At 37.8% G+C, this 72,089-nt stretch overlaps 2 long non-coding RNA genes across 2 annotated transcripts; one reads left to right on the top strand and one right to left on the bottom strand.

Annotated features, from left to right (window-relative positions):
• Positions 1-26,955: 26,955 nt before the first annotated feature.
• Positions 26,956-70,647, bottom strand: LOC119470259. Its single transcript, XR_005199146.1, has 3 exons — positions 70,385-70,647; positions 40,485-40,584; positions 26,956-27,452 (listed from the first exon to the last, which is right to left on the bottom strand). It is a non-coding gene; the product is annotated as an uncharacterized LOC119470259 (long non-coding RNA).
• LOC108300162 lies at positions 30,192-60,492 on the top strand. The gene is made up of 3 exons (XR_001823279.1): positions 30,192-30,328; positions 59,111-59,166; positions 60,240-60,492. It is a non-coding gene; the product is annotated as an uncharacterized LOC108300162 (long non-coding RNA).
• Positions 70,648-72,089: the final 1,442 nt, after the last annotated feature.

Genomic DNA, 72,089 nt, shown 5'->3' with positions numbered 1-72,089 from the left:
TGAATATTAAATTGCTTGTATATGTATTATAACTGTAACCAGTGACTATAATTTTAAAACCAAAAGCAGGGCACATAGTTTGCCAAACAGTCTTATCCAATCATTAATTTTGAATGCATTGCTTGAATGTCTGCTGTGTCTCAGATCCTGTATTAGTTTCTGAGCATAGAACAATGAACTAGAGTCACACACAGTGATCATAGAGCAGAATATTTCTAATTGAACTGTCTCAGAAAATCTAGGTTGACTGATTGCTATAGTTATAAATCATGCCTAGTTGCATATTACTACATCTTTTGATCAAATTTAATGAGTAATTTCTTTCATGTGACAAAATGTCACCATTTGTACATAAATTTCCACACAAGTATAAAATAGGGTACATATACTGTGGTTTATGGGCTTTTGTTAATGTGAAGTCCCCGAAGCCTGCAATTTAGAAGTGGTTTACATTCCAGAAGTTTGTTTATAAGTCACTTGTTCAATAGTTGGTTTCCAAAGCTGATCAGCAAAAAAACCTATTTAACCTATAAAGCAGCTGAAACCAAGCACTTGTCTTTTAATTAAAACTAACCACTAGATTTAGCAATGTGTCTAAGGTTGAGGACATTCAAAGTTCAATTCCAGGTTCTATCCATGAGCACATTTTTCCTGGAAACAGTATGGAAATGCGAGTGGGAACATTTCACAAATTCCAAGATAATCAAGGGAGCTACCGCCTAAGCAGGGGTGGGTCCAGGCTTTGTGGTGGCCTGAAGATTAGACCTCTTGGGGGGCTCTCTTTAAGAAGAATAATTCACAATCATGAATACAAAATTAGATATGGAACCTTGGAGAGGGCTGGTGCAAGCTAGGACAACTGAAGTTTAAGCTTCATTGGTAACCTTGGTAAATCTGCCTCTACAGCTATGGCAGGGTCACGCCAGGGGTAACAATGGTTGAATGGGTGGGAGATTTCTCAGAGGAAGTTGAAGTTCTGTGGGGAGCAGTTAAAGGACTGAGAGAGATAGACTCAAGGGCCCTAACATAGCCAATGTAGGGGGATGGGACATTCAACAGCTATGATTGTTTCCATGACAGAGGTGGTGTTACTCTGGCCTTTAACAGTCAGAGTTAAGGACAGGTTGTTGGAGGGACAGGACTTCTGGGGTGTCAGGATGGGGCCAAAGGAGGGATATTAACAGGATCAGTGAAAGGGTGGGTAAGACTGGCCCAAAAGCCAAAAGTGGAGGGATTAGGAGCGGACAGATTTGATAGATGAGTTGGGATGGGGCACAGGGTTTAGGTTAGCTCCACATTGCTGCGATTAGTGGGTAGAAGGATCAGGTCAGCATTAGGAAAGGGGATTGTGAGGGAAGAGGGGAGGTGCATTCCACCTGCAGCAGGTGGAGGAAAGAGGCCACAGATGCAGGAGTGGTAAAAAAGGGTGGAGTCCCCTTGAGTTCAGAAAGGCATGATGTAATGGGCCATGCATAAGTCAGAAGCCATAAGTGAGGCACAGCCTATAATTATGAAGGATAACACTCACCAGGCCAGAGCATGATTTGGATGCATATGAATTGAGAAAACTCAATCATTTCAGATGAATTAGAACAATGTGTGAGCAAACCCCACATGAACCTATAATCTGCAGTAGTTAGGCTTAGGCTAAACTCTGGTGAGCACTCTGTGGTGTCAAGAGATGAGTCCATGACCTTTAAATAAAGGCCACTGGTTTGGTTGAGAATAATTGTCTTTCCTGAGGAACAAGTGAAATGAGATTTTTGAATTTTTAGACCAGAACAGCTTGAAATAAAGCCAGTGGAGAAATGTAGAGTCTGTACATGAGCACCACACAGTCATTTCCCCCTGAAACCTCTGCCCGAGAGAGACTCTAGCTCAGCTTGGGCGACTCCTATGGCCCTAGGAGTTTGATCAGGGAGATTTCCACAATTAATGCTCTAAGTGTTCTGGTTTTGAAAAGAATGCAGAGGCCATTATGCCTATGCATGTATCTACAAATAGTGTCCTTTTAAAAGGCATCTATAGTATTAAGCAAAGATAAAGAATGGTGCCTATGAAATATAGGGGCGGAGTGCAAGAACTAACCTAAAGCTAGTATGTTAGGAGTTCTGCAATGTGAATGTAAGATGAGATGTCATATGGAAGAGTACTGAGCTGTTTTTCTTTCTCATGGAGAAGGTGTTTCAAAGCAAGAAACAGAAAATATGAAGTATATCAGTCAGGCCCTCTGGCCAGAAAAACAAGCCATTTCAGGTTTTTCTGACAGAGGAAATTTGACATAAAGAATTGATTACCTACGAAATAGAAGAGCAGAGAAGCAAAACATTAAATGCAGAGAGAATTCCAGAGTTTAGCAACCTTCTCTCACTTTTTTTTCTTTTTTTTTTTTGAGATGGAGTCTTACTCTGTCACCGGGCTAGAGTGCAGTGGCACGACCTCGGCTCACTGCAACCTCCACCTCCTGGGTTCAAGCAATTTTCCTGCCTCAGCCTCCCAAGTAGTTGGGACTACAGGTGTGTGCCACCATGCCCAGCTAATTTTTGTATTTTTAGTAGAGACGGGGTTTCACCATGTTGGCCAGGATGGTCTCCATCTCTTGACCTTGTGATCCACTGGCCCCAGCCTCTTAAAGTGCTGGGATTACAGGTGAGAGCCACCCCATCTGTCACACCTTCTCTCAGTTTAAGACTGGAAGAACAATAGCAGGAAATGGCATTATCATAGCCCAGGGCCATTCAGTCGGGACTAGAACCATAGTAGAGTCTTCTTAGTTGGAGGTGAGACCACTGAGACAACATTACTGGTGCTTGAAATACCACAGGGAACACAGAGAGAAACACACTCTAGCTTCTTTCTTCCTTTTACCCCCTCCTTCTAGTGCTCATGACTTCCATTGGCTGTAGCTAGCTGAACCAGAGGTCCAAGCAGTCTGGGAGATGTAGTTTCTTTCAGCTGAAGCAGAGTACTGGTTTCCCATGACAACAAACTACAGGTGGACTGCATAGCACAACAAATTTAAGTTTTGTTGCCAAACTGCCTTGGAATTATTAGCCCCTTATGTGATCAACCTTGTAATAATGTCATAAGGTGACTAGAAAATATTACTGTATTATTAGTGAAATTCTTGAACTTGACCTTCATTATTTTTGATAAAAAAATTTTAATGAATAGGTAATACAGGCACATAAGACAAAATTCAAAACTATGAAAGTGTAATGCCTCCAGCTTTGCAATTTTTTTTTTTTTTTGCTTTTGTTTTTGCTTAGGATTGCTTTGGCTATTTGGGCTCTTTTTCAGTTCTTCATGAATTTTAGAATACTTTTTTCTAATTCTGTGAAGAATGATATTAGTAGTTTGATAGGGATAGCATTGAATCTGTAAATTGCTTTGGACAGTATGGCCATTTTTACAATATTGATTCTTCTATGAGTATGGAATGTTTTTCCATTTATTTGTGTGATCTCTGATTTCTTTCAGCAGTGTGCTGTAGCTCTCCTTGTAGATATTTTTCACTTCCTTGGTTAGCTGTATTCCTAGGTATTTTATTTTCTTTGTAGCTATTGTGAGTTGGATTGTGTTCTTGATTTCACTCTCAGCCTGGATGTTGTTGATGTATAGAAATTCTACTGATATTTGTACATTGATTTTGTATCCTGGAACTTTACTAAAGTCATTCATCAATTCTACAAGCCTTTCGTGGAGTCTTAGGATTTTCTAGGAACAGGATCCTAACGTCAGTGAAGAGAGGTAGTTTGACTTCTTCCTGTTCTATCTGGATGCTTTTTATTTCTTTCTCTTGCCTGACTTCTCTGTCTAAGAATTCCGGTACTATGTTGAATAGGACTGGTAAGAATGGGCATCCTTGTCTTGCTCCAATTCTCAAAGGGAATGGTTCCAGCTTTTGCCCATTCAGTATAATGATGGCTGTGAGTTTTTCATAGATGGCTCTTATAAAGCCACAGTAACCAAACAGCTTGGTACTGGTACAAAAACAGACACATAGGCCAATTGAACAGAATAGAAAACTCAAAAATAAAGCCATACACCTACAACCATCTGATCTTCAACAAGGCTGACAAAAACAAGCAATGGGGAAAGGACTCCCTATTCAATAATTGGTGCTGGGATAACTGGCTAGCTATATGCAGAAGATTGAGCCTGGACCCCAACTTTTCACCATATCCAAGTATAACTCAAAATGGATTAACGGTTTAAATGTAAGGCCTCAAACTATAAAAAGCCTGGAAAACAACCCGGGAGATACCCTTCTCAATATCAGCCTTGGCAAGGAATTTTTGGCTAAGTTTCCAAAAGTACTTTCAACAAAAACAAAAATAGAAAAGTGGGACCTAATTAAACCAAAGAGCTTCTGCTTAGCAAAAGAAACTATCAATAAAGCAAACAGACAACTTATATACAAAAGATATTTGCAAAGTATACATCTGACAAATACCTAACTTCCAGAATCTATGGGGAACTTAAACCAACAGACAATAAACAAATAATTTCATCAAAAAATGGGCAAAGGACCTGAACAGACACTTCTCAAAAGAAGGCATACACATCACTAACAAACGTAAAAAAATGCTCAGCATCACTAATCATCAGAGAAAGACCAATCAAAACCACAGTGAAATACCATCTCAATCAAAATGGCTGTTGTTAAAAAGTCAAAAAACAAGAGATGCGGGAGAGGTTGTGGAGAAAAGGGAAAGCTTATACACTGCTGGTGGGAATATAAATTAGTCCCTGTGAAAAGCAGTCTGGAGATTTCTCAAAGATCTTAAAACAGAGCTACCTTTAAACCCAGCAGTCCTGTTACTGGGTATATACTCAAAAGAAAGTAAATCATTCTGCCAAAAATACGCACGCACTCATATGTTCATTGTTATGCTGTTCACAACAGCAAAGACATGGAATCAACCCAGGGGCCGATCAATTGTAGATTAGATAAAGAAAATGTGGTACATATATACCATGGAGTACTATGCAGCCATAAGAAAGAATAAAGTCATGTCCTTTGCAGTAACACAGGTGGAGCTGGAGGCTATAATTGCAAACAAATAAATGCAAGAACAGAAAACTAAATACTGTATGCTCTCACTTATAAGTTAGAGACTGTAGACTAGTAGAGGGGCATGGTGAGGTTAAAAAACTACCTATCAGGTACTATGCTCACTACCAGGGTGACAGGATTTGTACTCCAAACCTCAGCATCATGTAATATTCCCATGTAACAAATCTGCATATATATCCCCATATCTGAAATAAAAGTTGAAATTAAAAATTAAATTTTTAAAAGTTATGAAAGGATAATGAAAAGTGTCAGTCAGTCCTCACCCTCCTCTATAGCTATATCATATCTACATGTCCGTATCTTAATCTATATCTATCCCTTTTTCTGTATACAGAAGACATACATTTTCTCTTCCACAAGTAATAGCATATCACATGTGCTGCTCTATTGATTAATTTGGGACCTACCAATTTAACTCCAAAGATATTTCTTCTCTGTAGAAATACAATGGGTGTGCCCATTGGGTCAGACATGTGCCTGTCTATAAATCATAAGACTTGCAGTCATCCAGTATTCAACCAGCCAGGCAAAGAATTCTCCAAGGCAGTAATTCAACAGAAGCTTTCTGGATTTGTCAGAATGATTCGAGGATTTGGAATGACTCACTGGGGCTTGGGTTAAGTAATCTTGGCTTAATCATATCACTTGGAGCAAAGGTAAGTTGAAGATTTAAATCCTGGTGGCTCAGTATCTCGTCTGAACACTGGTAGAGTAATTCTCAGCCCAGCAACAGTGTCAGGGTCAGAAAAGCAGCCCCAAATGCCTTGTATTATTGTACAGCAAGACAATGTCTTCATGGGTTAGAAAGAGTATGTATATATGTGTTTATGTGTATATATGCACACATACAAATACACATATTCAATACATATATTTGTACATACTACACATGTATGTACACATGGGAAGAAAACAGATTGGAAAATTTCTTATGTCTCTGGAGTGGAGAGAGGCACCTTTATAAGCTTAGAAATGATAACAATAATTACAAAAATAAGAAAAAGCTGAGTTGATTATAAGAACATTAATGTGTTCTGCATATAAAAACACAAAAACAATAAAAATACAAAACACTGGGAAAATCCTTTTGATAAGTATGACAGAAAGAGATGACATCTTAATTATTTAATACATTCATATATGGCTGTACACTGAAGTACTGTATACTGAGGTGACAGTAAGAGTTTCAGCTTTGATGGTAGACGTCCTATGATATGAACTTATCTGGGTCCCAGTTTCTCCATCTGTAAATGGTTATAATAGCAATACTTTTTGGAGTTTTGTGAGGTTTGAATGTGATATATATGTAGAATACTTAGGTCAGTGCCTGGCACATGATACGCACTCACTAGGAGTTACCTATTATTGTTATTAGTAAAAGCAAAATTATTAAACAAATAAAAATGATCTAACAGTCAACTGCAGTTAATAAATCGTGATACAAGGAAAATGTTCAAATTTATAATTTATTCAGGAAATATTTTGTTCTATTTTGGCCAGAGTAGTTAGAAAATGAATACCCAATGCTAGTGAAGATGAAGTAAAGCTAATATACTTTCTGTGGCAATAAGGTTAGAACTCTACTTTTGAAAAGAAAATTGGCAATGTATATTAAGTGTCATGCAATGTTTAAATTCTTGTTTAATTTGATAATTTGCTACTTATAATTTTCCTTAAAGATATAATCCAAAGAGAGGGCACATTATAAACTAACTTTTTATTAGTTTGATGGTTGATTACATTCTGGTACAATAATTACATATATATGCATCAATACAAGATGATAGTTATTTGCAACAAAATGGCAATTCATATACTGTAGTTATGTAGTTTATATTAAAAATATAAAATTCAAAGTTATAATGACCATACAGCAACATTCTTATTATGTAATTTTGAAGTTTTATGTATTTTCCCATACTTAAACCCATATTAAAAGCTTGGGAAACAATACATATAAATGAAAATTGTTGTGTTTGGGTGATGCAATTATGAGTAACCTTTTTTTTTTAATCTTTAAAATTCTTTAAAATTGCTTTTAAATTACAAAAGTAATGCATGTTTATTGTTAAAAAATTGCAGAGGCATATAGAGCAGAAATTAATAGTCCCTTATGAACCCCCTCTCCCAATTTCCTACCCTCCCATCTCTATTCCAACTATTCATATCTTACACTCTTCCTCAGCAATGACCACTTAGGAATATGTCCTCCTAAACACCTCTCTATACGTTTACACATAGATATATACATCTGCACATTTACAACACACATTTTTCTTACATTAATGGGATTTCTACTATTCTGCCATTTGCCTTTTTTGCTTCATTAATATATTTTCTTTGCTTTTATTCCTTGTCAATTCAAATAGAATCATACCATTATTACATTCACGATATGGGCACAAAATGATTTGTTTTATCAACCTGTTATTAATGAATTTTTGTGCACTTTTCAATTTTTTGCTATTGGAAATATTGTTACCATCCTTGTACTCTTTGTTAATATGTATATTTTTAGGACATATTTTTAGAATGAAATTGCTGGGCCAAATATTTGCCCATTCAAATTTCTAAGAATTACTTCCAAACCACACTGTGAGAAGACTTTTATCAATTTTTATGTCCATAAAATTTTTTTAAAGAAAATACTCAAAACCAGAAGTCCCATGAAATTAACATAAGAGATAAGCAAAAGTGTCTATACCCCATTGATTTCTACACCAGAGGTAGGTAATTTAATTTTGGTCTTACTCTTTCAGTTATCCTAATAATTTGGCTAACTCATGATTTTACTATACCCCTCATTCATTTTTTACTTTACTTTGACATTCTGGTCGGAATGCTCATTTCTAGGTTTTGTCCTAGAAATGTGTTTGAACTGCTTAGATCAACTTAGTAAATAAATATGAGTAACTTTGTAAATAAAGCTAATTGCTACACTGTTCCTAGAGCCGCTGGGCATGCTTGTGCAGTTGTGCTCTACCAAAGGGGGCTCAGTGGCACTGACATCCTGTCTGTGCTCCACTCACTAAGCCCTGTACGCTGGGTGCAGGCAGGGGAGGGCAGAGTCTGCTTGGAGGAAATAGTTTCTTTCAAAATTCATGTTTAAAAAAAAGGCTTATTCAGGTCTCAGCTGCCCTGATGATTCCTAATTAAAAATTTTTAAATTTAACTGATTCTTCACCTCTCAGTAAGGTTTACCATATTAAAAGGATGATGAAAAATTTACAATTAGCTTTAGAATTTTTTTTTTTTTTTTTTTTTTTTTTTTTTTTTTTTTTTTTTTTTTGAGACGGAGTTTCACTCATGTTACCCAGGCTGGAGTGCAATGGCGCGATCTCGGCTCACCGCAACCTCCGCCTCCTGGGTTCAGGCAATTCTCCTGCCTCAGCCTCCTGAGTAGCTGGGACTACAGGCATGCACCACCATGCCCAGCTGATTTTTTGTATTTTTAGTAGAGACGGGGTTTCACCATGTTGACCAGGATGGTCTCGATCTCTTGACCTTGTGATCCACCCGCCTTGGCCTCCCAAAGTGCTGGGATTACAGGCTTGAGCCACCGTAGCCTTAGAATTTAAAGGGTGAGTATAGTTCAAACAGTTCTGTCAGAATTTGGATATGATTAAAAAAAGTTTTGGTGAGCTAAGGAGCCCAATGAGAATACATATCAGTGGGAAAGGAACTCTAATTGAAAATTCAGAAGCAGTCTAATAATTTCCTTATCATTGATAGATGATCATAAAATGAACTCACGTGTGTACTGCCAAATAATGAAATAGAATAGGGCTAGGATACATCTAGTTTATAATTATTATAGTTGTTGAGTACTGCTCCACTGTTAAATGCCTTTTCTTTTGCCAAGGCCTAATTGAGATATATTCAAGCAGATATAATTATTGCTGTTTCATAGATGCTAAACAAGATATTTCATGTTATCTGTAATGAAGCATGAAGTAATAACAATTTCAATGGTGGGCACTTGGTAAGTTATAGATCATCTTCCAATGTAAGAAGACATCCTCACTCCACTTTGTAATGTTTAAACTAGAACACACATAGTGTGCCTGTCAACAGTGAACAATTTAAATAGAAAATACTGAGCATAGAGTCGATGGACTGATATACATGGATTGGCCAAGGATCTCATAAAAATCTTAACATGAGCTGATTCTATGAGCCTAAATAACATCAGGAAAAGTTTAGGTTATACCTAAAGGTAGGAAGGAAGAAAGGAAAAAAAAAGACAGACTTGTCAAGGGAAGTATTGTTATCTGATGTTTCCAAGGTAACAAAATTATCTTTTGGAGATACCTTTATAATAAGACACATGAGTTTATGAACGTAGGCTTTAAACTTTTTTTTTTTTTGAGAGATAAGGTCTTGCCATGTTGACCAGGCTGGTTTCAAACTCCTGGGCTCACGCGATCTTCCCACCTGAACACTCAAATGTTCAGTGTAATTGGGACTACAGGCACACACCACCATGCTTGGCTATGGCTTTTTTGTTTGTTTTTGATTTTTATTTCTGGTGATGGCAGGAATGTAAATTTTAGGAGAGTATCAGAGACTAGCTCTTGTTAGGGATTCTGAAATTCCACTAAATAATTCCTGATTCTGACAGTTGGCAGGTATATTCCAGACAGGCTCTAACAAAGGTAGTGATCAGTATTTAACAAGTCTAATTATTTTGCTTTGCTTTCTGAGACTTTGGATTCACTCAGAAGGAAAGTGAGGACAGGCTGAGTATGGACCACAGCTCTCATGCTCCTTCTGGCAGCTCTAAAACCATCAGAGTGTAGGACCATCCCTGCCCTTGACTGCATGGGGAGTTTGGATCTGCTAACATGAAGTTACCAAGTCACAATGATATCAAATTCAGCTGTTGAGTCCATGAAGGTCTCATGCAAAATGAAAACTGGTAGGACTGGCAAGAACAGAGTATCAGGTGGGTGGGCAGCATGAGATATGTGTGCTAGAAAGAGGAGAGGGGAGGATATGCATGTCAGCAACAGCTATTCACCACATTCTCTCAGGCTGGCAACAGCTCTGGAGCAAACCATTCTGAGTGATTGGGAAAACAGGAATTGGGCTGGTAAAGAAAAGTCACAAGTAGTTCTTAAATTTTATTTAAGCCTCAGGATTAAGCCTCTTTCTCATCAAACTGCGGAACTGGGTCAGTTTACAAATAACATTGAACTTGTCTCAACCACCTCAATAATTCCTTTCTAGTTTATGTAATACAAACTAGTGTATGCCTTCCCACCTGTCTGTAGGATGATTCCCTGGTTAACTGAATGTAGTCCATATGTTTTTATCTAGGAGATATATATCCTGAGGTCAAATCCCAAATCATAAGACAGCCATAATTTACCTGTATAAGAAGATAAAGAGCTCAATTTACAATGACAATAATAATAGTTAACATTCATGGAGTGCTTATGGTTAACTACTGAGCTGAGTATTTGTTCACATTGCATAATTCAATACAGACAACATCCACTTTGAAGTACAGACTAGTATTTATTATCCTTATTATAAAGTTGAGGAACCTGAGTGATAAAGAAGTTAAGGAGCTTGCCCATGGTCACATCACTAGTAAATGGCAGTTACCAAGATGTTTTGGCTCCCATAAGGAATATTGCATTCCCAAACCTAAGGAAATCCTAACCCTTAACATATTCAAGGAGCAGGCTAAATCACTTATTTATTGTAGTTTCTTTTTCTTCTCTTTACCCATGAATATAAACCATTTCTGAACATCACTGTGGAAGGATAGCTTTGAGTTACATGCCTCCTGTGCATATGGTAGACACATTAAACTGTACACATCTAGTAACAGAATAACGCGAGTGACTGGACCCAGCAGCCTCTTGGCACACTGCAGTCTCTGAGTCCCCTTTTGGGACTCCAAAAGCAGATTTAGTGCTTCTGGGAAAGCACTGTCCCTGCTCAATCACAGAGTTCAGTTGAAACACTGTGAGTATGTAATCCATGACACATGGTGAGGGAGGAAACCAGTATTTATCTGTGGGGCTCAGCCCCCAGTGATAAGGGACAATATGAGTGGGACTTTTTCGTTCCTCATGGTTGGCAGAGGCCCAATAAAGCTGTCATCCGTTCCTCCCACAGCCAGGGGCTTAAAGGAACTTCTGAGTCTAAAAAAAAAAAAAAAAAAGCTAAGTCACCCAACAGGTAGAGCACGGCAGGTGACAGGTGACAGGCTACACACCCTGCTGCTGGGACTGTGATCACAGGCTGGCTCCAGCAGTCTTTTTTGCTGGGGCTGTGAATTTTTCTTTCACAGCTTAATACTTTTGGGTGGGACAGAAAAGTGTTAGTGTAGTGTAATTTTAGATCCATTTGAAGGAGCTTAGTTCAGAATGCTCTCTCCCATTCTTTGGTCTAGGACGCCTGTGGGTCAGCATTTGAGATGAAGTTAGATTTGATCCAGCTGAGCAGGGAGTAGCTTGCAGCCAACTAGTGATCTGGAAAACATTTATGACACCTTGTCAAGTGGAAACAGCAGCATATAAAACAGCAGCACACTTGAAATATGCACGGAACGATAGATACCACCAAGTTAACAGTGGCTATCTCTAGATGGTGGGAATATGGGGGGTTTCTCTTTCATTTTACTCTTCATTCAGATATCATTTGAGTAGCTTCCATTACTGAGGCATAACAGATTCCCAACAAGTATTTTCTGCTGTATTTTAAAACACATATGCTACATGAACATCTGTTTCTTTTGTAATAAAAAAAGAGCTATTTTTCAAAGACTGCCTCATTTCTCTTATAAAAACTTTTACCTCTTTGGAAGACCATCCAATGCACAAAAATCCTAAACTTAAAAACAAATAAACTATGATGTGATCATTCATTTTACAACTAGATTCACCACATGGTTATTTTAAATAGAGTACTCCGTTGCCCTCCATATCTGATTTAGTTTTCAATAATTTGCCTTGATAACAAGGCAAATGTAAATTTAAACTTTGTAAATTGGGATAAAATTATTTACACTCCCTTTGGTTTAGCTTTTTAATCCAGATTGGAACCAATAAATGAGAAAAGTAAACTATGCTGATGGAACGCTCTTGCCCACAAAGTAGAGATACATATGGAGCAGAGGCGGCCTCTTGCCCATTGGCACCTCTAACAGGCCTGGCAAGCTGGATCTGCTGTAATGACTCTGCTGCTCCTGCCCCTAACCTCGCCCCTTCTCCCTCTCCAACCAGCCTTGCTGCTTTCTCTCATTCATAAGTGCCTTGGCTGTGATGGGGGCCAGTGGACAGTGAGGCGTTTGAGAAAAGGGGAATGATGCTCTGTAGCCTGGTGCATGACCAGTGTTAGTGCTCAAAGAACAGAATTAAAGAGGCTTCATTATTTTCAGAGTTAACCACAGAACTTGAGTATCTATCAGAAAAGTTTTATGTGATCCAAGAGGCTGAGGAAGCCTTGGGTAGAGTGTGGGGTGTAGTTGGTGCTGAGATCCCTCATTGCTCCTGTGAGGATTGAAACTGTAAGGGGTTGATGGATAGAAGCAAGTATCTGCATATAACCAGGGACAGTAGAAAAGGTGAGTTGGGCCAGGAATAGTGTGGCTTTGTATGCCCACTTGAATCCACTCTATTCAGTTCCTATCATGTACCAGGCTACACACTAGCATGGAAGATACAAGTGTTGTGACTCTCAATTGGCTTACAGGGCAAGGCAATGTAAGGTTTACACAGGTCACAAATCCCATAATATTGGAAGGAGTTAGCTGTGGGTTGTGGGAGAAGTGTCTGCAGCAAGTCTGAGCATACGGTGATGACTTATAGGAGGAAAATATTTCCTGGAGTGGGTAGCATTCAAGAGGGTCAAGGACTTTGAGAGGTAGGAAAGGGGAGGGGGATATCAGTGGATGTAGTAACTTAAACAAAAGTGGAGCTGGGAGACATTACCTGCTCCTGTCTGGTTGGAAGGTAGGGTAGAGACAGGAGCCTGGGGACGCCATCTGTACCTGTGCAGGGAAAGTGCCAGCTACAGAACTAACAGGGTTTGTTTGTTTTAGCTATAAAAAGAGATATATGTCCATGGGTTTTGTTTTTTTTTAAGTTTGTATTTTAAAAGTGCACAGAGCAACAATCATCACTGTCTAGTTCCAGAACATTTTTCATCACCCTCAAAAGAAACTCCATCTTCATTGACAGTCTCCTCTCTCCCTAGACCCTGGCAAGCACTAATCTACTTTCTGACTCTACAGACTTACCAGTTCTGGACATGTTATATAAATGGAATTATACAATATGTGGCCTTTTGTGTCTGGCTTCTTTCACCTAGCATGTTTCCAAGGCTCATCCATGTTGTAGCACATATCAGAACTTCATTCCTTTTTTTTTTTCAGACAGAGTCTCCCTTTGTCACCAAGCTGGAGTGCAGTGGCATGATCTTGGCTTACTGCAACCTCTGCCTCCCTGGTTTTAAGCGATTCTCCTGCCTCAGCCTCCTGAGTAGCTGGGACTACAGGTGCACACCACCACATCCAGCTAATTTTTGTATTTTTAGTAGAGACGGGGTTTCACCATGTTGGCCAGGATGGTCTCCATCTCTTGACCTTGTGATCCACCCACCTCGGCCTCCCAAACTGCTGGGATTACAGGCATAAGCCATCCCCCCCCCCTTTTTATGGTCAAATTATGTTTCATTGTATGGGTATACCCATTGTATGGTTATACATTTTGTTAATCTGTTCATCAGTTGATTGATATTCGAGTTGTTTTTACCTTCTGGCTATTATGAATAATGCTGCTAAAAATATTTATTTACCCACAGGCATCTTAAATAAATACACAGGTGTACCCACCTGAATGAATGAAGTTTCAAATATTTTCTTCTTTACCAATGATTGTGGAAGTCTTTCTAGGGCTTCTCTCTGGCTCAGCTCTTGAAAACCTTTATACACTCTTTGAGGACCAGCTTGCTCTTGGCCAGCTTGCTCTTTTTGCAGGCTCTGAAGTGGATCCATTTCTGGGTTCCTGTTTGGTAGTTTCCTAATCTAATTCCCTGTACAAACAAGGTTCAGCTGCCACCTGCATGTGTCAGGCTGGGAATTATTTTACAGTGGGGATTCCAGATCTCACATGTGCACTGCTATCTATGCTCAGGGCTGTCTTGAAAGAGGCAGAATTTTCATCCTGCCACAATCAGAAGAGAACAAACTCTAAACTCTGGGCAATCTTGAACCATCAATCCATCAGAATGTTACCAAAATATTTATTTTAAAGAAGGAAACATTCAGAGTTATTCAGTTATTGTTTAAACATACTTACTATATAATATTCAAAACTGTACTTTTGTTCTTTTTGGTACATTTTTGAAATGTATCTATTTAATATGTGACCTGGAATCCAAGACAAGTAAATTGTAGCCCGAATCCATAGATCATTTCTCCAAACTCCTTTTCTTTGTTGTAACTTTTCTTTTGATCCCCTTATTCCAAACCACAGCCTTCTTTCTCCTATTCTCCACTCAATAACTCTAGACCCTCCTCTGAAAAAGTCCCGAAATCAAAGCCTCCCTTCTTTAATCTCCCTTTCCAGACCTCATGCTCTGGTCTTTCTAGTTACCTCATCCTCTAAATCACAATTTTCCCTTTTAAAACTTTTAAAACTCATTTCCCAAACCAGCTTCGTTTCCCAAATCCAGTCCCAGGAAAACTATAGTTTACTTCTTGGAACTGAAAGACACACATGTGCTACAATCAGTTATGGAGCTGGGACTGCTTCATGGAGAGAATAGACCAGGATGCTATGAACTTTGGAGGCTGTAGAGAAACGTAGGGAGGTTACTGTAGACAGAAATCCAGAAATTCTAGAATCATGATTTCAGGGCCCTCTGGATAAGCCTGGGGTTGTGGGCAGCTGCCCACATTTTGCTGGACTTTGATTTTCTCATCTGGCATGTACTAAGCCTCTGGTTCACAGGAGGTGCTCAATAATAATATTTGTTGACTTGATTAAGTGGTCAAATGAAGGACAAAGACAAGGTGACCTCTAAGCTGCTTTCAGCTCTACGTAAAACTCTAATAACCATGAAGTCAAAATGAAGAGGATTGGCAGAACTTTTGAAGTTTGAATTATTCAACCAATTACTTTCATTTTGTTCTTCACTTTCCTTGTGTACATGAAGTCGTTTTTTTTTTTTTTTGTCAAGGAGGAAAATGAATTGAATTTTCCTGGGAATAGATACAAGACAGTTTACTCCCCTCTTTGGACTCCAAACTCCTTGGCTATATATCTGTCAGTAGGTAGCTAATGAAAATAACTTTGGTTCCATGGAAATAATTTTGAGGACTATGAAATCCAGGGATGTGAGCTGGGAGTACAGGACGTCCAACCAGGATTGTTCTAAAGTGCTCAGAATGTACTAATGAAAGTGAAATGCCATGTTTAATAAATATTTGTTGACTGATTAAAGAACATCAAATGCTGAATATATCTCTGATAAAAATATCTTGTAGCTCTAAGTTTATACACCAAGGACCAAATGTAAATGGGCATGCTGACTTCAATTAACGAGTAACCCCTTTCAAAAAGTTTCAAAAACTTTTTTAACTCAAAATGAGTCACAGGTCTAAAATGTAGAAAGTAAAACTATACAACTTTCAGAATAAAACATAAGAGAAAATATTCATAGACTTGGGCTAGGCAAGGACTTCTTAGATAAAACACCAAAAGCATGAGCCACAAAAGAAAAAATGGATATGCTAGTCTTCATGAAAATTTAAAACTTTGCTCTGTAAAAGACACTCTAAAGAGAATGAAAAGACAAGCTATATACTAAGACAACATTTTCAGGAATCACATATTCATAAAGAGCTTGTATCCAGAATATATAGAGAAATCTTAAAATTCAACACAAAGAAAACAAACGGCCAAGCATGGTGCTCATGCCTGTAATCCCAGCACTTTGGGAGGCTGAGACTGGTGAATCACTTGAGGCCAGGAGTTAGAGGCCAGCCTGGACAACGTGGTGAAACTCTGTCTCTACTAAAAATACAAAAATTAGTGGGCATTGTGGCCTGTAATCCCAGCTACTCAGGAGGATGAAGCATGAGAATGAACCGGGGAGGCAGGGGTTGCAGTGAGCCGAGATCGCACCGCTGCACTCTAGCCTAGGTGATGAGACCTTGTCTCAAAAAAAAAGAAAAGAAAAGAAAAAGAAGAAAAACAACCCAATATAACTGAGCAAAATATTTAAACATATACTTTACAAAAAATGATATATGGATAGCAAATTAGTACATGAAAAAGTACTCGAGTATATTAGTCATTAGGGAAATGTAAACTAAAATCACAATGAGATACTAACTATACACTTACTAAAATGGTTAAAAATAAAAGCAAAACTGACATTTTCAAGTGCTGACAAGGATATGGAGCAACTGGGTTTCATACATTGGGAATGTATGGAATGCTGATAGGAATGCAAAATGGTACAGGCACTCTGGAAAACAGTTTGGCAATTTCCTACGAAATTAAACATACACAAATCAGATGACTCAGCAGTCAAACTCCTAGGTGCTTACCCTGGAGAAATGAAAATTCAAGTTCACATGAACACCTATATCCAAATGCTTATAGCAGCATTATTTATAATTGTCAACAATGAAAATTATTAAGATGTCCTTCAGTGGGTGGATGGATAAGCAAACCATGATCCATTCATACAATAGAATGCTACTCAATTAGGAAGGACTGTTGATAATATACAATATTGATGATTTTCAGATGTATTATGCTAAATGAAAGAAGCCAGACTCAAAAGATTACATAATATATAATTAAATTTATATGGCATTCTGCAGGAGATAAAACTATAGGATAGAGTTGCCAGGAGTTGCGGGTGGGCGAGGAGTTTGACTCCAAAGGGGAAGCATCAGGGACATAGGGTGAGAGAATTGTTCTGTGTCTTGATTATGGTGATGGTTACATGACTATGCATTTGTTAAAATGTTCACAATTGTACACTCCCCCACAAACTTAGTTTATTGTATGTAAACAAGCAAAAAATTTCTCTAAGTAACAGAAGGGAAAAAAATTAAGTCATCAGAGATCTACCACAGATTAGTCATGAGGCTTTAATTTTATTCAGAATAATCTTGTTTTTGATGCTTACCTGATTGTACAATGGGTACAAATGGATATTTTCCTGATACTACATTTACATAGCAGCTAGGATGACCCTTAAAGACATTCCCAAACACAGGGCAGCTGTAACCCCTAGCGTTCCCAACCAAGCTATCTGACACTCAAGCTCCTGTAACCTCAGAAGAATTATGACTGCCTAGCTAAACAAAGCATTGATAACACCACACCCTGCAGTTTTCACCTGAGTAAATGTCACCAACATCTCATGCATGTCCTCTGCCTTGGTGAGTGTGCCGGACTGAATGCAATCCACTAGTGGCTTCCATGTCCACCTTACCAAACCCTTCTGACCTTGCCCCACTGATTAGATCCCACTTCGATGACAGCTGAGATGCAACCTGGGTGCTCCCCCTGGGCGGGGCTCAGCTTTGACAAGCCTGATTTAGCACTCCATTTCTTTCCCTTATAAATCCTATCTTTAACCTCAGACCATTCATTGTTTAGGAATTCAGGTCTCCTTGGGAGTCTCATGTCCTTGCCAAGCCCTCGCCAGGCTCTCCCCACTGCCACTCCCTTGACAGCCCAAGGCTGCATTCTGAGGCTCTAGGTACACAAGAGAGAACTTCAGGTCTCACATCCTATATTGACCCTCTTTATGTTCTTGAATTACCACCTACCTGAAAAAGCCTCAAGGTCTCAGGGGAACATCCTGGAGTCCCTGCTGCCAAAAGGTTTTTTGAGTTTTAGTTGTCTTCCAAAGTTTATCATATGAAGTCTTAGTGTCTTAGTGCTTCACTGGAGTTTGTCATATGACTGGCTAATAAATCAGTTTCAAAAACAAATGTAACTAACAGAAGTTCCAGTTGAATTTTCAAGGCTAGTAGGATTGTGTTCTTCTTCCTCTCCCTTTCCCTCCCTACCTGCCTCCACCAACTGCCACAGCATATATTAAAAGCTGACGTGCCAAACTTTGCCTTCCGGCAGAAATTACCTCGGAAATGAAGCTAAGATTCCAGGGGTCCTGGCCTTTAAGAGAATCTAATCCAAGAGGACAAGTGGAACTGAGAGGCCTAGGGAGACTTAAAGTTGGAAGGAAAGAATTCACAGCTAATTTGGAGGATAAACAGAAAAGTAGTTTAGCATAATGTGAACATTTTCCCATGTGCCACAGCAAAGGAAGGTGGATTTGGGCTATTTAAGGAGAATTGCCCTTTCCACCTTAGCCTTCTTTTCTCAGAGTTAGCATTCAACCACCAAAACAGCCCCAAACCAGACGGTTGTTTCCACACTCACAATTTACATAGCTTTAGTCCATTCATAGCAGGTAGGTATCTAGCGACACTAAGGCTTCCTACCAGTTTTTTTTTTTTTTTTACAATTTCATTTTATCGCTCATGATTTCCTTTTGCTACTTTTATCAGCTTTATGTCCTGGAATTTCACTTAGCCTGGCGGGCCTTCCCTCTGCCACAGCTAAAAGAGAACTCAAATAGACTTTGTGTTGGGAGTGGGACATGACCCAGCCATCTGGGGTAACATATATCCCTTCTAGAACTAATTTTTCTATGATTTTTAAAATCCTTACTTTCAAAAGAAATGTAATCCTTATGTTTCTACCTCATTTACACTCAATTTAGGAAAGCCCTCTTTTGTAAGATCTGTGTGATGTCCAAATAGCCTCCTTGACACACATGCTCCTTTCAAGAGCCTGTAGAAGTCTTCCCAAGTCAGAACAGATGCTTTCTGACTCTAAATTGAAAATCCAATTAAACACGCAATTTAGGTGGATGCCAAAAAGTTTAGCCTTGAATTTTCAGCTAACGCCTACTAGCACAAAAGTATTTGAGAGCATTGAAATTCTATAATCTAGAAAAAGAGTCTGTGTGTGCTAACAATTCACTTCTCTAGCATCAATCATCTCTGACCCTGCAGCAAGCCCCAGCACCAGGAAGAGATGCATTCGAATTCCATAGGTCACTTTAGCATCTAGTAACAATAGCTAAGATATGGGCTCCAGAGAATACTTTCTGCATTTGAATCCTGCGTTTACATCTTAAGTCATTTGTAAGTATTAAACGGGTTAAAGCAGGAAAAGCACTTACTGTAGTGCCTGACATAGTCACTACTCAGTCCCATGACCTGTAATTACTAGGCTTTTGCACACTGCTCTTGGTTCTTATTGGGAACAATATAAGAAACTACTGTATCTACAGAAAGACATTTCTGAAACTTTCGTAAAACTACTTTTAAAGATACGGCTCATTTTGCCTTTTAATGTCCCTTATAGTAAATAAGTCTTTGTTAAATTAACATTAGATTACTCAAGCTAAAAAAAAAACCAGATATGTGTCCTCGTGATGAGCTAATAGGCTTCCTTTAACTTGAACATCACAAACACAGATGAGTGACTAGTTTTTCATTCTTATTTTATTCTTGGCTTTGGCTGTCAAAAAGTTAGGGTTTTTGTTTGGTTATGGTAGCAATCCCCAGTTTAGCAATAATAATAGCTTAATAATGGCTCTTATTTATGAAAAAAGTGCTAATGTTAAACATTAGCATTTTGAAATATTATTGTCTGATTTTTGCACTCCAAAATAAAAATTAAAAGAGGGCAATTCCTGCAAATAAATATACCTGATATTAATACACAGGAAGTTTTTGAGTCACTTGCTTTGTTCCTGTCCTGGCTCTGACCTATGTTATATTCTGATATAAACAGGAGAAAAGTATACATAGTCTAATGCTACAGATTTCAACAGCTGTTAAAATCACACAGTAATTGTTCCTTCACACTGTGTAGAGTTACACCGTGGTGAATTTGCTGCTTATACACAAGGAAGGAAATCAGAATCTAGGCATTGATGAGTACTCATTAAATCAGACACACACATACAAAAAAAACACTTTGATCTTCTTTTGTCTTTTACTCCAGTGCCATGTAAATTATACAGCCAAGGCTTTCTGGAAGTTTCTCATTCTCCACTGCCTCATGGACACGCACATGAATATAAAGCACACAAATGACTAGATCTGTGGCTGCGCCCAGCAACTGCTTACTATCTCAGATGCCCCGGTCCAGAGGACCACAAGGAGGGCACAAATTCAAATTACAGTTCTTAGAGGTTCCAGAATGGACTTTTATTTATTATTTAAACTGGGATAGCTTTGAGAGTAAAAGAAGGCACAATTAATAATTTTTGCCAGGACTACAGGTATAAACATATACTAGACAAATTAGGATGTATAGTCACCATACCTAACGGGCTCAGATTATTTCAAATCTACCATTGCAGTTGCTGTCGGACTGAAAAGGATGTTGAGCCAAAATATTTTTGCACCTTTCTTTCCTTATTGACGACTTAAATTTCACCATTATGAATTCATTCCTTTGGATTAGAAGTTGTCCACCACGGATAATTTTGCCACCAGAGAATATTTGCCTAATGATATTTTTCATGGTCACAACTGGGATGGGGGCTGTTACTGGCATCTAATGGATGGAGAACATGAATGCTGCCAAACATACTACAATGCCCAGAACATTATTGAGCCCAAAGTGCCTATAGTATGGACTAAGGTTTAAAAACCCTGCTTTGGATTAAGAAGTCTCTTCTGTTGCTCCCATTTGAAGATAAATGAATATCCAGAGAATGGTAAAAGACAAGCCAAAGTCTGGGAGAAAATAGTTGCAGAAGACGTATCTGAGAAAATACTATAACAGTTATCCAAAATATACAAAGAACTCTTAAAACTCAACAATAAGAAAACAACATAAATTTTAAAATGGGTAAAAGGCATGAACAGACACCTGACCAATGAAGATCTATGGATGAAAAATAAGCATATGAGAATATGCTCAACATCATATGTTATTAGGGAATTGCAAATAAAAACAACAACGATACCGTTATACACCTGTTACAACAGCCAAAATCCAGAACACTGACAACACCAAATCCTGGCACAGATGTGGAACAACAGGAACTCTCATGCATTGCTGCCAGGAATCCAAAATGATACAGCTGCTTTGGAAGACAGTCTGGCAGTTTCTTTTTTTTTTCAAATGCCAAAAAATTATGCTTCTTACAAAACCAAACACTTTTACCATAGATCTAGGAATTGTACTTTTTGATATTTACCCAAAGAAGTTAAAATTTATACAAGTTTTATTTATAATTGCCAAAACTTAGAAGCAACCAAGATGTCCTTCAGTAGGTAAATAGAAAAATAAACTGATATACTCAGGCAATGAAATATTATTCAGTACTAAAAGGAAATGACCTATCAAGCCATGAAAAGACATGGAGGAACATTAAATGCATATTATTAAGTGAAGGAAGCCAATCTGAAAAGGCTACATATTGTACAATTCCATCTATATCGCTTGTTTGAAAAGGCAAAATGATAGAGGCAGTAAAATGAGCAGTGGTTGCCAGGGCTTAGGAGGAGGAAGTGATGAATGGGCAGAGCACAGAGGGTTTTTAAGGCAGTGAGATTATTCCATATGATACTATAACAGTGTATACATACCATTATACACTTGTTAAAACCCGTAGACCGTACAGGACCAAGAGGGAACCCTAGTGTAAATGGTAGACTTTGGTAATAATGATGTGCTGATGGAGGTTCATTGATTCTAACAAATGTGTCACTGTGGTGCAAGATTTTTTTTTTTTTTTTGACATCATTGGAACATTTTATTCCTCAGGACGCAGTGCAGGATTTTGATAGTGGGGAGGCTGTACACCTGTGTGGGGCATATGAGAACACTCTGTGTCTTTTGCTTAATATTGTTGTGAACTTAAAACTGCTTTTAAAAAAAGATGCATGAAGGAAACACATAAGTCCCTCATACTTCATATCAAATGATTTTATCAAATGGTGAGAGAAAGTGATAAATGAAGGGCTGCCAAGTCAAAATATTACTGTCTTCAGATTATTGCCTATGCTGACTCTTCTATAGTAGACTGCGGGTGGTCAGGAGATGAGGGAGGTGACTGCAATTACCTCATGCTTTGAGAGAAGTTATAAAAATCATTCATTCATTTATTCATTTTACTAACCAAATTTTATTAAGCCCTGCTGTTGGCCAGAGCCTTAGGGATTTCCCATAAGCCTCCCATTTCCATAGCAGAAAACAACCTAAAGCTCGAACTACTGAAGCCTACATCCTGACCATTCTGCTGCCCTCAGAGGCCACCATTTACCATGCAGTCACTAGACCTATGCTGGCATGATCAAAACTGTGGGTATGAACCTTGAACTCAGGCTACAGTTTCCCCATATATGATATGACTGGTTTTACTCAATGATTATGCATTCCAGTTATTCATCTTGTGGGTAGATGCAAACTGCAGCAGTACCCTGAGTTTCTGAGAGTGTGTAGAATGGGCCAAGTATGTAGGCCAGAAATGCCCTACATCCTGGATCTTGAAATGAGTGGGAGAGAAGGAAGACATTTATCTAAAGAAACATTTCCCTTAGTGTCCCATGCAGGCCAATGATTGGCTTCTGTACTCTTCTCATGTCCTAACCTAAACTGTAGAGTTTGTTCTGTCCCACTAACTTCAGACCTTAGAGACATACAGGGCATATCCAAGCAACCCTAGTTACACTGGTGACACCAAGACGCTGTGCAGATGCTTCAGAGTGAATGTTAATACAGAAAGACAGACTAACTACATTGACGGTGGGATTAGCATGTGCCGAACCTTGGTGAAAGCAATTTATTTTTTTTGTCTCATTCCAGGCATCTGTGGTGAGATTTTTCCGCACCCCATCTCCCAAAACAGAGATCCTGGGTTTTCCCAAAAGTAGCATAATTTTTCTGATGTAAACAGTAGATACCACCGTAATCTTTCGTCAAAGATTGCTTCAGAAGAAATAATTTTTCTGTGAAATTTCAATGAAGGAAAGAAGTAGCTCAGTGAGTACGCAAGCATATAGGAGGTGTAACTCTCTGAACCTTCCATTGCAAGTACTATTCTGCGCAAAATATTGCTTTTTCTTTACAATTGGGAGGTGAGATTAAGAATTATTTTATACACCATTAAATCATTCCTCCTATCTTTACATTTCTTCTAGTTATCCTTTCATCTTCTTTTCTTTTCTTTTTGAGATAGAGTTTCACTTTTGTCTCCCAGGCTAGAGTGCCATGGCGCAATCTCGCTCACTGCAACCTCCACCTCCCAGGTTCAAGCGATTCTCCTGCCTCAGCCTCCTGAGTAGCTGGGATTACAGGTGCCTGCCACCACATCCAGCTAATTTTTGTATTTTTAGTAGAGTTGGGGTTTTGCCATGTTGGCCAGGCTGGTCTCGAACTGCTGACCTCAGGTCATCCACCTGCCTCAGCCTCCCAAAGTGTTGGGATTACAGATGTGAGCCACCGCACCCAGCCTACCCTTTCATCTTCTAAATCTCTATATTTTGAAGTTCTCCATTACTTTTTGTTTCTGACTTCTGCTTCCAGTGTTTTATAATTCTTTCACTGCTTTTCTTTTGGTTCAATCTGATGCCTTTCTTATTTCACTCTCTTTACTACAACATTGTCTATGTGCACTTTTGTACTTATTTCCACTGCCTTTTTGCTCCCAGTTTTAGTGTCTAATCTTTATCTCGTGTGTGTGTGTGTGTGTGTGTGTTGCCACTAGTGGTCATTCTTTTTACCTCTGAGGATTGTTTCTTTCTTTCAAAAAAAAAAAAAGTTAGAATGTAAACATTTTATCTGCTCATTTGTGGTATCTTTGTTTATTTTTTGAGTTTTCCAGTTTGGAACTCTCTCTCTCTGCCACAAATTCTGCCCTTGAGAAACTTTTTAACAACATGCCATAATGTGTGGCCCAATCTAATTAAGAGGACAGGAAAAAACCCAGATGATAAAAACACTGGGCTGAGATTATCACTGCTAATATTTTGGTTTGTTAGAGAACTCTTTCTTTTTGTTTGGGGGGTGGAGGGCTGTCTACTGCAAACATACCTCTTTATGCCTTGATGACATGTGCATTGGAGGAGTTTCTGGAACAGACTTAATAGCTTTCAGTGATCTCTGAAGGAAATTAGTCAGTGTTGCCAAAGATATCAGAGAACTAAGCAGAAGAGTAGAAATATAAAGAGTGAGCTAAGGGATTAAGAAACAAAGAAAGAAGTGGAATGTTCAGTTGGTTAAGGAAAATCTGAGTATGGATAAGAAAGCCTATGTCTGCGAATATCCTAGAATCTGTGTTTTATCACTTCACCTCTCACTATGATGAATTACTAGTTACTGTAGAGAAGCCACGTTACACCATCCCCATGGATCAAATTTCCTTTTTAAAAATCTGACCTCAGGTTCCCAACACCTAGTCTCCTAAGGAAGAATAGCAGGAACTTTAATTTGTACTTAGGAATTAACAATTTGAATTTTTCTATTTGGGACTCTGCAGATGCACCTTTTAAAAAACACAGAAATTAGGCAGTTTCTAATAGTTTTTTAAATAGATAGGCCACTGGCTTGGGATGGAATTGTTCCTATTTGTATTATTTATTTGGAAGAGAATTTTCTTGAACAAACTAGATTGCAAACTGGCATATAGTGTAAATTTATTGAGGGTTAGAGGTGTGTCTGTTACAACCACCTATCCCCAGAGAACCTACTGCAAAGCTCTGTACATTGTTAGCATGTAACAAATATTCATTGAAACAATACACAAAGGAATAAATACCAAATTTCAGTGAAGTTGGAAGGGACCCCGAGTGTTCAGCATGTGCTTCTCCATCCAGAATGAAGTAAATGGACATGTGTGCAGGAAAGCTTCTTTCTTCCCGGATTCACTTTTAATATAGGAACAGCAGGGTCAGTTCCTTGTTCTTGAGGATTCCTGGGGATTGGAACTTACAAGCCAAGTTCCCAGCTTACAGAGTGCTTGGAAACATTTTGACAGGGACAAACTGTGTAAGGACAAAAGTGTATCACTTATCAATCACCTTCAGCAACCAAACCGGGCATTCTGAACAGCCCTTGTTAAGTAACCATACAGGCAAGGCAGCACAGGAGAGTCAAACGAAATCAAATATGAAGAGACTGAAATAATGCTTTCTGAGAATTGATATTCCCAAGTTGGCATACAGATTTTGGCAGACACAAAGCCATTCCCTTTCCCGTAAACTCAGGGAATATTAAACCAAAAGTCTTTCTTATTTTAGTTGATTGGCTAAAGTGGGGATTTCTGAAAGTTAAAGGAGACAAAATGAAAAGACTTCACAAGTATTGTTAGAGAATTTACAGCAGGAACCAGTAGTTTTTCCTTCTGACTTTACAGCCTGTGACTGATGACTAATCAGTGAGTAAGCAAGTATAGAGTAAGTGTAAGGAAATGATAATTAATTCTTATCAATTCTGATAATCCTATCAGTTTAATAGTAAGTAAGTGTGCTGTGTGTTGGCAAGACTCTAATTCAAAGTAGTATTTCCAGAATATGGACCTTGGGATTACTTTTAGCACATTCACCACCTGTAAGCAAGACTTTGGCCCTCTTCATGGCACAGATATTTACTGGGCAATACCTTCCAGCACACGCTATACACTGGAGATAAAGAAATCAAGGAAGTAGCGACTGCCTTGTGGAAGGGGGGTTTCTTCGTGTCAAAGAACTTAAGGGAAGCTCAGAAATTCTATCCTCAATGGATTTTTTTCCCCTAAAAGCATAACATATACAGCAGTTCCCCCCTTATTTGTGGTTTGGTAACTTGCCATCATTGAGGACAAAAAATATCAAATGGAGAATTCCAGAAATAAACAATCTATATACACTTTAAATTGCTCACCGGTTTGCGGTGATGAAATCTCTCACCATTCCACTCAGCCCTGCATGGGACATGAATCATCCGTTTCCTTAGGGTATCCACATCCTTGCTGTATATGCTACCTGCCTGTGAGTCACTTAGTAGCCGTGTTGGTGATCAGAGGGACTGTCATGGTATGGCAGTGCTTGTGTTCAAGCAACTCTTATTTTTCTTAATAATGACCTCAAAGCACAAGAGTAGAGATGCTGGCATATTGTTATAATTGTTCTACTTTATGATCCATTACTATTGATTTCTTACTGTGCCTAATTTATCAATTAAACTTTATAATAGGTATTAATGCATTGAAAAACATGGTATATATAGCATTGAGTACTATTAATATCTGCAGTTTCAGGTATCCACTGGGGGTCTTGGAACTTGAAAAACATGGTATATATAGCATTGAGTACTATTAATATCTGCAGTTTCAGGTATCCACTGGGGGTCTTGGAACCTATTCCCCACAGATAACAGGGGATTACTGTATATTGGTTGATTTAAATGGATTTCCTTCATTCACTCTGCCACCTGATTCCACCACAGCCTTTTTGACTAGACCCCATGATTCAGACATGATGATGTCATGGTCTCTAACATGACAGTATTTAAAGACTTCTAAATGAGTCTATATGTTGGCAACTGCAATTTCATGTGCATTTTTTCTTGATAAAGTTTGATTAGTTAATGAAGTATAGCAATATCTAATAGCTATACAATATTTATAATACCTCCTAATTCAGCCTTATATAAAAATTAAATTAAATCTTTAACATAGCATGTTGTGGTTACTTTGAAATATTATGTGCTGAGGTAGGGCGCTGATTTGTTTACTAAGCACTGACAAATATATTACGTTTGTTTACTCTCAATATCACTTTATTGCTGCCTCACTTCCTTCTATTTCAGCTATGTTTTAAAATAACTGTTCTGTACTTTAGAAATAACACATGCTGCTGAAAACTTGGAAAACAAAGAAAATCTCAAAAGAAACAGGAAAATAAGTTACCCCAAATCCTGTCGCACGTGGGTGGCTTCTATTATGTTTGGCAAAGCCTTATAATGTTTTTTTCATGTATCTTACGTTGCTTGACAGAAATCGTATCACATTATATTTACAGCTTTGTGCCTGTTTTTCTCTTAACAACATACTGGGGACTGTTTTCCCACGTCAGCAAAGATTCTGTTAAATGGCTGAATAGCATCAAAGAGTATTATTCTTAAACTGCTGCATGCTGCCTTGCCATGGGTCAGCAGAAATACAGCCCCAGAAGCTGTGGTTTTATCCAGACCAAGAAGCCATTCTTTGCATTCTCGGTGGAGCATCCTCCCCTTAGGAATGTGGAGCTGATGATGCCAAGTGTGTCCTTGACCTTCTGGGCAGGATGGAGAGCTCTTCTATTTTCTCAGGCTTCTTCCTGATAAGGGTGATCAAACAGCAAAATTCAAGATTTATTACTTGGGAACCTAATTTATTTGCAGTTGTTTAGAGCTTTCATTGGTGTCCTGATCCTTTTATTCATTTGCTGCCTTATTTTAGAAACTCACCAACTGAAACCAATATCAATCAATAAAACCCCAATTTGCACCCTATTTACAATTCTGAATCAGTTTCTTTTCTGTTTACTGTTTTTCTTCTTATATGATTTTTCCTATAGTGGTCAATATCAATATTTCATATTTGGCTACCACTTTATTTCGGCAAAATGCACCTAAAACATGTTTGTTAGTTGTTTAAAAATGTAAATCCAATGGAAAATTTACCTCACAATTTGACTGTGATGTGTACATGAATGGATGTATTTACCTATATTTATATTGTTATATGTGTAATTTTTTATAATGCAAGCTTCAATTTTTAAAAACATTTTTCTCTTGAATGTGTAAGTTATATAATTCATGAAGTTATTAAATCTTGTGACTTGGCATCTTAATGCATTTTTTTTTCTTTTTGCCCAGGCTAGAGTACAGTAGCATGATTTTGGGCTCACTGTAACCTCTGCCTCCTGGGTTCAAGCAGTTCTTCTGCCTCAGCCTCCCGAGTAGCTGGGATTACAGGTGCCCACTACCATGTCTGGCTAATTTTTGTATTTTTAATAGAGATGGAGGTTTCACCACGTTGCCCAGGCTGGTCTTGAACTCCTGACCTCAGGTAATCCACCCACCTTGGCCTCTCAAAGTGCTGGGATTACAGGTGTGAGCCACCATGCCCATCAATGCATTTTAGAGACAAGGTTTTGGAAGTCCTAGAAAAGCTTATGATAATCAAAACAATAAATTATTTCTAAACCATGACATAAAATAATAGTAATAATGAACAGTTATTACATTCATGCCAGGTGTGCTCCACTTAAGCACTTTTCACATTTTTTTCGATAAACTTCCTAAAACAACTCAAAAACAGTTCCTATTATGAGCTCCATTACTGTAGATGAGGGAAACACAGTGAGAATTTCTTAAAAGCCAAATTTTTCCCTACCTTTTTCCTCTAAGAAGGTCAATATGAATCTCGGTGCTAATTGCTTCCTCCTTAAAGTTAATAATGACACTATTAATAGCAACATGAGTCATCATTCATTGGGTGCATATCAAGAGAAGCAGGTACTTTATAAATATTATTCCTAATCCTCATGTGGTAGATTGTATTTGTAACTACGATAATCTCTCCTTTCCATGTGCTCCTCTGCAATGTGACCTAGCCATTCTCACATCAAGAAGAGATTTTCTTCAACCCCTCCAATCTCTACTCCCTCAATTTCTCCACCCCTCCAATATAGGTGGGCCCTATGGCTGCTTTGACCAAGAAAATACAGCAGAAGTGACATTATGCCAGTTTCAGGACCCAAGTCTTAAGATTTTACCTGCTTCCACTTCCCGTCTCACAGAATATTTGCTATGGGGACCTAGCTACTGTATAAGAAATGTGACTACTCTGGGACCACCATGCTGTGAGAAACCCAAGCTACATGGAAAGACCCAAGAGTCAGGGTCAGCCAACTATACCCTGTGGGCCAAATCTGACTCATCAGTCTGTTTTGCATGATTTGCTAGCTAAGAATGGCAGGGCAGGGCAGCCAAAAGAATAACAACAGTCTTGATGTTTAACGAGTATATATGAAACTTAAATAAAATTTTATTGAAATTGTCTCACATTTGTTTACTTACTGTCTGTGGCTGCTTTCATGCTACAGTGGCAGAGTTGAATAGCTGTGACAGACATCATATGACCCTTGAAGCCTAAAATATTCACTATCTGGACCTTTACAGGAAAAGTCTGCCAACTCCCACCCCTAGAGGATAAGAGGGAGAGGCCAGGAAGCAGCAAGGAGCTAATACATATAAGTATATAATATACCATACATCTCACACCCTCCACTTTCAACCAACTCAACGATGCCAAGTGGAACAGATACAAAATATCCAACTGAGCCTTTCCCAAATTCATTATCAACAATAGCAAAAGCAAAATAAATGGCTGTTTTAAAGTGTTAAGTTTTGAGTAGCTTGTTACGTAGTAAGAGATAAACGAAACACCTTACAACCACCCTACAAAGGAAGATATTGTCATCCAAATATTTAGATGAGGAAATAGAAGCTCAGAAAGATTAAATAACTCACTTAAGTTCACACAGCTGACAAATAAGGAGCTCGGATTTCAACCCAGGTTTTTTTAGTTCCTAAGCTTTACTTGTAATACGGTAGCCTCATAATATTCAGGCTTTTCTCTACTGCAATACATTTTACGCCCATGTCAGTCTTCATTAACTCAATAAATGTGTACTGACAATTGTCACCACAGGTAAGCACTGCACTAAGCTTTGTGGGGAAATAAGAGATGTAATTCAGATGAAATTTGAAAATTTTACTTAATTTTCGGCTTAGCTAAGAAGACCAACAGTTATTATAATGTGATGGTGGATGAAATATTATAAATTCAACTTTGACACATTTACTCTGACGGTGGTGGCCTACAGAATTCTATTGTAGGTAATAAAAATTTCAGAAAAGCTATTCATTTGATCTTTATGTCACAGTTCTAGGACTTTTTTTTTAAGGAGCAAGTCAGCAGTAGGTGACGAGATGACTTGAAAGCTCATTCTACCTACTCACAAAGTTAGTTACATGTCAGTGTTTTACTTTTTTTTTTTTCATTTCAGATTAACTGCCCTCTTCCATGTTCAAACCATATGTAACTGTAACTGAATGGAAGTTAAACATCTGGAAACCATTAGGATTGAATAGCAATGAAAGGCAGGAAGCACAAGACTATGGAAAATGATTTCGAGCGACCAGGGTAAGGAATGTAAAGAAAACTGTTGAAGGATATTCTAGGTTGCCTGCTAGTCTTTTTCTGAGGTCACTACTGGAGATGGGTCACTCTGAAGTGAAGTCTGTCAACTATGAACACAGCTAGATGAAATACACTATGGCGAAAAATGGAGGCAACTATGGGTTTAAAAGACATTTCCTTGTTTATCAAGGGCCCTACTTAAGTGTTGGCTGCTTGCGAGCTGGAATATGTCATCTTTATAATATTTGATAGTCAGTGGTTTGTTGGGACTAGCATATACCAGCTTATAATAATTGATTAAATTTTTAGGATTTTTTTGTGAGCTAATTGTTGAAATCTGCCATGGTAGGAGCATTTACACCATGGAAACTGGCAAATACAGTAAGTTAGGGCTCTTTTTTAAGAGAGCCAGTTTACCAAAACACCACTGAGACAGAGTCAATTAAAAATGATTAGCCAGTAGTCCAAAATTCTTTAGAGTATATGATAAAGGACAAGGCATTCATTATATTTATGCTCTTCAATAAATTTTAGTGACATGAGAAACAAATCTGGAAGCAAAATTATAGCTCCAGTTTAGTCCCCCAAAATGCTAAAACATGTAGCTATATGTATATAGAAACATTATAAGAAAGAAAATACGTCAATGTCTTCACAGTGGTTATCTTTGGGGTGTGGATTTACAGGTAACTATTGATTCATGCACTGTATCTTTCAAGTATTCTATAAGTATTGCTTTTTTAATTAAAAGACACATTAAAAATAATGTGCCTAAGTATTAACCTGTTTAAATTTTGTGTACAAGAATGACAGCAGGAGGAGTAAGGAAGAAAGGTGGGAAGAGGAGGGCTTCCTCTTCCTCACTCATTCAGTTCTGTGAGAAAGGGATTGAAGAGAAACTATGATGATTTAATTGGAGCTAGGAGTTCTGCTAGGGTCACAGAGGGAATGAGTAGAGAGAAGCAAAAGACAAATGAGTAGGGAGAGGCAGGAAAAGTAGCAGAGGGAATGCTAAAATAGGGATCAGAAATTGTATCCCTAGCAGCTTTAAGAAGCCATGTCAGAGTCATTTCACTTTTTGGGCATCAATTTTTTCCTCTCCAAACTATGCAGACCACACTAGGAAAAAAAAAAACACACACACACATTTCATTTTAATCAAGATGTTCTAAGTGAACTTCCTCTTGAGGGCAGCCAGCTCTCAGGGTGGGTGTATGGCAGCATGCGACTCACCTGGCAAAGGGAAGTGGTGCCGGTAGACTTGCATAGAGGAATGTTTGCTGGAGAGGAAGGAAGGGAATTGTGCAAGATGGGGGTAGAGGGGTGTCGTTTAGTGAAGGCGCTGGAAGAAAACTGTCCTAATTATAAAAACTCAGTGGTAAAATCAAAGGGATGTTTGGGGACAAAAACAGGATTCCAGTTTTGTTTTATATGTAGATAAGGAATTGCTTCACACAGTCACATTTCTAACTTCTACCAAGGAATTTCTGAATATGATCTGTATGACAAGTATGACAAGATCCCTGACTGTGTGTTATAATGAGAAAATCACGAATCTTCATTAGATTACTCTGAAACTAAATAAATTTTGTTTAGTAATGTTTTAGACACATCGCTTAAGGTCCAGATTATTTTCTAGGATCACATTCTAAAATAGATCTTAAAAATATAGTAGAATTTTTTTTTTGAGACAGGGTTTCATTTTGTCACCCAGGCTGGAGTGCAGTGGTGCAATCCCTGCTCACTGCAGCCTCAACCTCCTGCCTCAAGTGATCTTCCTGCCTCAGCACTCCAAGTAGCTGGGACTACAGGCATGCATCACCAAGGCCAGCTCATTTTTGTATTTTTCACAGAGACGTGGTCTCACCATTTTACTCAGGCTGGTCTCAAACTCCTGACCTCAAGCTCTCTACCTGCCTTGGCTTTCCAAGGTGCTTAGAATTACAGGTGTGAGCCATAGCACCCAGCCTAGTAGAATTTTTATTAATTGTTAACTCTAACACTAATGTAGTTAGAAAGAAGTGGAAACTAATGGCTCAGTATGTTACTTTATCTGTGGGTTCCAATTATCTATACAAAATTGTTGCTTATTTCTACAATGGTTTCATGTCTATTATGGTTACTCTCACTCATCTTGAAGAAAAAAAATCCCCTGATGTGATAAAGTACAATGGTTCCAACTCACATACTTAAAATGTAATTAAAATTAAACTTTAATCTTTTTATAAAACTTTATTTAACACATGCCATGTATGCCTTTTTTCAAGGAGAGCTGTATTTTTTAAACTACTTTGTAAGTCAGTCTCATATACACATGATGTGGAAGCTAATTGGTTATCTCCATTTTAATTGTATTTTTGAGATATTATAAGAAAAATTTCAGTATTGCACTCCACTGGATCCCTCTTCCCAAACAGACCTGGATGAGTCTAGCTTTGCCCAAGATCGTGGACTTCCTTGCTATGTGGGGCTGGGTGCTGAGGACATCGACACATCTGTAACCAAACCAGTGAACCTCAGTGGGAGCTGAGAGCCATGTCTATGGAATGAGGGCCTCTCATTCCTTTGTTCTCGATATTTCCTGGCAACGTGTACACAAGCACATGCTATTAACAGATGGTGGAAGGCATAATTGGGATTTTTATCATAACATATCCCTCATGCTTCCACCATGTGCCAAAGAAGCAGAGATGCATGGGCTAGCTAGCTTCATCACAGCAGGACTAAAACCCCCTACTGCACTTCAAACCTCCCAAGACCCGAGTCCCTCCACGACAGACTCAACCACTCAGTTAGATGTGGTTTTCAGTCAGAAGTACAGAGCCAACTTTGGCAGACACGTTCATGTCAGATTGCTTTTAAGATCAATTGTTAATAGGAGAAAGACTAGAGCCTAGTTTATCTGGTAAGTTGAGGCATACATCTCTGCTGCAGGGCTGAGGTCTATGGGATTGGCAGAGAGCCCTAAACTTTGTACAGACAACTGTGCCTCAAAACCCGCACAGATGAAAAGGTCTCCTTTGCTTAACCCCATAGCTATGTGCTGAGCAAGTCAAAAAGAAAGCAGGATAAGTATGGCAAAGAACTTAGCCAAAGAAGCTTAAGAGGATTAATTTTGATTTTTTGCTGTTGATGTTCAAATCTAGCGTGTGCCTTCTTAGTTCAAAATTGATTACCTAGGTCTGCTTTATAAAAGCGTATATACGTGGTGCATATTTTTAATTCTTCATAATTTGTAAGTATCTAAAGAAGTACTGTTCATAACATTCATATGACTCTAGAGCATTTATGCAGCTTGCATCATCCAAAGAATTTGAGGGGTTTTGTAAAAAGCTGGCTGGGAATATTTCACATTTCACCCAGGATGATTAAAATCGCAGGACTGTCCTTTTGGCACATGCCTGAGCATTGTAATCAGTGACTTTTATATTTGATGGTCAGTAGCATAGTTAAAGAAGTACCTCAGAGAGCTTGAACTCTAACATGGTGGTGGTTATTGCTGGTGGTCAGGAGCTGGGAATCAGATGGTTGGGTTCAAATCTGATGATTTCTTCTACCAGCTAAGTAACTTCGATCAACACACTCACTTCTCTAAACCTTGATTTTCTTATTTGTAAATAGGCATGAAAATAGTATCATGAGATTAGTTACATCATTATAAAATATTTAAAAATATGTAAAAGAGATCATTATAAAATATATAAAGTATCACAGGATTGTGAATTTTAAATGAATTAATATGTGAAAGTACTTAGCATAATACCTGCTGCATAATATGTGCTAAATAAACATTAGCTATTATTTATAAAAAGTGATAAACCGAGCTATATAATTTTCTGGTCCCACAGCAAAGTGAAAATATGGGACCCTTTGTTCAGAAAGCAAAGCAGGAAAAATAAAGTGCTGTTAAAGGTACTTTAAAAAAGCTTTTTATTCTCTTTTGTGCTCTCTATTGGCTTGTAATGGTGGTGTTGTATTTAATTACTAGACTTTATTTTTTAGAGCAATTTCAGATTTACAAAAAAAAAAAAAGAAAGAAACAAGAAGAAAGTGGAGTTCTCATATTACCCTCTCCAGGTCTCCACTGTTATTAACATCTTGCATTAGTGTGGCACATTTGTTATACTTTACAAACCAGTATTGACACGTAATTACTAACTAAAGTCCATAGTTTATATTAGAGTTCACTCTTAATGTGTATAGTTCTATATGTTTTGAAAAATGCATAATGTCATGTATCTCCCATTACAGTATCATACAGAATAGCTTTGCTGATCCAAAATATCCTTTGATAGCTGGCTAGTCATTTGCAGAAAACTGAAACTGGATCCCTACCTTTCACCACATACAAAAATTAACTCAAGGTGAATTAAAGATTTAATTGTAAGATCTTAAACCATAAAAATCCTAGAATAAAACCTTGGAAACAACATTCTGCACATAGCTTTGGGAAAGAATTTATGACTACATCCTTGAAAGTAATTGCAAGAAAAACAAAAATTGACAAGTGGGGCCTGGTTAAACTAAAGAGCTTCTGCATAGCCAAAGAAACTATCAGCAGAGTAAACAGACAGCCTGCAGAATGAGAAAAAATATTCACAAACTATGCATTCAATAAAGATGTAATGTCTGGAGTCTATAAGGAACTTAAAGAGTTGAACAAGAAAAAAGCAAACTACTTCATTAAAAAATGGGCAAAACACATTAACAAACACTTGTCAAAAGATGATATACAAGTCACCAACAAACATGAAAAAATGGTTATCATCGCTAATCATCAGAGAAATGCAAATCAAAATCACAATGAGTTACCATCTCACAGCAGTCAGGATAACTATCATTAAAATGTCAAAAAACAACAGATGTTGGTGAGATTGTGGAGAAAGTAAAAGCTTATACACTGTTAATTGGAATGTAAATTAGTTCAGACACTGTGGAAAGCAGTTTGGAGATTTCTCAAAGAACTTAAAATAGAACTATCATTGATCCAGTAATCCCATTACTGAGTATATATACAAAATAACACAAATTATTCTACCAAGGGACACTTGTACTTGCATGTTCGTTGCAGCACTATTCACAATAGCAAATACGTAGAACCAATTTAGGTGCCCATCAATGAAGGGTTGGATAAAGGAAATGTGGTATGTATACACCATGGAATACTATGCAGTCATAAAATAGAACAAAATCGCCTGGCCAACACGGTGAAACCCGTCTCTACTAAAAAATTTAAAAAGGCCGGGCGTGGTTGCTCACGCCTATAATCCCAGCACTTTGGGAGGCCGAGGTGGGCGGATCACGAGGTCAAGAGATCGAGACCATCCTGGCCATGGTGTAACCCCGTCTCTACTAAAAACACAAAAAAATTAGCCGGATGTGGTGGCACAGGCCTGAGGTCCCAGCTACTCAGGAGGTTGAGGCAGAAGAGTCACTTGAACCCAGGAGGTGGAGGTTGCAGTGAGCTGAGATTGCGCCACTGCACTCCAGCCTGGCAACAGAGCAAGACTCCATCTCAAAAAAAAAAAAAAAGGAATAAAATAATGTTCTTTGCAGCAACATGGATGAAGTGGAGGCCATTATCCTAAGCAAATTAATGCAGGAACAGAAAACCAGATACCACATGTTCTCACTTATAAGTGAGAACTAAACATTGAGAATTCCTGGACATAAAGGTGACAACAATAGACACTGGGGACTATTACAGGGGTGAGGAATGGTTTAAAAACTAATAGGTACTATTCTGTATTTGGGTGACAGGATCATTTGTACTCCAAACTTCAGTATCATGCAATAGAACCAGGTAACAAACTTGCACATGTACTTCCTGAGTCTAAAATAAAATTTGGAGCTGGGTGTGGTGGATCACACCTATAATCCTGGCATTTTGGAAGGGTGAAAGGGTGGATCACTTGAGTCCAGGAGTTTGAGACCAGCCTGGGTAACACTAGTGAAACCCCATCTCTACAAAAAATACAAAATACTTAGCTGGGCATGATGGGTGTACCTGTAGTGCCAGCTACTACAGAGGCTAAGTTGGGGAAATCACTTGAGCCCACGAGGTGGAGGTTGCAGTAAGTCAAGATTGCACCACTGCACTGCAGCCTGGGTGACAGAGTGAGCCAAAAAAAAAAAAAAATTTTTTTTGAAAAATAAAAAATAGATACCCTGTGCTTCGCCTATGCATCCTTTCCCCACTAACCCCTGGAAGCCACTGTTTTTTTTCATTTTCTCTATAGTTTTGCCTTTTCAGATGTCATATAGTTGGAATTATATAATATGTATCTTTTTCAGACTAGCTTTTTTAAATTAGCAACATGCATTTCAGCTTTCTCTTCCATGATTTTTTTATGGCTTGATAGCTTATTTTTATTGCTGAGTTTTATTTTATGGATATGCCACAGTTTATTCATTCATCTACCAAAACACATCTTGGTTACTTCCAGTTTTTGACGACTGTGAATAAATTTACTATAAACATTTATGTGCAGTTTTTTTGTGTGTGGGCATGTTTTTAAGTCATTTTGATCTTAGCCATTCTAATAGGTATGTAGTGGTATCTCATTTTTGTTTTAATCTGCAAATTTTTAATGGCACATGATGGGGAACATTTTTTCATATGCTATTTGCCTTCTATATGTCTTCTTTGCAGAGATGTCTGTTTAGATACTTTTCTCTCTTTCTAATTGAATTGTTTGGCTTTTTTATTTTGTTGATATTTTTTGTTTGTTTGAGATGGAGTCTCACTCCGTTGCCAGGTTGGAGTGCAGTGGCGTGATCTCAGCTCACTGCAAACTTTGCCTCCCGGGTTCAAGTAATTCTTCTGGGTCAGCCTCCCAAGTAGCTGGACTACAGGTGCACGCCACCATGCCAAGCTAATTTTTGTATTTTTAGTAGAGGCGGGGTTTCACCATGTTGGTCAGGATGGTCTTGATCCCTTGACCTCATGATCTGCCCGCCTCAGCCTCCCAAAGTGTTGGGATTATAGGCATGAGCCACTGTACCCAGTCTATTGTTGAGTTTTAAGAGTTCATTGTATATCCTTTCTCAGATATATCTTTTATAAATATTTTTATAAAAGATATATAAAAGCATATATATATATATAAATAAAAGATATATAAAGGTCCTTTCTCAGGTATATCTTTTATGTTTTTTTTTCTCAGTCTGTGCCTTGTCTTTTCATCATCTTAACGAGTTTTTCACAGAGCAGAAATTTTTTATTGTAATGAAATCTAATATCAATGTCATCTTCTAGAAGTTTTATAGTTTTACATTTAGGTTTGTGATCTATTCAAAATTAATTTTTGTATAGTATAAGGTTAGATTCTATATTCATTCTTTGCATGTGGATGTCCAATTGTTCCAGTATCATTTATTGAAAATGCTGTCCTTTCCTCAGTAACTTTCCTTTGTCAAAGATCAGTTGACATTACTGTGTGGGTCTTTTTCCATATTCTCTATTCCATTCCTGTGCTCCATTTGTCTGTTCTTTCACCAATAACACATTGTCTTGATCACTGTAGTTTTGCAGTAACTCTTGAGGATGGATGTGTCAGTCCTCTGACTTTGTTCTTCGTCAATATTTTGTTGGTTATTCTGGGTCTTTTGCTTTCCCATGTAAACTTCAGAACCAGTTTGCTGGTCACCACAAAGGAACTTTCTGGGCTATTTTATTGAGATTGCTTGAATCTGCAGATCAAATTGGGAAAAACTGATATTTTAACATTAAGTCTTCTTATCCATGAACATGGAATATCTCTTCATTTATTTGTGATCTACTTTGATTTCTTTCATTAGAGTTTTGTAGTTTTCTTCAGGTACATGTGATATCTTATACATATTTTGTTAAATTTATATGTAAATATTTTATGTCTTTTATTTGCTATTAATGTTGTTCTGAGTTTAAAAATTAAAATGTAACTTTTACCATTCATCTCATATCATGCAATTCCAGTTTTACATGCAAACATAAAACATTTAAGTCATATGTAGAATCACCAGAATTACACAGTGGAAAATCTGTACAGAATGCATGTTCATGAAAACAGTCCAGCTGATAAATGAGAAGTGGTGGAGATACAGGCAGTATAATTGATCAAAGAAGGATGTTAACTAACTAGAGAATAAAGAATATTTCAGCTGGAAAGAAAATAATGTTGATCTCTGGTTCAAGAAACTAGGTCCCAAAATGAAAAGTGGCCAGGGTCACATAGGTAAAAAGTAATGAGAACCCTTCTTACCACCCAAGCAGCATTGCTGAAATTCACTATGTGATATTAATTCAGCTTTCTTATTTACTGGATTTCAGGTCTGCTGACATTCAAAATTATATTGAGCTTGACTAGATACTTCTGGGAATATTCAGATGTACACACTGTGAGTCTATGTGGAATCCCATAGCAGTTACGACTGTCACAGATGTAGCAATTCCTTTAGCCCCAAAACTTGTTGAAGGAGAGTCTAAATTAAAACTAGTCACACTGACAGATTTTTAATATTATGCATTGAATCTGCTGGGAAATAAAAGAGGCATCTTCCTTCATGGCAGAGAAAAGTGACTGGTGTGTTTGTGTTCTTGGCAGTAGTTTTTGCCATCTGAGCCAGGCTTAGACAGGGAGAACATCAGATTCAGAAGATACCTCAGAGATAAACTCATTCAGTGGCTTTTAAACTGTGTTCTAGGCATCCACACACATTTCATTACATTTATTATTTTAAATACTAAGTTAGAAAATGCTTACTACTCAAACATGTTATAGATCAAAGCTTGATGTGGTGGAAATCACAGATCATGATGATCTTCAAATGTATCATGAGAAAATGCTATATATGGCAACTTATAAGTATACTACATTTATCTGAGCTATGTATTGGGAAGCCATACACGACTTCATTTTATGAAAAGATTCCCTTGCACAAAAGTTGTTTCAAAACCGTTGATCTATTCATCCCCATCCAAATAAGCCTCTAAGAACTGTTGATAGATTTATAATACATGTTCAACAAATTTCAGCCATCATTATTTCCTACAGATAGAGAAATTGAGGCCTAGGTTGACTAAATGACTTGCCCCAAACATCCAGATATTTAGCAGCAAAGCCAGAATTTTACCTGTGTCTTGACTCCTATATTATTTTTCTATTCACTCTATTGCAATTGCCTCCAGATTCCATCCCCAACAAAGCAGCTAAAATGTTAAGTCTTCCAGGCATAGGCTGTATTTACTGTTCCTTTGATCTATCCCTTTTCTTAGTCCTGGACCATTCTTGGTGAGCCAGGAGGGTAAAAGGGGTGGGGGGGGGGAAGAGAGAGAGAGAGAGAGAGAGAGAGAGAGAGAGAAAGAGAGGGGGAGAGAGAGAGAAATATCACCAGAGGACTCACCAAGATGTTCTTATTTTGACATCTTTAACGCTGAAAAGGGACAAAAAAGTGTCAGTCCTGCTTTTAAATGTTTATCCCATTTGCCTTATAAAAACATTTACATGTGGAGAACATGGATCTAAGTTTTGATCAAAAATGTCATCTTTCAGAGGTCCCAAAGATAGATAATTTTTTAGATCCTAGAGGACAGGTAAGAACCCATAGCTACCATGAATGAATAATGGTGAGTTCTGACCACCATCCTCCAACTCTACAAGCTGTGGCACTACAAGCATATTTAAGATATCCAGAAACCCCACTTTTGAAAACATTGCAGCCACTCATGCAGCCTGTTCTGAAGATATTTTCAAATCACTCCTTCTCTCTCCTTCTCCCATCCTCTATACATTAATAGATTCTTGTATCTATGACTGTCTTTCTAGTCTCTGAACACCTCCAAGTTCAGGCTTAAATCAACAAATGAGTAACTGAGGAAAAAACTAAAGCCCCAAATCTCTTTACAAAGGATTAAGTGTATGATTAGAAAATGACTGAAGTATCTCCATGTCACATAATAGAACTCAAAAATACTTGAATTAATAAATTTGTGTTTTGCATATTTTTACTGAATATTTTTTATTTTCTACCTACATATTAAAGTGATAGTTGAAAAGCACACAGATTGATACAATGAATAACTCTGTAAGCAAAGCTGCCTTTATATGGAGGTTTGGCCCATGCCCCATAACACTACCTACTTGCTGGTGAGTTTTAGTGGTGGTGTTGAGTGGCTTACCTGAATTCAGCTATTTTTAATCTACTCCCCCTTGTGGTTAGTGTGAGACATTTTTAAGGTGGCTGTTATGGCTTTCACTCCTTTGGCACCATGTTCTGACCTAGAGATAAAATAATTCATGAACAAAACCAAACTCAAAGCCAAAACATTTTAAAAGTAGGCTAGTTTAATGTGAATGTAGGAAGACCTAGACAGCCAGACCCTTTTCTCTTGATCTCTCCCTTTCCTAAGCAGCTCCTTCACCTTCTTCAAGACTCAGGTCAGAACCAACCCCCTCCAAAAATTTGTTCTGGTTTCTTGCTCTGTGAGTTTTGGGCCTCATCTTGTGACTGCCTCTATCAAAGAACCTATCACTCTGTGTCTCTGCTCACTAGGCAGCTATCCCTAATGGACTGTGAACAACAGGGGGTAGGGGGTAGGAACTGTGTCTTGCATTTTTTTATTCCAAAATGTCTTCTTTTGCCAGCTATAGAGTAGATGTTCAATAAATGTTTGTTGAAATAAAAAACTGGTTCTTGCCACTAAAAATTTTAGACAGTTGGCATAATATCTCAGGTTGCAATTTTCTCACGTATAATTTTAGGGGTTTAGGACTTTAAGTCCCTAAAGAGTCTGTGTGTCTGGAATTATATTATTATCAAAATATTCTGTAAGAATTGCTCCCCTTTTGACCTTCAAGTTCTTTTGTTTAGGAGCTCTTGAATATCTTTTGGTTCTATAGCACTGTATGTCATGCATGGTACGTTAATATTGGAGGTGGGAATGGGAAATAGCCCAGTAGTTACTAGCAAAGATGGCATTGAAGAGATTTCTTCAGAAGTAATTGTCTGAATGACTATTTTCAAAAGAAAATGATCAATTCCATATAGACCTCAAATAAGTTTTTATTTACCTTTTTAAATTCCATTTGAAGACATATCCGTTTATGGAAAGGTCTAGAAGTATTTCCTCCTCTTGGCTTGGAGTTCCCAACATATCAAGTTTTAATAATATCTGACTTAGGACCACAAAACATTATTTAGCAAATATACAGTTTGTGTTCAAGACATTTGAGGAAAATAAAAACGTGAAGAAATAATTACTAAACTTCCCATTTAAATTTCTATGTTGATTCACTGAGTGAACATTGAAAAATGCGTATGACTGTGAATCTAAGGATAGTAATACTTAATACAGACTCTGCCATAAAACAAAACTTTGTCCAGGCTTTTATCAAAAAGATAAGAAATGCAGCAAGTATGGAGGTTTCTAAAGAAACCAAAAGTAAAACTGCCCTATGACCTGACAATCTCTCTCCTGGGCATATACCCAAAGGAAGTGAAATCACTGCCTCATAAAGATAACTGCACTTTCATGTTGATTGCAAAATTACTCACAATAGCCAAGATAAGGAAACAACCAAAGCATCTGTCAATAGATGAACAGATAAACTGTGGTATATATAGTATGATGGAATATTATTCAGCTTTAAAAAGAAGATTCTGTTGTTTGAGACAACATGGATGAATGGAAAGGACACTATTCCAAGTGAAGTAAACCAGACCATAGAAAGAAAAATACTACATGACCTGACTTATATATGAAATCTTTTAAAACATTGAATAAATAGAAAAGGAGAGGATAATGGTGATTGGGGTGAGAGGACAGGGGAAATGGGCAGATGTAGGTCAAAGGGGACAAAGTTGCAGTTATATAGGATGAATTAGTGTAGAGATCTAATGAGCAACATGAGGATGACAGTTAAGAATATTGTATACTGGAAATTTGCTAAGAGAGGTTTTAGGTACTTTTACCACACACACAAAAGTAAGTATGTGAGAGGATGGATATGTTAGTTTACCTGACTGTAGTCATCACTTCATTGTATATCAAAACATTGTGCTATACATCTTAAATATATAAATAAAGAAAGTGTTCAAACTGCCCAAGATCTAGAAGCCATCAGAGACGACTGTATATCTCACTTGCAATGAGGCCAAGTGAGGATTCATTGTCTTATTTAGTTTTTGGGAGAACTTGGGTTTATCTAAGGCAGAGAGAAAGTGTGTGCTCTAAGGATACTAAATGCTGGAACTTTTGTTCTCCTAAAGTAGGAAACACTCAGAAGTGGGAATGTTTGCAGGAGACAGTCCTTTCAGAACTGAGGTAAAACATTTTTCAAATTAAAACAATAATTTGGAGGCCCATGGAAAGAAATTGATATTTTTAATGAACTAAGTTAGAACAGGACTCTTCAACTGGTCAGAAAATAGAATTTTAAGAAAAGGGAAGAAAAATAAATGTTGTATATACAAGGATCTTTGTTGTTAAGCAGTCGTGTGTGTGTGTGTGTGTGTGTGTGTGTGTGTGTTGTTTTTTGAGACTTACTGCTAGTTTGTAAAGATGAACTGTTCGATTATAAAGTAAACTGCAGTTTGAAATGTAAAATGACCCCATAATAAGGCCTGTATTTGCGTTTACTGCAGTCTCTCCCGGAATGTAGGCACAGGCTAATCTGTATGTACAGGATTATGTTAGCTTCTGAGAGATTCTGGGAAAGCATTGTCCTGTTAAAGTCATAAAGGCTCTTCTTTTTCTTCAAAGGGTATTTTTTTTTCTATGTAGAAAATCTACCAGAAAACCTTACCAAATATCGAAGGGTGGCAAAAAGTGTTATCTCAGATCTTCTATTCATGTTTGGGAATTCTAATAAGCTGAATTTATGTGTTTGTTTATTTGTTTTGTTTTAAATTTTTGTGAGTACACAGTACATGTATACATTTATAGGGTTCATGAAATATTTTGATACAGGCATACAATGCATAATAATCACATCAGGGTAAATAGGATATCCATTGTCTTAAGCATTTATCCTTCTTTGTGTTTCAAACAATCCAATTATAGTCTTTCAGTTATTTTTAAGTGTGTAATAAGTTATTGCTGATTGTAGTCACTCTGTCATGCTATCAAATACTAAATCTTAGTCATTCTATCTAATTATATTTTTGGACCCATTAACCATCCCCATTTACCCCTCAGCCTCACTTACGCCTCATCCCCACTTACCCTCATCCCCACTCACCCCTCATCCCCACTGCCAAACTATCCCTTCCAGCCTCTGGTGACCATCATTTTACCATCTACATTAGTTCAATTGTTTTTATTTTTAAATCCCACAGATAAGTGAGAACATACAGAAGTTTGTCTTTCTGTGCCTGGCTTATTTCACTTAGCATAATGACCTCCATTTCCATCCATGTTGTTGCAAATGACAGGATATTATTGTTTTTTATGGTGGAATTGTACTCCATTGTGTATATGCACATTTTCTTTATTCATTCATCTGTTGAGGGATGCTTAGGCGGTCTTCAAATTTTAGCTATTGTAAACAGTGCTGCAACAAACACAGGAGTGCAGACATCTCTTCAATATACTGACTACCTTTCTTTTAGGTATATATCTAACAGTGTGATTGCTGGATTATATGGTAGGAAACTGTTCTCCATAGTGGTTGTACTAATTTACATTTCCACCAACTGTGTACAAGGGTTCCCTTTTCTCTACATCCTTGCCAACATTTGTTATTGCCTGTCTTTGAATATAAGTCATTTTAACTGAGGTAAGATGATATCTCACTGTAGTTTCAATTTGCATTTCTCTGTTGATCAGTGATGTTGAACACTTTTTCATACATCTGTTTGCCGTTTGTATGTCTTCTTTTGAGAAATGTCAGTTTAGATATGTTGCCCACTTTAGAAATAGATTTATTAGTTTTATTTCCCCTGTAGAGTTGTTTGAGCTCCCTATATATTCTGGGTATTAATCCTTTGTCAGGGTAGCTTGCAAATATTTTCTCACATGTTGTCTTTTCACTTTGCTGATTGTTTCCTTTGCTGTGCAGAAGCTTTTTAGCTTGATGGGATTCCATTTGCCATTTTTGCTTTGGTTGCCTGTGCTCATGGGGCATTACTCAAGAAATCTTTGTCCAGTTCAATGTCCAGGAGAGTTTCTCTAATTTTTTTTTTAGTAGTTTCATAGTTTTAGGTCTTAGATGTAAGTCTGTAATTCATTTTGATTTGATTTATGCATAATGTAAGAGATAGGGGTCTAGTTTCATTCTTCTGCATCTGGATGTTCGCTTTCCCTGCATGTTTTTGGAGAGACAGACCTTTCCCCAGTGTGTGTTCTTGGCACCTCTGTCAAAAATGAGTTGATTCTAGGTGTATAGATTTGTTTCTGGATTCTCTAGTCTGATCTATTGGCCTATGTGTCTGTTTTATGCCAGTCAGTACCATGCTGTTTTGGTTACCACAGCTCCGTAGTATTATTTGAATTCAGGTACTGTGATTGCTCCAGTTTTATTTCTTTTGCTTAGGATGGCTTGGCTATTCTGGGTCTTTTGTGGTTCCATATAAATTGTAGGATTATTTTTTCTATTTCTGTGAAGAATGTCATTGGTATTTTGATAGGAGTTGCACTGAATCTGAAGAATGCTTTGGATGTATGGACATTTTAATAATATTGATTCTTCTAATCTATGAACATGAAATATCTTTTCATTTTTTGTGTATTCTCTTCAACTTCTTTTATCAGTGTTTTATAGTTTTCACTGTAGAGGTCTTTCACTTCTTTAGTGAAGCTAATTCTTAGGTTATCATGTTGTTTCTGAGCTCTAACAAATAATATAAGGTTGTTTACTTTGTGGCAACAAAAATTTGTTTCTCTAGCTGTGTATTCATATATCAGGGCCATTGGACTTTTTTTTTTTTTAAATAGATAAAACAGGCACAACATTTATTTTTAATTTGTGAGGCACTATTAATAAAACTAGTACATTTGTAGCACTACAATGATGTTGAAGCAGGAAATTTCCCTGACTCTTTTGTGGGCAGGAACTGGAGTGCAGGGACTGGAACTAGCCAGCTGCTTCAGCACCAGCAGAGGCAAGCTCCACTCACTCAAACCCATTGTGCTTAACCTCTTGTTGGAGGGAGCACACAGGTGAGGAGGTGTAGGAACTGGGGTGAGCATTTTGGGGTGCCAGCAGGAACGAAATTTGTACTGGTCCCATGGCAGCATCTTGGGGGTGCCCATGACCCCTGAGGCCCCAGAAGGAGTCTTACAGTCAGTGCTCTTTTAGCTTTGCCATCCATGGACAGCTTAAGTGTTAACAGCTCAGTAGAAGGTCAGTGTGACAGCCTTTTGCACCCACACTTGAGTTCTTACCTGGTGTCCAGGAGGAATGTTGCATGAATGAATTTGAAGGATGGTCAATGTGGGGGATTTTATTGCCAATGAAGGTGGCTCTCAGCAGGAAGGGAAGCTGAAGAGGGGATGGATTTGGGGAAGATAGTCTTCCTCTGGAGTCTGGCTGGAGATGGCCAAACTCCTCTCCAAAGCTGTGCCTTCAAGCTGTCCCTCTGAAGTCAAGTTGCTTCTCTCCAACTGTGGTCTCTGACATCTAGCTGCATCTCTTCTTCTCTCTCTGCTGGCTGAGCCTGGGGTTTTTATGGGCACAGGATGGGGGGTGGGGTGGGCCATGGGTAGTTTTAGAAAAGGCAACATTTGGGTGGGAAAACAGGGATATATATTCTCACTTTGGGCCATGGTTCCAGGCTTGAAGGTTAGGCCCTTGCCGGGGACCCACCTTCTTCTGCCCAGAGTGTCCTTGTTTCTTATCCCTATCAATGTGAAAATTGGTTTTGATTTAAAATAATTAAATATTAGTTAACAGAATCAAAAGTTTTTTATTGCTAGAAAGACTTAAAAAATAGATCTCACATTGATCTATTTTTAGGCTTTGTGGTGACAGAGCCTGGCACTTAAGGGACACTCAATCAATATTTGTTGACTCATGATTGAAAAGTATCAATTTTGAGGCTAAAATGAAAACTCTATTTAGAGTATAAGAAGTTTATATAACTTAACCACTATAATGATTTTAGCTGAAATTTCCATTTTTCTTCCTTCATTTAGATTTCCTGACCTCTGAAAAGTGGAAGATAATTTTATGTTAAAAAAATTATCTCTGGGCCAGGTGTGATGATTCATGCCTGTAATCCCAGCACTTTTAGAGGCCAAGACAGGAGGATCACTAGAGACAAGGAGTTTGAGTCCAGCCTGGGCAATATAGCAAGACCCTGTCTCTACAAAATAAATAAATAAATAAATAAATAGCTGAGTATGGTGGCACATGCTTATAGTCCCAGTTATGCAGGAGGCTGAAGTAGGAGGATCACTTGAGCTTGGAGGTCAAGGCTGCAGTGAACTGTAATCTCTCAACTGCACTGCAGCCTGAGTGTCAGAGCAAGACCCTGTCTCTCACACACACACACACACACACAATCTCTAAAACCTCTAAAATGATGTGATGTCTGGGATTAGCTTCAAAACAATGAACAAGATGAGCTACAAGTTCATCACTGTTGAAGCTGAATGATTCATACATGGGGGTGCATTATATTACCCTCTATACTTTTATATATATCTAAAACTTCTCAATACATAAGGTTAAAAAAAGGATTTGTAAGATTGAAATGTAGTTCCTGTGTCTTTCCCAAATATTTATTTCTTATTCTGGGTCCCTTACTTAAAAGAGAAATGGGGTTGGGGAGAGCATTTCCAGACTCGAAAAATTTAATAGTATTGCTTATCTCCCTAACCCTAGGCCTCCTCTTCAGGAGCTTCTGGGTAGGAATGAAGGCTTTTGGAAGCTTCCCAAGACTTATGGTTGAACTACTTACTTTAGTTTCCATTACCTTCTTTTCTGGATGGAGGAAAAGCCCTTTAGGTTCAGCAATTTATAGGGGTGTGACAGGGGAGGTGGTTTTTCATTGAGAACGAGATAATGGCAGCATTCCTTGCTGGAGAAAGGAGGCGCGAGGATCTGCGTGCTGTTGCCTCAGGGCACACTCAGACGACTGAAACCAGCTGTTGCTGACTGAGCTGGCTTTTAATTAATTATTTTGGTAATTGTGTTGGCAATTTTTCCTCTTCCTTAGTCTTTTAAAAAAAGCAAACACATCTAACTGTTTATGTAACTACTAGAAAAAACACAAGGCTCTTAGCAACTGACCTAGTGTACCTTAACCGAATTGTATTATAGTTTGTGGGCATGGACTGTCATCTAATTTGTGAGTCTTTTTTGATCACTGATGTTTGGCTGGTAATATTTCAACAAAGGGGAGGAGATACTCGGGGGCTGTCTTTGCTCTTGCCTTGTCAGATGTTCTCACCCTGCTCCAGTATAATTGAGCCAATGTGAGTTTTAATCTTTTTTTATTAATTAAGATATGCTCAAATTTATATATAGAACACTGACATCCAATATATATTTAAGAAGTTCTCTCTAGGCAGCATAAAAGAAACCTAATACCTTTGCAACACTACAATGATGTAAAAATTGGTTTTGTTTGACTTAAAATCATTAAATATTTGTTAACAGAGTCAATACATTTTTATTGCTAGAAAGACTTAAAAAAACAAACTCTGGAGATTATTCTATCTGAAAGTTCTTACTTTATGCAGTAGAAGTTACTGATGCCTAGAAAAGCCATGTGACTTGTCCACTAACATGGTCCCTTTGAAAAAACTCAAGTTGCTTTTGCTCTCTCTGAAATGCAGTTTTACAGGGCCTGACAAGAAAATTCACTCAGCACAGCCATAGTTCAAAAGCTAGTGAGCCATAGGAGCTACGGCAGAGTAGAAAAATGAATTTGCTATCGTCTGCAGTTTTATTTTATGCAAGACACATACCATGGAGCCTCCAGCTTTAGAGTTCTCAGTTAGACAATGTAATGTAATGTTTCTATTACAGAAAAAAATAGAGAAAACTTAACCATAAAAGATCCAGTTCAAAAATTCAGTTAACGTGCATTTGGGAAATCAAAATATCCTTCTCATATTCAAAGAAAATAATTGCTGTTAAAGTCAATTTTGGGAAAGTCTGCTTTTAATAATACTTTCTTTAGAGAATAGTCACTCAAAAAAATTGAGAAAATAGATTCAGCTTCAAGTGAAATATTCTCTATCCACTATACGGATAATACAGAAATTGGGGGCAGTGGGAGTCTTTCAGAAAAGAATCAATAAATGGAGAATATATTACCAAGCAAAATGCACCTAACATTTTATTTCCCCTGAAAGAATATTTATAAGAATTAACTTTCCTCTGTGTATGAAGTATATATTATTTATAGCTATTTAAAGCTACTAAAAGAAAATTGAAAAAGGCAATTTAAAAGTGTTTACATTCTCTTAACCTTTTGCATTTTGACTTATTCCAACTACTGCCACCATACATAGAACCTTTCTCATTCTGAAGGAGACACAGACCACTTTGTAGAACAAAAGTGGCTTCAAACACTTGTGATCTTAGGAGAGTGGAGAAAAGAGGGAGGAGGGAAGTGAGGAGGGTAGAAGAAAGGACTCTTTTCTAACAACCTTTTAAGAGCAATATTCTTAGAAATATTTAACTCCTGTGAACTTTGCCTCACATATTTGCCAAGTGCTAAAATAAAAGAGTAAAGGAGACAGTAATAATAGTGGGCTATAAAGGTGGATGGAAGACAACAAAGATAACTCCAGGAAAGGAACAATGCCTGTGCGCTGACCCTGGGGAAGGAAGCAGGGGCATCTACGTCTGGACCGTGAGTTGCAAAGCACTTGACCTTCAGTTTCTCTGTGGATGATGTAAAATAAATAGCATCCCCTTCTTCTTATTTCAATTCCAGTTAACCTAAGTGCATGAAACATGGGAACTGGGTCATCTGTTCCCATTACTGCTAAAGAGAAATTTTGAACCCGGTTATTTCACATGTATGGGCCTGATTATCTATCAAAATGATCTCCTGAAAAAATTGGATAATGACATGATATGGATATTATTAATACATTATACTATTGACATACTGTAGATATTATTTTAAAGGGCCACAGAACTATTTTTTTGCATGTGATCTACTTTAAGAAATACATTTTATATCACAACACACATATGCATATATGTAAATGTAAATTACTGAAATGGAAGTTTCATTTAAAAAATACTTTTCCTTACTAGGTATGATGCATTCTGATATTTTTCAATTTCACTGTATCATTTTTAAAAAATTCTGCGTTTAATCCATTAAATTGATTTTACCACCCACCAAAGACTTGAGACTCAGAGTATGAGTCTGAATCACAAACATAAACAAAGCAGGATGCTGGTTGTATTCGAGAATGATATGAAATTCAAGTATATTTTATTTGAAACAAACAAGTCTGGTAGAATCCAGAAGTTATCAAATTTGGGTTTTATTTGTCATAATATAAAACTCAAATTTTTCAGCATCAGGTATTTTTCCAAGTAGTATGTGGCTTATGCTGTTAAAAGACGATTTGGCAGCATAGCTCTTACATTTTAGACATTTTGCAATTAGAAGAATAGTAATTTCTCAGTGCTGGGGGTTCTCAGTATAACATTGGGGCCTCAGATAAGAAAGAAAATCTTCTAAATAAAGAATTGCAAAGAGGAACTGACAATAATCTCGAGATAGAAAAGGTTCTTAAAAATCACAAAATACTTACTAACACATCACACCCTTACCATTGAATTTAGTTTTCCACAGGATGATGAATGCTTCCAAGAATCTCACAGTTAAAGCATCTTAAAGTTTTGCTTTCCAATGCCCTGCTCAATAAATGCAGGATTCCCCTCTGTGTTATTCTTTCAATAATTAAAAATATATTTATTAAACATCTACAATATGTTCAGAGATCCAGAAAGCAACACAATTTAAAAAGCTGTCCCCAGGATGCCTACAAGTAGTTAGAAGTGATAAAAGATAAGCAGTAATATCCTAAAATGGATACTCATCCCCAGTGAGCGGTGAGCTCCCTCTGTTTATTTTCTCCTGCCATAGTAACTCAGTTTCTTCTATTACTGGCTACTTCTTTATTGGACAGCTCTGGTTGTTAGAAAGTTTTTTACATTGAATTGTTTCTTCAGTGACATCAGTCCAAATTCTATTTCTGTCCTTGGTGGCCACACAGTTAAAAAAGAAACAAATTTGGAGTAAACTCTGCTTTACCAGATTGACATCAAGAGGGGAGACAAGTTCCTAAGATCCCATGAAAATTGGACTGGGATACACCCACTGGCATCCCAGCTTGAGAAAGGGTAACTGCTGGACTGAATCCTAAAATAGAATCAGAACCATAGACTATTTTAGTTGACAGAGACCCTTCAAAGGTATTTAGTCAACTTCTATAATTCTTTAAATAGGAAAATGAGTTTGCAACCTAATCCACTGAAATATTTTCTAGGAGATGTGATTCTGATGTCAATAAGGACATTAGTGGGAAAATAGGATTCACTTTGCAGAAGTTTAATTAAGTCAACTTTGCTGCAACAGATTTTTTTTACCCCTGAGGCTGATATTTGATATGGTTTAGCCCCTAAAGTAACCTTAAACATAAGACTCTGGGCTTTATGATGAAGAATTTGTGTACGTAATATCCCCAAGTGAGCTGAAGTTAAGAAGAACTAGAATGAATAACAAATTGTAGTACAGGCTATAATTTATGTAGTACATAGCTTTTCAAGCTATGGATTATTATTGTTATTATACTATATTCACAGTTCACAAAGTGTGTTCACAAACCTGCTCTTTTAAAGACTCACAATAATCTTTGAAGTAGGTTTTTTAAAACATTTATTTCACAAAAGGGAACTAAGAAACAATTGCTCTTATACTCATGGCAAATGAGAACTGGAATAGTGTAATGATTTTCTAGTTTAACTCCTTGATTTCGTAGAACCCAAGGTATGTAAGAGTTAAGCAACCTAGTAGATTTAGGACTAGAATTCAGGAATAAGACTCTCAGGAGATCTTTTTGCCGAGCTTCTGCACATGTTTGCCAGAATCCTGTGTGGGTAATCTGTAAGTCTCATCAGATTCCTCTAAGATTCCTTTATAAATTGGACCATGTTATACCTCTTGTTATGAAAATTTGTTTTCTCACTTGACTATAACTTGGACATCTTTCTATGTTGATACCTATGTTGCAATCTCATTGTTATTTTTGAAGGATAAAATAATTGGTACTTTTAATTCAATGCATTGATACCAATTATTTGTGGCCAGTGTCAGTCTTGACTTGTCTGTGCCTATGCCATATTGGTTATGAAAGATTTTGCAAACTGATTACTAGTACTTTCTCTGTATTCCAAAAATAAAGCAGCTGTCTCTCTCAATTCTTGAATGTAACCATATTTCTCAACAAACCTAGAGCTCAACAAAGACTAGAACTATGTGATAAGCATGCAGATCTTCATAAGGCAAGGCAGACATTCGTTGTTTTTAGAGAGCAAGACTGAGGTCTTTCTGTAGATGTCTAGGCCAAATGTGGAAGTTGACACTTGGCAACAACAGGTAACTTTTGTTATTTTATTTTCCACAAGAATTCTGACAGAGAACCTTCCATGGGTATTTTAATCGTTTCTGCTCTTTTGACCAAATTTAAAGACATTGTAATCCTTAGTGATAGTCTCTGAGAGTTAAGAGAGCAGGATTTCTCCCTCTGTACCGTCTTGAGTCACAATTGCACATGTGCAAACAGTTGAGCAGAATATCCTTTGATGGAGTCACCAAAATGGCAGAAAAGGACAATGATTTGATTGATGACAAAATAAGATGTTTGTCATTTGATAGTAGAATTGGATAAGGAAATATTTTGGAATTTCCCCTCAATTTTCTCATCAAATATAGTTTTGACAGAATGAAGAATGTAAGTGGTTTTTTCTCTTAACTCCTATCTTCAAGATAGAAAACTGTCACCACTCTTGTGAATTCCTAATGAATTCAGTATTACTTAGTTTCATGTGTTGCCAACATTTATGCCTTGCAGAAAAATAAGCAACTCCATAATGTTTTAAATTAGATATTTTTGATTTTGATTCGTGTCTATCAAAATGACAGTCACCGTGTGACTTTGGACGGTTGGGATTTGTAGCACATTGGAAAATCGAACCTCTTCCTTTGCAGTAAATGTGAAACCATAATTGATGTGAGTTCCTTTTTTTTCCTGTCATCATCAACTAACCGCCTAAGTAATAATAATAATGTAATCATGAGTACTAAGGAAAAGTGTCTGGTCAGGCTGGCTGAGCAGTGAATGAAGCTGATAGTGTTGGGTGGTGCAGTTGTTTTTTCCAGGGAGTCTATCGTTTCAGATCTCTGACAAATGGAATTACTCTTTATTTTTTATTTATACATTGGCTCACAGCATAATACCTGCTGCCATTTGGTGGAAACGATTACACAATTTAAACAAATTTACTTTAATAATCCACTTATTTCTGTAGTTATGATGTATTCAACTTATGGGCTAGAAGAAATAGAAGAAGAAACACTATTTTTAAGGCCTAAAAGCTCCTATTATCATGCTATTAAGGCATAACTTGATAGGGCCTAAAAGCCCTATTTTTGTTTTATCGAGGCAAACTTTAAATTAAAGGAACACTTATACTCATCTTAAAACAGAAAACATTCTGCTCATGGTAAGACACAGAGCAGTGTAAATTACACACATGCATGATGACATCAGAAGTAGCTAACAACATGTCCTGACTTGAATTAATGTAGGACCAACTCTGAATGTGGTCTCATTCAAACGTCAGCATTCTGCACCAGTCTATATGATTTGGTTTGAGTTTTCTTATTTTAGGTACTTTTATGAAAATAACAGATATTTTTATCCCCTTCCCCTCCTGCCTTTCATTCAACATGCACACAATTAAATTATAAAATTATGTATGATTGTCAAATGACAGAGAGCCTGTCTCTGGAGGTTCTGTTATATTACCCTCAATTTTCTCCTGTACCAACAAGCCTATTGACAACATCTACATATGTGCTTTTAGATACTCCTTTGATCTAAGGAACTGAATCCTGTTTAAATGAAAGCAAACACCCCTAAGAGGGGTAATGTTTAAAGATTGTATCAGTCATTAACACCATAGCATAAATTGTTGAATTCAGGTAATTAGCATTTATTACAGGGCTTTTGAGGGCCTAAGTCAGGCCTAGTGACCCTAAAGACATGCCCTTGAGGAGTTTTTGATTTCTGTGATTGTTTCATTTGGTAATGTTGGACAAGTTGATTCACTCTGGGGCTCAAATTTGTCATCTGTGAATTGAAGGGACTGGATTAGAGTAATAGCTTTTAAAATCTTTAGAGATTCCCAGGCTCTCCCTCTGGAAAGAAAAGGGGCTCTAACCAGTTGTAGCTCTTGGTTCACTTAATTATACCTTAGTCTTTTTGAAACTTTTCTTTTGAAGATGGAGATTTTCAGCTAAAATATTAAAAATTAACAGTTCTGAAAATAACCCTTCTGGGTGATTTTCAAGATTTCTTTAAAAATTGTTGCCTCCAATGACATTCCAAATTACAAAATATTTTCTGTATTAGTCCAGTAGGACACTCTCAGGGTGTTTCTTGGCATTGGTCAGACAAAGACGTAAAGTGTTTAGTCCTTTGTGTGCCAGTGTGGATGTGCAGGAGGTTGCACCCAAGCTCAACTTGACAGTTTCTCAAGTTTGCCGAAGGCTAGGCCTGGGGCTCACCAGAGCCTGGGCCACCAACTTTGTGAGGAAAAATTTCTCTTTGAGAAACTTAACAATTTCGACCAATTCTCCACTTCAGAAATGTCATTTCTCTCTAAGAAGTGCATTTCCTGCAACTTTTCAGAAAGAAGCTTGGGGCTTCAATAATTCCACTGGCTACATTTCAGCAGGCAAAATGTAGCTTAAAATATGCATAGGAAAAAGGAACTTTCTACAAAATAATCTCATCTGATTTGGAGAAGCTTTAAATACAAACCATATTATGCCTTTGGCTCTCTTCCTCCAGCCCCAACTTGGAATCTTTTCTGGAGTTGTTCCAAAAAAACTCTCTTAACAATGTCAAAAAAAATGTTAGGACAGTCTTTCAACAGTCCTTTAAAATATTAGGAAGTGCAAAAATCACTAACTGATTTGAACTGACCAAAACAGAGAAGGGCTTGTTGTTTGGCATTTTTTTTATGGTGCTCAGATAAAATCTCTTCTTGGATTGAGAGTACAAATGGAAAAGATTGACAGCTATCTGGAAGCTTTCAACCTTCCATTTGTACTCTCAAGGCACATTTTCTCAAGCCTCAAACCCTATGGCCTTCTTTTTATTGGGGGCCATAGTGTTTGAGGCTTGAGAAAATGTGCCTTAACTTCCCCCCATTAAACTCTGGACTTTAGGAGGGAAATAAAATCCAATGGGCAAATTTACAAGGCCGTCAGAGCAGCTATCCTAGTTGGGGAAAACACATGTTGGTAGGGAGTTGGACCTGGGAATCTTAACCTTTTCATGTCAGTCCGACTGCGACAGCATGTATGGTTGGGGGTCTGAGACACAACCTTTACATTACAGAGAAAAGATAATTATCAGTACAGTAGGAAGAGTGTCCCAGAGACTGGAGAGATGTAGGTAAGTAAAGTTAAGTAAACAGGGATGGTTAGCTTGAGGACTCAGGTAGAGATAAAATGGAATTGTTCATGCCCAGCCCTCACTGATTTTTGAAACTGCTCAGCCTTGTGAGTGACTTCTGGTCAAGAAAAAGCCTAGATTTTAGGAATGTGGCGGTTGTAGATTTTGTTATGTGCCATTGTCCCAAGACAGTTTTTTATTGAAGGAGGAGGAATTTTAAATATATCAAGTGTATTAGTACATTTTCATGTTGATGATAAAGACATACCTAAGACTGGGTAATTAATATAGGAAAAAGGGATTAATCAACTTACAGTTCCACATGACTGCTGAGGCCTCACAATCATGTCAGGAGTCAAGGAGAAGTAAGCCACATCTTACGCGGGTGGAGGCAGACAAGAGAAGAGAGAGCTTGTACAGGGGAACTTCTCTTTTTGAAATCATCAGATCTCATGAGACTTACTCACTATCAAGAGAACAGCATGGGAAAGACCTGCTCCCATGATTCAGTTACCTCTCACCGGGTCCCTCCCACAGCATGTGGGAATTCAACATGAGATTTGAGTGGGGACACAGCCAAACCATATCAACAAAAGAATACAGATGCCCAGTGAGTTCCAATGATAAATATTTTCCTCCAACTAGGAGGATCAGAACAAGTGTGAGGTACTTGACTAGAGTCGTGGGTTGGGCACTAAGAAAAAGTCTTGCTCCAGACACCAGGCTACCCAGACAAGGACTGGCTTTTCTCTGATCTTTGCAGTCCTTCTTGGAAAGGCATCATTCATAGTGAAGGGATCAAACTTGGCTCAGACTTGGTCCTCAGTGAGGCAGTATTTATAAAACGGGTTTATTGCTAGTTAGTAAAGATGTTCAGAGGATGTGATGTACTTTGTGTCAGATGTTGTCGTTTTTTCCAGTAAGTCCAAGGTAGGCATTTGAGTGCCAGTTCTATCTATCAGTTCTCTTTCTTTATGGCTTTTCTGCATATGAAGGCATAAAGTGTGATGTTTTCTATATACTTAGAATTTCTAAGAAAATAGGCTATTTTATTACAGAAAAAAGTGAAAACTACAGTGTATTTGTGTTTTTAAACTAATACGATGTTTTGTGTTAAATTGATTATACTGTGTATTGCACAATACTATTTTATAATTCTGCTAATGCCTAGTAATAAATCTATGACCCTGTATTGAGAGAAGACTGTTCTTGTGAAAAACTAGAAAGATAGAATCTCATAAAATGGGCCTGTGCTTCCAAGTACATTATCAGTTACTTCTGGTTTTTGTAGTATCTCTAGTCAATGAAGCTGCAAAGTGAGATCATTTGGAACTTAGGGGAGGCTAGATAAGAGAGAAAGCACAACTTCAAAATACAAGACTGGTTTAATCAAGACCAAGGGACCATGAACTGTTTGGGACTCAGAAGAAAAAAAGGAGAACTTGAAAGTGACTATGATAAATAGGCCCCAATCTGTTGTTCCATGACTGGTTTCTGCTTGATGGGAAAACTGTAGTTCCCCAAAGTAAAGACAATAAATTTGATTAAGAGATCTGCCTGGAAAAGGGAGTGTACTCTGACCTCTGGGAGAGGGTTTTGCCTCACCACATCCTATGTGTACACTGGATGAGTAATATTTATTATTGAGCCATGTGATGGAGCGACGAACAAAGGTTGTTCCTGGTCGTCCTGTGTCCATCACCACAATTGCTTCTCTTGTGGAATGTGATATATTGCTGGCCACCCTCAGCTGTTTTTGAAGCAGCAACAAATGCTATTTTGTAAATACAACTTAGAACCCCTGGGCATGTACTAAAACAGGCTTATCAAACATATTCCATGCTCGTTCTCATGCTCAGTTGCAGAAGGATCTCTCAGCGCTTCCCTTGCCATGGAGGCTGTGTTTTGATTGGCTGTGAATGATGTCATCACGCCGTTTACTTTTTTTAGTGAAGGCAAAGATCTGAGTGTGATGTGCATGTGCACATTGAAGTAGGTAATGGGAGAAACTATCCATATTTCAAGCCATGTTGTACTCATTTATATGAGCCTATGATATGGCAACTCGGTAATATCAGTTGTGTGTCCTTTGGTTATTTACAACTTTTGAAAGTTTCTGTTTGTCTTGGGTGCTTCTCTTGGACTATCTTTATAAGTTTAGTTTTTGAGTTCTACTGTTAACAAGCTGGGTTTTTCTGCAAACATAGGGCAATCTGCTAGGCACAATTTGAAATGAAATTTATAGATAAAATTCTACCTTGAGAAAATTTTAAGACAAGTAGGCTTTGTTTATCATTGAGAGTTGAATTGGCAGGTCTTTGCAGCTCACTTCCACAAAGAACGTGTCTGAGAAAAAAAGATATTTGACTAGGTGGTATATATATATATAAAATAGCGTGTTTCTTGGGCTTAGAGAAGATTGGATTCCTCTCTGGCATTTCTAGAGAGGTAGGAAAATGCTTTCTGTTAAGTTCAAAAATAACTGATTAAACCGTAGAATTGAACGTATGCAATACTGGTCCGTGGATGTCACTGAATAGACCAACAAATTTTCAGGAGAGATGAATCCTACCAAAATGTCTTGAATGTTTTGGTTTTTTTTTTTCTAAGTATGATTTCACCCTGCTCTACGCTAGGTATATTCCAGAAATTTGAGCTGCACAGTCAAAATAAGAATGATAATATTTTTACAATTACTTTTATTATAATTTGAAGGTAGAATGTCCAATAAAAAGCTAAGGACTCTAATTAAATAAAAACTAGGCTTAAGAACCCAAGGGGGCATCCTGAGGCAAGGTCAGTTTTGGACATTTAAGGGTTTCTATCCTCAATAATCCATCCACATGATAAGCCTAACAAATATTTGTTGATGCTGATGAGGGCTATTTCACATGATTTCAGCATATTCATTAGAAGCATCTATATACCAAAACATTCCTCAAAGTTAATTCTTGGTTCATTGACAACTTTAGCTGGCACCATGGGATTTCCAGAAGTTGCATTATTGTTTCAGGCATTCAACGTAACTCACTCACTTGCAACTGATTTCCTGGACAGAATTCAAAATGTGTGTCTAGGTCTAAGGTGAGAGAAAAATAAATAAATAAATAAACAAAATGTGTTATGCTTTTATTATAGCGCACTGATTTTCTAAAAGGCTAAATAACATTATATAGATAAATATAATTTTGAGTTCTCATTAGAATGTATATTTGACTAGAACCTATTAAACTTCTTTAGAAAAATATCTGTAGGCATTATCCAAAAATTCTCTAAAATATTTAAAATCTTGAACTTAAGAGATAAAATTGCTGTAAAATTTATTTCAATTTAGGAAGTTCTGTAAGGGGTTGTAAATCACCACCCTGCCTTTGGCTTTGTAGAATCACAGCTTGAACAAGGCCACAGGGACCTCAGGATGATCTGTGATCCATAGCATCCACGCTGTCCTCAGACACTGCCTATGGCGGAGAACTTACCTTTCATGATAACCCTTCCAACTTTCTGTGGCTTTCAGAGGAAATTTAGTTGGTTGGCCTTGGGTAACAGATTTAACTTTTCTGGGTCTCAGTTTTTTCACTTGTCAAGGTGTTCAGCCATTTTTGAGTTCCTACTATGGGTCAAGCAATCCCAAATCCCAGATATTTTCTTTGGGGGGCTAAAGGAGGATCAAAGCAGGGTATAAATAAGCAGACAAATGAAATGAAATAATATGCACAGAAGTTTTAGGCATTAGAAAAAAAAAGTTAGCTTTCCAAGGGGAAGGGCTGGGACATAACAGTTATGAAGACACTATGGTGAGCAATATAATAAGGTTCAAGGAATTCTGAGAACACTGAAGAGCACTGGGAATATTACATGAAGCTGATTTTCCTTAAAAACAGGTTAGTGGCTCTGTTCTCTGGATCTAGGTCCTTCCATCCACTCCCTCCAGAGTCTCCTAGACTGTACATGCCCATGAAGGCAGGGACTCCACCTATTTTGTTCATCTTTCATCCATACCACCAAACCCAAACCTGACATGGAGCTCCCAATAAGTATTTGCTGAATAAAAAAATACATGGACCATATCCAGGAGCTAAAGGGGAGTTACTACAGGAAGTTACATAAAACATTGACGTGCTTTTCTCTTCCCTTATTAGGCCATCTGGAAACATAATTCTGGTAGCAGTGGGGACATGGGTCAAAGGGACTTGAGGTAAAAGGCCTTGTAGGATGATATTGCAATGATTCAAGTAAGGAGTGATGAGCAGATTAAATAGAGCGATTCCAAGGATACCAGGGGGTAGCCTTGATAACTTACTGGCCATCTGTATCCTTTATCATCATTTGGATAAGGGTCTTGTTATTGACCATTGAAAACATCCTAACAAAAACAGCTGGAGCTATACATTTGGTAGTCACCAGGCAATGGGTGACTGCTAAAGCCAGGGATGTTAAACAGGATGCAGGGGAAAAGTAGGTTGAGAATGGAGTTCTGTGCACCTCACCTTACATTTTTGATTGCATTTAATTCCTTATTCTAGCCTATGACACAAGAGGCTCTAAAGCATCAAGATACATCTTCTGCTTAACTTCAAGGTTATTATGTGGATGAGTGAGATAATGTGCTTAGCACATAGTATTAAATAAAGGCTACCTGGCATGATTATGAATAATTTAATATATAATTTATATCTAATGATGAAAATTCACCAACATATATGCTTATTTAAGTTTTCTTTTTCTAGCTTTGACCCGCCCCTCACTTCTAAGCAGAATGTTCATCCTCCCTCCCTCTCTCTCTATCTGCCAGGGACAACTTAATCATTAGCCACAGTGTGCCCAGTGCTTAGGCCCACAGCACTTTTAGGAGCACACAAAAATGTTTTTATTTCTTTCAAAATCAGAAGAAAAAGATGAACTTTCAGGTTGAAGAAAATATTTTCATACATAATATAAGTGTATTCATCTTCATTCCAGTGTAGTAGTAAAATCTAAATTTTATTTTTTTTTATGGAGGAAGAAGCCCGCAAAAGTCAGGATGCAGCCCTGCTGCCTTTCCCCTTTGAGCTGCTTTTTTTTCTTTTTGTTATTCTCTTCGTCTTCATCTCTTCCTTGCCTTCACCCCGCTCTTTACTATTGTAATTCCTAGTATTCCTCTACCTCTTGCATTAGTTGGCCTATAACCATATGACTCCTTCATATTAAATAAAAGAATAAAATAACATAAAAACTAGCATTTTCCTTGCATTAGTTTTCCTTTCCTGTCTTAACTCTTTAATTCCTCAGGTTATCAGCTTTCAGAGGGAAGACACATAATCCCTATTAGAGTGGAAGACTTAGAATCAAGTTTGAGACACATCTTCTGAAACTGCAGCCTCTTGGGAGCCTGATTCCCTGTGAAGAGCATTGCTGCATTGCATTTTTCACACTTGAACACAGTGAGGAAGATGAACATTAATTAGGATTATAGTGCCATGGAGGCTTACTGTGCTGTGAGAACTCACAAGAAAGAGAATGCCATTTCTTTTTTTGGATGCAATTCTGAGTGTCATGTATGTATTAGCTCTTGGGCCCAAGCCAAGATACTTTAAGGGTGATATACAATCTGTTATTTTTAGATCATATTGGATAAGGGTGTAGGCTGTTATTTTAGGTTTATAAGAGAAGGTAGGTTTGTCTAATTTTAGATGATCAAGTTTCCTAATATGAATCTTCCTTTAAAAAGTATTTTTGAAATGTTATCATTTATAGTTCAAGCTTATGGAGGACTTAATTTTGGAAGCATTCCTTGGTTCAAGGGGATTTCATGCCTGGGTAATTTTCAAGTTTGATTGTTTTCTAGCTTACTTGGCTGACTTAGGATCTGTACTGCTTCTTAAATTTCACAAATAATGAGTTAAAGAAAAAAAGTATACATACCAAAAACAAACCAATACTAAATTCCCTTCTCCAACAACCAGGCTGTCTCAGGGAGATGTATGTAAAGTAAGAAATAAAGTGGCAGGATTCCTGTTTCACAAATGACTTGAATTCTAATTATTTTTTAAATACAGATTTAAAACAAAACATTTTATGAATAACATACAGATCATTAAGACTGTAATCGTTAAACTCTAGCATATAATATAAGCCTCTAATTCACCACAAAAATTCACACTGATTACCCAGGATGATTTCCAGATGTTTACTCTCTACATGCAATAAAATGTTGGTAAAAATTGTAACTTAGTTGCTATTAAAAAAACAACAACAACAACAACAGCTCCACTCTGAACAGACACATGAAATGTTCACCAACACTTTCCCCACATAGAGTCACTCCCTCTCATGACAGAAATCTTTAAAAATCTCTAGCTTACTCAAACCCACTTTGAAGTAAGTAGGTTTGAGTAAGCCAGAGATTTTTAGAGATTTCTAAGATCACTTCATATATATCAACTGGGTGAAAATTTCCACAGAATTTGCATAACTAGAAAATTGGTACAAGTAAATTATTGGGTTTGTATTCACAGATGTGAAGGGAATAGGAAAAAGATTAAAATGGCAGTAAAATTAAATCTTCAGGGAGAATCAAAATATCATGGTAAAACAGGGTATGAATATTGTCTTTTTTTGTGTCAGGAATTTGAAATATACGTTTGTGAAAATATGTGATGGATCAACTTGAAGTATGACAGTATTATGTACAGCAGCTGAAGAAGAGACACTAGGAACAGAGAGTCAAGTAGGTACACAGGAGAGTAGTTCAAAGACACATATTATTAGAAGTCATTAAAACATATTAAAGGAGATGGTAAAATAATCAAATTAGAATAATAAAGTGGAAGGGTGAGGGAAGGGGAAGAAGGTGAGATAATTTGAAAAGAGAAGAGATGAAGAGATAGAATGAGTGCACGCATGGGTGCAATGGTTCTGTAATGACCTGTTTCTCATGGAAAATGCATTATCCTAGAAAGGAATGATTTTTCTCCTCCCCCGCACTACTTTGATTTGTGTGTTTACAACATGATAAGCCCACTGGGATGCAGCTGAGGATTCAGAGACTTTAGAATGCTCAACCAGATACTGCCATTCCAAAAGTCATCAAATGAAGTGTAATTGAATATCAATACAAGTAACATTTTTTGAGCATGCACTCTCAGAATGATGCAAGCATTGGCCTTCTGATATACCTTAGGGTCTTGACAGAAAGCAAAAACCCAAATGAATAAAATGGTGATTTAGGGGAGAGGGACTCGAAAAAGACAAATATAACATAGCCCAGTAGGTCATAACTTTTTTGGGATAATAGGCTTCTTTGTGAATCTAATGAAAGCCTCAGAGCTTCACCTAGGAAAATGCGCATTTGCGTGTAAAATCAGAATTTTGCTTATGTCATGGAGTTCATAGATTTCCTCAAGTTCAGTTGTGGGCCCCTAGTTTAAGATCTTATAGTAAGTGTTGAATTAAATAGATGCATAATTTTTAATAGGCTACGGTTTAAACTGCATACAAATTCACTTCAGTTACAACCTTAGGAATGATTGGAATTCATGAATTGAGCTAAAGAGTGGGGCCCAGAGGTCATCCTTCTGTGAAACCTTTAATGAAGCAACTACTTTCTCAATCCTTCAGTGGAGTTACATTTTTGGGGGTTTGTTTATAGGTTTATTTACACCTTGGCATGCTCTAGAAAAATTTTGACTTGTAAAGTACATATAATACAAAAAACAAAGTAAATATTTTGGAAAATAAACATCAACCTATGTTTAGGATTGAGGAAGATGAACTAGCAGAACTTACAGTGTCATGGTAGACATAAGTTAAAATTTTGTAACTTCCTGGTGGCTAAAGGTAAGAAGAAGTAGGCTTAATTGCCAGACTAATAACAATCCATAAAATAAAAAAACTAATCTGGTTGTTAGGTTATTGGTTAGGACACATCAGCGTGCAAGTAACAGAATACCTAACTAGGATTGGCTTACAGGCGTTGTTAGGATTTTTTTCTAACACAGCAAGAAGCCCAGAGATAGGCACTTGTTCAGTCACATTATCAATGATGCAGGCTTTTTCTATCTGTTATCTCTGCTATCCTTAGGGTGTTGGTTTCCGTCATACCTGTATCTTCATTGTTTCAAGTGAACTGCTAACTTATGGCATCATATTCATGACCAAGGCAGGGAGAAGACTAGAGAGCTCTTCTTTATCTATAGCTTTCATCAGGAAGCAATTGCCAGCCTAAAAGCCCCCTCGTAGACTTCCTTCTATGTTTCATGGCCAGAACTGGATTATATGAATATCTCTGGCTACAAGAGATACTACAAAATGACTATCTGCCATTTTGATCTTTCTAGAGAAAGGAGGGCAAAGAAAGGCCTTGGGAATGGCATTGGGTTAGTATCTTTTACAAAGGACATGAACATTTTTTTCTAATATTGAGCAACCTTATTCCTGGGTGCCATCAAATGAAGATACTGTGTGATACATCAGACCATGCCGTAACATCAACCTATAGAGTAAACACAGCAGTAAGTTCATCATGTGCCGTGGAGTTTCATGGTTCTCTCTGTAGGCTGATGGCTTAGACCAAGGCACAAATTGGGAGAAGGCCGGTCTACAGGAAATCAGAACAATGTATTCAAGTACACAGCCTTGTTGTGATCTAGTTTAATCCAAGGGTAACATTTAGCTTATCTAGAGTCATGTATGAACAGCAATGCCCTTGAAACGCCTTTCCGTAAATATCGTTTCTCACAGCTTGACTTTGAATATGAATGGGACCACAGGGAGTTAAGGGCTGTAATCTCTAACACAAACCTACCTGGAGCACAAAAGCCTGCATTGCTGATAAGGCCAGATACATAAGCTTTGACAACCAACCAGGGAGAGAGTAGGGTTAAGTGCTTCTTATAAAAATTCAGAAGCATAACCAAGACATATACCTGTTAGACAAATGATCACTGGTGGTTTAGACTGGTGGAGGTGAGCCCCAAGAGGAAATAATTATTCTTTCCACTGTATTTCCTTAGTGTTTGTCTCTGTCTCCATAATAGTATGTACAGCCCGTATTTATGTAGTTTGCTGGTTATCCACCTACTCATTTTATAGCCCCTGATCATGTAATCTTTCATATAACAGACTTGGGTCTGATTTTAGAAATATTTAGGAAAAAAATCCTTCTATTGAACAGTGAACAGTAGTTGCTTAGGTAATATTTGGAGGGACAACTTTGAAGAAAGAAATCAATGACAATTTATTTCATTCTATTTTCAGTACTAATTATTTGACATCAAAATATTGGCAAACAAACTGCAATTACTTTTGTACCAATCTAATATCAAGCAGTATTTGAACTCTCACTGCTTGAAGAACAGATTACTGGGTGTAATAGACTAGAGGTTAACAGCTCAAGGGAAGAAACCTATGTGCCTTCCCTTGAAGAACCTATGAACTAGTTGAACTAGAGGAGCGTAGAAAACTTATCTGAGAAAGAAAACAAGAACATTTATAAACACTGTTGTTTTAATAAAAAGTAATTCTATGTTTGGAAGAAAAAGGTACAATTGAATTATAATGCTTTTGTGTCCAATTCTATGTTTAGGGCATTTGCTTGATTAAAAAGGATTAAGGTTTATGACTTGCTTTATAGTTGGAGCTGTTAATAAATGAAGAGAGTTGGTGAATGGAGTTTCCCTATGTGAAATTTTTAAATTCACCTGTGAATATGTTCCTCATCATTTATACTCAAGCTACAACTTTTGCACTAATTGTTGGTTTACATTAGAAACAGAAACACGATTTGCTAATTGTTTTTATTGCTATAGACGTAAGGAGACGTTTTCATCTTATTGGTGGTTTAGTAACAAATGGAAAATAACATGACACAAATTACACACTTAATTGCAGGAATAAAAGGAAATGAAAGATGAATGACATGTGGCAATAACTAAAAAGCTTATTTATTCTCACAAAAAATTAAAGAATTAAGAACTGGGATGTCAGTTACCTGGGAAGTATGAAGTTCTGAACCAAGGATTTTAGATATTATTCAGAGAGTGATTTGTGCTTTTTATATTCTTACTATTAGATTATAAATTCTTTGAGAGCAAAGCCTGTCCTCTGGTTTTATGTTTATTCATTCAATAAACACTATGAAACTATGTGGGGGATCAAAAATAAGTAAGAAATAATTTCTTTTCCTCTGTGGGCCATGGTCTACCTTGGAAGAAATAATGTTTATAACAACAACAACAAAACTGTAATAGGGAATACACTGTTCTAAATCTCACACGGGAGAATAAAACAAGTTCCCAAGATTCTGAGAAGAAAAGAGTATCTCCAGCTGTCCCGCATCAGGAAAGACTTCACAGCAGAGGTGACATCTGAGCTGGACACTAAGGGATCAACAGTATTTTGCCATAGGGAGATAGAAAGAAGGACGTTCTAGGGAGGAAAAATATAAAGTGCTGATGGCAGAAAAGAGAAGCTCATATATAAAGAATAGAAAATCATCCAGTTTTCCTGGTCCACAAGAGCTCAGTGAGCAGAGAAATGAGAGATAAGGTTTAAAACATGAGTTGAGGTCATAAAAACATGGAGAGTCTGTTAGGTTTAAATTAAGGCCCTTGGACTTTGTTTGATAGATAATAAGGAGCTATTGATGGCTTTTTGAGTACCTGATAGACACTAACCATAAGTTTTTAGAGTGGATGAGGTGTCAGGTGATCCAAACCATACTATCATTCTGTACACTCTGAAGTGCCTAACATAGTGTTAGCACATAATAACTGTACAACAATAGTTTTTAATTGGCTATAGAAAAATACATAAGCAGGGGAGCCATCAAAAAAGGCATTGAGAATGTCTGACAGCTTAGAGATAAGCCAGACATGCTCTTTTGGCACTCACTGTTCATCTACCGCCTTCTGCACACTCTCGTGTCATAGGGGCTGGAAGGCTAACAACTACATTTCTCAGGCTCCCTTGCTGCCAACGTTTGAGGTGAAATCCAGGAAATAAGATCCCCCCATGAGATCTGGAAAGTGAAATGCTGGTGGAGACCATTTTTATTTCTACGCCAGTGGTAAGCCCTGGCAGAAATGCATTTTGTAGTGGACAGACTTCACAATCACTCTCCAGTGACCAGCTTCATGAATGTGAAGCAACTGTGAAATTGGCAGCATTTCTTGACCTCTGCGTGTTGACAATGATTTCCTGACCTCTGGTTCATAGCTTCAGGGTTATAACCTTATAACCTAACATCGGCATGATCTGTAAGTCTAACAGGACCTCTTCACGTGCATTTCTACAGCTCTTCCAATGATTTTGTAGCACCCCATTCCCTGCATTAAATTCCTTTCTACTTGAAATACCTAAACCCTTTTCTATTTCCTGCACCAAATCTTTACTGAAATAAAAGATGAGGAAACTTGCATGGCAGAGGGTGAAAGTTCTTCAGTCCCACATTGACTTGTCTTTGAATGAAAGTAATTCGAGTCCAAGGCTCTTTTATACTACAAAGGGCATCGAAGTGCCTTTCAGTCAATGTCAGTGCAGGCCTTTGTCCTCCACCCTCTCCCTTACTTATCTGAAAAAAAAAAAAAAAAAAGAAAAAGAAAAAACACATTTTTTTTGGCCAATTTACAAAAATATATATATTCATTGTAGAAAACTTGGGAAATACAGAAAATTATAAAGAAGAAAATAAAAAGCATTTGTAATTCTACTAGTGGGAAATAACTTTTTGAATCAGTAAAGATGAGGTTAAGCTGTAAGAGACCGAAAACTCAACATACAAGCAACTTACATTAAGTAGACATTTCCCAGAAAATGCAACATTGCAAAACCCTATCTCCACAACAAACAAACAAACAAAATCCACAAAAATTAGCCAGATGTGGTGGCGTGTGCCTGTAGTCCCAACTAGTAGGAAGGCTGACGTGTGAGGGTCATCTGAGCCTGGGAGATCAAGGCTGCAGTGAGCTGTGATCATGCCACTGTGCTTCAGCCTGGGCAACAAAGCAAGATCCTGTCTCAAAACAAAAAAAAAAAAATTAGAGTAGACATTTCATTCTTTGTTTCTCACATAAAAACGTTCAGGAGTAAGTAGTCCAGGGATAGTGGCTCTAAGACCATCAGGAATCCAGGCTCCTTCTCTGTTACAGTTCTGCTATTCTTGACACATATTTACACTTCATTGTCCAAGGTGACTGCTTTAGCTCACTCTCTCATACTACATTCCAGCCAGGAGAAAGGGAGAAAGAAAAGTAAGAACACATCCCTTCTCTTTAAGGAAATCACATGTGACGTTTTGCTGTTTCTTTGTTCCCTGTGGACATACCTATTTGAAGAGAAAACTGAGAAATTCAATCTTTATTCTGAGCAGCTGTGTACTTAGGGAGAAATTGAGGTTCCCTCCTGAAGAAGAAGATGTGAATGAACATTGGAAGATAGTTAACACTCTCAGTCACATAACTACAATTAGCCAGTCCTTCATACAGAAGTGTGCATTTTTCTCTTTCTTGGCAGCTCAGGTCCCAAAGCTACCCTCATTCCAAGTGTTAATCTTAATGTTTCTGCTGATACCATTTTTTGTCACTTTGGCCTGTCGCCCTTTCCTGAAGCATTTTGCCTGGGCTACTTCTATTCACATTAGTTACTTTTATTTTTTATTTATTTATTTTAGAGGTGGAGTCTTGCTCTGTTGTCTAGGCTGGAGTGCAGTGGTATGATCATGGTTCACTGCAGCCTTAAAATCCTGGGCTCAAGCAATTATCTTGCTTCAGCCTCCCAAGTAGCTAGGACTACAGATGTGCTCCACCACACCTGGCTTATTGATGATTATTACTTTTCTAGAGATGGAGTCTCACTATGTTGCCCAGGCTGATTTACAACTCCTGGTCTCAAATGATCCTCCTGCTTCAGCCTCTCAAAGTGCTGGGATTATAGGTGTGAGCCACTATACCTGGCTAGCATTAGTTATTTAAAAAATTCTTTATCAGTCCACCTGACTTTTCTCTTCTCAACTTACCTGAAAATGTAACACCCCACTTAGTCCCTCAGATTAAACTCCTTTCTTTTTTTTTTGGAGACAGTTTCGCTCCTGTTGCCCAGGCTAGAGCACAATGGTGCAATCTCGGCTCACTGCAACCCCTGCCTCCTGAATTCAAGCGATCATTCTACCTCAGCCTCCCAAGTAACTGGGATTACAGGTGCCTGCCCACAAATGGTCATTACAGAAGTTTGATCTGGCCAGGCATGGTGACTCATGCCTGTAATCCCAGCACTTTGGGAAGCTAAGGCGGGCAGATATTTTAAGGCCAGGAGTTAGAGACTGGCTTGGCCAACATGGTGAAACCCCATGTCTTCTAAAAATACAAAAATCTGCCAGATGTAGTGGTGCCCACCTGTAATCCCAGCTACTGGGGAGGCTGAGGCATGAGAATTGCTTGAACCCGGGAGGCGGAGGCTGCAGTGAGCCAAGATCACGCCACTGCATTCCAGTCTGGGTGACAGAGTGAGACTGTGTATCAAAAAAAAAAAAAAAAAAAAAAAAGACCATTTGTAAAGCCACCTTGACCTGTATCTGAGTCCTTTTCCAAGAACAGCTGCAGGCTGTATTGTCTCTCCTTCTCCTGACCCACCATTCTATCTTTCCTTGTAAATGTCAAGTCGTTCTTTAAACTAACACCTCCCTGAAGCATTTCCGGATTAATTGCAGCTCTCATGCACTTCACAGGAAGTGCCAATCAATGTTCCTTCTTCTACGCCTTACCAGGGCTGTACATTACTTTCTATTCAGTGCGAACTGTGTTTCTTCTGATTTTTAGCCAGTATTCTTTCTAGGTCCTTTAGAGTCTGAGTTTTCTCTAACCATATTCTTTTATCACTTTTTTCACTCTTACATTAAAAGCTGCTTAGGGACTACAACCTCTGACCACAGAAATATATGCAAATAGACACTTAATGCAGTCTGTTGATGAATTTCTCTCATGGCTCCTTTTAGGCTAAGCAAGACTCAATGAGCATCTTCTTGCTCTTTCTTGGAACCTATTATGGCTCTACAACATCATGGGCTTCCCAAAGCTTGAGGATTTGAGATGCAACCATAGACAGTCGACTTCCAATGCTACTCCCTTGGAGAGATTCCCTGGCTATAAGAGTTCCTTGCTTAAATAAGGCAGGGGTGCTTTCTCAAGGAAATCAAAGATCGTTTCGATATCTAATCTCTGTGAGTGCAATTGGACAAGGAAATGTGTCTTTGGGGCCTGCAGCAGTTAACAACAAGCTAGGTTATGCTTCTATATTGAAAATCAGTAAAATATTAGTGGCTTTAAACAAAAAATGTTGATTTCTTGCTTATGTTACTTGGCCCTTGTGGGTTGGCGGGAGGACTTTGACATAATAGAGTACCCATATCAGTGACCCTCATTGTAGAGAGAAAGAGTTCTGGGGTGTCTTGCATCAATAATTCAATATTCCAGCCAGGAAGAGACCCACATCACTTCTGCTCATTGGCTAGAACTAGTCACATGGTTCTGTCTAAACAAAGAGATCAGGAATTACAATCTCCCTTGTGTTTGAAAAGAAGGGGAACTGGAAATATTTAGAGAACAGCACTAATGATGTCCACAGACCCAATTGTAATGATTAACATTCACAGGCTAGTATTTGACCCAGACTAACTTGAGGCAATTGCAGTCAGCATTTCTAAACCTCTTTGTATTTCAATCAAAATAAATCACTTTCAACATTTTGCTCCTAATTACTCTGTATCCCTCTCAAATTGTTCCTACTTCAAGGTGCAATCAGTGAAATGATTTGAGAGCCCTGATGCAGTTTCAGGCCTGTCACAGCTTCTTTGCTAACATCTTCACCTTGGCACTTGGGTTCTCCTTGAGAGTCCTCCCCACCCCCTTCACCAGCCTCAACCTCACTCTGCCTACCTCATCACCCTGGGCGCTGCTTGCATGCATCACTGTTTTGGTGGATGGCAGCAATACACAAGGGCACATCATTGTTGGAAAGGAACTGCCTTCCGCCTGCCAAGGACAAATGCAGACACACAAAGCAATATCAAGCGAGACTTCACATCAAAGGGAACCCTGCCTGGGCTCGCCAAGAGCAGGCTGCCTCTGTCTTTCTCTTCAGCATTGTCAGTATTCTTAGGGCTCAAGGGGCCTACGGTGTCCCTGCCAGGCTGTCTCATTCACCCAGCACTCCTGTTCACTCTGACACCAAAAGCTCAGGGCTCTTCCTGAATCTGGGCTCAACCACTTGAACAGAGCACAATGCCAAGTGTTTAAAAATGTTAGGTTATAAAGAAGGAAAAGCTCTCAGAACTATTTACTCTGTAAACTCTACATGAGTAGGAGAACAGAATGCTTTACATTGTTCAGCAAAGCAACACATAGAAAGTTAAGAAATCCCTGCCTAAGACCTAGAAAAGTTACCTAATGAGGAAGGAAGAATGCTCCATGAGTGGAGATTTGGGAATGTTGGAGCCAATGCTGAAATTGATACTGGCTAGCCTGGGCATTCAGACTTGACTGGAGAAGTCATATGACAAACAGAAGATCCAGAGAAACTTCAAGTTCTACTTTAGCATCAACAGAAGAATTCAGACTCTGTTGCTTTCAGGAAAAGAAGACGCTTGTTTTACAAAGAGGATGAAGGAAAAATGGAAAAGAGGGACACGCAGGGACAAAGAAGCGGATTGAAACTTTATTTTAGAAAACAAGTAATCCTATCTGTTCTGGATGCTAAAGAACTCTTCTGGAAGGATACACTCATCATCAAAATACAATGGAAGTTAAAAGTTTTAAAAGTCAAATATTGTGAGAGCTTGAAAGGGGAGATGGTCTTTTCCAATTATTATTATTTTTTTTGAGTTATAAAAATCTAAGGCTCAGGAATGTCAAGGGGCTTTTTCACAGTCACACAGCTGCTTAGTGACAAAGCTGTAGCTAGAACCATGACTTTCAGGCATGGGTTGTTAAATCACAGTGTGGTGTAATGGTACTACATGTGGCATGCGATCTGGGAGCACAGGTCTGCAACTTCATCAAGCACAGCATTTTTAACATGGTGACTTCAACCCTTTGACTACGATCTTCCACTGCAGCCAACCCTACTGTACTGTTCCAACAGCTTCCCAGAATGGTAGTAATTAGAGCAAAGAAAAAAAAGAGGACCCAGAGAAAATGTAACATTTCTAGTAATGGGAGGAGGTGGAGATAGTGCATTTACATAACTTTCTACTTTCAGAACACTTCATGTGACCACGGGTTATTAACCTAGGGCCCATGGAGAGAACTCAGGCGTTCCAAGACAGGAAAAAAAAATTACATCCTTTACTAAACTCTCACTGAAATGCGTCATTACCTTCATTATGAATGTAGGCAATAAATCACAACAGTATTTGCAGTACTTGGACTTTGTCACTAATAGAAATAAATGTTTTCATATTATATTAGCTGTTGCGATATCTTGAAATATCTTTACCTTTTCTTTACCACTTTGCTATGATGGTAGTTTTTAGATCTGCTGCTAGATTTTCTTAAATAGTGCTTAATCAGCACCTACATTGCTATACCACAGATTTTTATAAATGTCTTGATAACAATATTTCAATGTAATTGGATTATTTTATAATTCTATGTATGTATTTATTTTAAGCAGTTAAAGGCATAATTCTGAGAAGGAATCTGTATATTTCACCTGCCGGAGGGGTCCTTGGCATGAAAGTTAGGAACTCTAACATGTGAGGGATGAACATGTATCAAGTCGCCAATGGCTACCCGTGTCACCAGGTCCCCTGTCCCTGTACCATCATCCTGTGGGCTCAGAATGACAGGGATGCTTGCTTGTCATTCTGGGTTGGAGAACTGCCAATATCTCTTGCCACAGACTGTGTTTGTAATTCCAGGGTGTGCCAACCTTTGAAAGCTAACATGAGTATATTGCAAAATGTGACAGAAAAGAATCCATTGTTGGCATTATTATTAAAATTAAGGCTGATGTGGAGTTTGTAATATTTTTATGTTCACACATCCACGGAAGTTGACTTTTCTACAGAAACTGGCACTTTGAAGTCCAGTCAAAAGGAAGTCAATGTTTTCAAAGATGACAAAAACTGATTTGTCATGGTCAATACAT

Source organism: Cebus imitator, unplaced genomic scaffold (assembly GCF_001604975.1).
Source record: "Cebus imitator isolate Cc_AM_T3 unplaced genomic scaffold, Cebus_imitator-1.0 Scaffold25, whole genome shotgun sequence".
Lineage (NCBI taxonomy): Eukaryota > Metazoa > Chordata > Mammalia > Primates > Cebidae > Cebus > Cebus imitator.
The sequence above is the reverse complement of the archived record's forward strand: the minus strand, read 5'-3'. Positions and strand labels throughout refer to the sequence as shown.